This window comes from Balaenoptera physalus (assembly GCF_965194825.1).
Source record: "Balaenoptera physalus genome assembly, chromosome: 17".
Taxonomy (NCBI): domain Eukaryota; kingdom Metazoa; phylum Chordata; class Mammalia; order Artiodactyla; family Balaenopteridae; genus Balaenoptera; species Balaenoptera physalus.
Genome location: NC_138895.1, coordinates 30,688,547 through 30,760,635, shown reverse-complemented (window position 1 = coordinate 30,760,635; position 72,089 = coordinate 30,688,547). Strand labels below are relative to the sequence as shown.

The following is a 72,089-nucleotide window of genomic DNA, read 5'->3' as shown; positions in this document are numbered from 1 at the left end:
TTCCTGGAAAAAATCTGTAAAAAATACAAACACATGGAGGCTAAACAATACACTACTAAATAACCAAGAGATCACTGAATAAATCAAAGAGGAAATCAAAAAATACCTAGAAACAAATGACAGTGGAAACACGATGACCCAAACTTATGGGATGCAGCAAAAGCACTTCTAAGAGGGAAGTTTGTAGCAATACAATCCTACCTCAAGAAACAAGAAACATCTCAAATAAACAACCTTATTTTACACCAAAAGCAATTAGGGAAAGAAGAACAAAAATACCCCAAAGTAAGCAGAAGGAAAGAAGTCATAAAAATCAGATTAGAAATGAATGGAAAAGCAATGAAGGAAACAATAGCAAAGATCAATAAAACTAAAAGCTGGTTCTTTGAGAAGATAAACAAAATTGATAAACCATTAGCCAGACTCCTCAAGAAAAAAAGGGAGAACTCTCAAATCAATAGAATTAGAAATGAAAAAGGAGAAGAAACAGCTGACTCTGCAGAAATACAAAGGATCATGAGAGATTACTATAAGCAACCTTATGGCACTAAAATGGACAACCTGGAAGAAATGGACAAATTCTTAGAAAAGAACAACCTTCCGAGACTGAACCAGGAAGAAATAGAAAATATAAACAGATGAAACACAAGCACCGAAATTGAGACTGTAATTAAAAATCTTCCAACAAACAAAAGCCCAGGACCAGATGGCTTCACAGGCGAATTCTATCAAACATTTAGAGAAGGGCTAACACCTTTCCTTCTCAAACTCTTCCAAAATGTAACAGAGGGAGGAACACTCCCAAACGCATTCTATGAGGCCACAATCACCCTGATACCAACACCAGACAAAGATGCCACAAAGAAAGAAAACTACAGGTCAATATCACTGATGAACATAGATGCAAAATCCTCAACAAAATACTAGCAAACAGAATCCAATAGCACATTAAAAGTATCATAGACCATGATCAAGTGAGGTTTATCCCAGGAATGCAAGGTATCTTCAATATACGCAAATCAATCAATGTGATAAACCATATTAAAAAATTGAAGGAGAAAAAACATATGATCATGTCAGTAGATGCAGAAAAAACTTTCAAAAAAATTCAACACCCATTTAAGATAAAAACCCTCCAGAAAGTAGTCATAGAGGGAAATTACCTCAACATAATAAAGGCCTTATAAGAGAACCCACAGCCAACGTCGTTCTCTCACCACTATTATTCAACATAGTTTTGGAAGTTTTAGACACAACAATCAGAGAAGAAAAAGAAATAAAAGGAATCTTAATCAGAAAACAAGAAGTAAAGCTGTTACTGTTTGCAGAGGGCATGATACTATACATAGAGAATCCTAAAGATGTTACCAGAAAACTGCTAGAGCTAATCAATGAATTTGGTAAAGTTGCAGGATACAAAATTAATGCACAGAAATCTCTTGCATTCCTATACACTAATGATGAAAGATCTGAAAGAGAAATTAAGGAAACACTCCCATTTACCATTGCAACAAAAAGAATAAAATACCTAGAAGTAAACCTACCTAAGGAGACAAAAGACCTGTATGCAGAAAAATATGACAGTGATGAGAGAAATTAAACATGATACAAACAGATGGAAAGATATACCATGTTTTTGAATTGGAAGAATCAACATTATGAAAATGACTATACAACCCAAAGCAATCTACAAATTCAGTGCAGTACCTATCAAATTACCAATGGCATTTTTACAGAACTAGAACAAAACATTTCACAATTTGTATGGAAACACAAAAGACCCCTAATTGCCAAAGAAATCTTGAGAAAGAAAAACGAAGCTGGAGGAATCAGGCTCCATGACTTCAGACTATACTACAAAGCTACAGTAATCAAGACAGTATGGTACTGGCACAAAAACAGAAATATAGATCAATGGAACAGGATAGAAAGCACAGAGGTAAACCCATGCACATATGGTCGCCTTATTTTTGATCAAGGAGGCAAGAATATACAATGGAGAAAAGACAGTCTTTTCAATAAGTGGTGCTGGGAAAATTGGACAGCTACATGTAAAAGAATCAAATTAGAAAACTCCCTAACAACATATAAAAAATGAACTCAAAATGGATTAAAGACCTAAATGTAAGGCCAGACTCTATCAAACTCTTAGAGGAAAACATAGGCAGAACACTCTATGACATAAATCACAGCAAGATGCTTTTTGACCCACCTCCTAGAGAAATGGGAATAAAAACAAAAATAAACAAATGGGATCTAATGAAACTTAAAAGCTTTTGCACAGCAAAGGAAACCATAAACAAGATGAAAAGACAACCCTCAGAATGGGAGAAAATATTTGCAATGAAGCAACTGACCAAAGATTAATCTCCAAACTTTACAAACAACACATGCAGCTCAATACCAAGAAAACAAACAACCCAATCCAAAAAAGGACAGAAGATCTAAAGAAACATTTCTCCAAAGAAGACATACAGATTGCCAACAAACACGTGAAAGGATGCTCAACATCACTAATCATTAGATAAATGCAAATCCAAACTACAATGAGGTATCATCTCACACCAGTCGGAATGGCCATCATCAAAAAATCTACAAACAATAAATGCTGGAGAGGTTGTGGAGAACTGGGTACCCTCTTGCACTGTTGGTGGGAATGTAAACTGATACAGCCACAATGGAGAACAGTATGGAGGTTCCTTAAAAAACTAAAAATAGAACTACCATAAGATCCAGCAATCCCACTACTGGGTATGTACCCTGAGAAAGCCATAAATCAAAGGAGTTGTGTACCACAATGTTCATTGCAGCTCTATTTACAATAGCCAGGACATGAAAGCAACATAAATGTCCATTGACAGATGAACGGATAAAGATGATGTGGCTCATATATACAATGGAATACTACTCAGCCTTAAAAAGAAATGAAATTGAGTTATTTGTAGTGAGGTGGATTGGCCTAGAGTCTGTCATACAGAGTGAAGTAAGTCAGAAAGAGAAAAATAAATACCATGTGCTAACACATATATACAGAATCTAAAAAATAAAATAAAAAAGAATATTCTGAAGAACCTAGGTGTTGGACAGGAATAAAGACGCAGGCATAGAGAATGGAATTGAGGACTCAGGGAGCAGGAAGGATAAGCTGGGATGAAGTCAGATAGTGGCATGGACTTATCTATACTACGAAATGTAAAAGAGATAGGTAGTCGGAGGCAGCCCTATAGCACAGGGAGATTAACTCAGTGCTTTGTGACCACCTAGAGGGGTGGGACAGGGAGGTTAGAAGGGAGATGAAAGAGGGAGGAGATATAGGGACATATGTGTATGTATAATTGATTTACTTTGTTATAAAGCAGAAACTACCACACCTTTGTAAAGCAATTATACTCCAATAAAGATGTTAAAATATCGACCAATCAATCAATATATAAAGAAAGAAAGAAGCAGCATTTAACTGAGAAACAAAGTTTTATTTCTTCAAGGACACATAGCTAATGGTGATTAGAAAGAAAATGAAATACTGAAAATTACTAAGTGAAGAAGAAATCATGCTAACACACAAACACACACACACACACACAAAGAGGAGGAATTCTGAATACAAGAAAGATTTCATTCAGGAGGAGTTGCCAAAATGCCCATGAAGGTCTCTAAAATTGAAAGTAAACTTCAGAGATGCTGATTAATTTTTACTTCTCAGTGACCTATAGACATCAAAGAAAATATCTTTAGGTGCTGTCATAAAGCAATCAATTTTTAATTGGAATTAAATATATTTGGAGATAGAGTTGATTCATGTATTTGAAGAGCTGTCAAATTAAAGAAGGATTAATATTATTGTGTCTGGCATTTTGAGTAGAAGGTATAAAGAGGTCACTTTTTTCGAATTAAAAAGCACAAATAAAATATTAAAGAAAATAAAACATACCCTTGGGGATGTATATACAAATTCAAATATTAGCTCCCTATCAAAGTCCTCCTGCTGTTTGAGTTCAAATTTTCTTTTAATAATAGTTAAAAATAACCAACCAAACAGAAAGCAACAGAGGGCTCAGTCTCATGTACTGTGGGAAACTTGATAATCCTCTAATATCCCTGAGAATTTGGGGGAAGTTTATGTTTCTTCCAGTTGCTTCTTGTTGTTCTCCTATTTTCACTGAATACTTATGCTCTGTTCTGGACAGCAGAATTTGCTGTGGTCGGTTTTATTTTATTTACTTTTAAAAAACGTCTTATCTTTCCCACATATGATATTCATATCAGATAGAGAACAGATTACCACTTGTTTTTAATTTTGAATATTTTCACTGTTATCAAGTGATTCTCTTACAAGGATTGGACAAGAGCAGTGGCGTTCAAACACACACACACACAGTCACAGAGCACTTTGTTCAAACTAAATCTTACATAGAATGTATATAAATAAGAACTACAGTAGTTTAAGGACTGGGAGGATAGGTCAGTTTCCATAGCAGACCCATGTCTCCCTCTACACATCTGAAGGAGCAGTGAGAAATCCACAGAGCTGATATAGAATTATGGGAAAATCAAGGTTCCTTTCAACATGGATGTTCTATTATTTTATTTAGTTGATTGCCCACTATTTTTAAAAATTCTTTATATTATCATACACTTACAAGGAATTTTATTTTCTAAATCCAACCTCCTCCTTTTAAAGTAAGAAATCTGAGGCTTAGATATGTTAAGTAAATTGTTCAAGGTCACACAGATAATAAATTGTAGGGCCAGGTAGTCTCACTCTGGACCCTCAGGGTTCCCAACCACTTAGCCACCACAGTTAGCCAAATCTTCATTATAGTCGCTTTCATTTTTTTGAGTTTTGGGCTAATTGAGTTAGGGCAGATTTGATTCCAGGTTTTGCTGAGTCTGACAAATAAAATAAAGAACATAAATTTATAAATTAAAAATTTGGAACAAACGTGAATATTTATTTAGAAAGGGAAGCAAGGACAATAAATTATCATTACAAATTTTTAAAAGCTACACAATTTCAGAACACCACAAAATCCAGAAAAATAATATAGTATTTTTATTAATTAGTTGTATATCTATTATATTTACTTTTCTAAACTTTTTACTACATTTCTTATATATTTTTACCTCTTTGTATGACATCAATTTTATATCATTTTTATTGAAAAGAATATTCTCTCAAGCTTGGTTGGTAAAATGTTTTTAATTATTCTTAATAATTTAGAAATGTTTCTTTTTTAAACATTAGAATTCCTGTCAAATTTAGGAAAATCTAAGTCCACATTTCTTTCATGTGTGGGCTTTAAGATTTGAAGAGCTTTTCCATGGATTCAATTCTCTCATCATACATTTCAAAGTATGTACCATTCGACTGCCAACATGTTTCTGGTACCAGGTTGCCATAGAATGGTTGTATATGGTGATGACAGCTCTGACCCATGTCAAGATGCTGTTGGGTCCAGTCAGTGAGTGATAGGGTTAATCCTGACAGCCATTCATACACTAGGACAGCGAGCAATAATAACTTGCATGTACAGCAATGACTAAGAACCAAAAATTAAATCCCACCAGACCGAAATGAAAAGTAACTTTAACTCAATTTTCCCTAAACTGAATCCACAAAATGCCAGAAGCCACTCCAGTGCCAGGTGTCATGAATGTGTAAGAAAAGAAAGTTGACAGGCTAAGAGAAAACAAGTGATTAAAGTTAAAATGTCTTCCTTTTCAAACGTTACAAAAATTTATGAGCATGTGAATACATTTCTAAGACCTCTCTCAGGTCCGAGGAAGGAACCTATGCAAATCAAATGACAGGCCTAAAGCTTAAGCTTCATTACCTTTAGGTTATGGTCTGAGTTAAGGTCTAGTCATTAAGCGAAAGAAACAGTACAAAGAAAATAGCATTATAATCAGACTGGATTTAAAACTGAAGTCTTTGAATCTGGAGTGAAAAGAGGTAGAAATTTTATAAAGGCATGAAATTGAGGAACATAGAGCAAAGTAAAGGTATGGGCCTAAATCAAAGACCATGGAGGAATTTGCTCAGATTTACAATTTGGGGGAAAAAATGGTGGAAATTATAGTGTGGATTATCAGCTGGGAGTAGAATACCAGGGAGTGTGTTCCATTTGTTTATATCTGCCCCTAGAGCACACACCCAGTGCACCAAGCCATGGGAATTCCTCAAGGAACCCAAAAACTTGCTGTAATTTGATGGTATTATGTGTGGGAATACAAAAACATTTTCAGAGGCTTCACAGCTAAAATTCCTAGGTTTTAGCAAGAATATAACATTTGATCAAATGTTCTGTGAACCACAGATTATTGGGATAGAAAAATCCAGCTGGAAACGTCACTTTAATTAAAGGATGCCTACACACATATGCTTGGACCTCCTTAATACTTTTAAAAGCAGCATTTATGACAGTAACTATATTATTTAAAACAGTTAAAAATGTGATTTTTCCCCAAATGTCATTTATTTTTATCCATTTTCCCATTATGCTTTCAAGTAGTCCACTATAAAATTATTTTCCTGGAATCTAGTGTGTACCTGAATTTTTCTTGTATCATTAATATGTACATCACCTTCTGTCTGACTTGAAATTGGATTGCCGAATCAGTCAAGGATGAATGAACAGAATAACAATATATTTTATTTGCTTATCCAAATTCAGATGACAAATGTTGATCATTATCAGTTTTTCCAGAAATTAGGTTTGGTCATTCATGAAGAGCAGACATAAGAGTTACAGTATGATTTGGATTCTCTTTGCTATTCTTATACACAGTTGAAAATTAAAAGATTAGTGACAGCAACTGTAACTCTTCTTTTCAAGCTTAAAACATATATATTTTTTGATTAGAAAATAGACTTTTTTAAAAAATGTCTCTCCTTGTTGTTTGAAGTGGATGAGCTGGGCTTTTCCATGGGAGAGAAATTAAAAGACATATACCTCCAAAATAAAATAGCAGATCTCCTTTCATTTCACAGGGACACGATTGAAGAAAATAATAAACCAGTCTGTTGATTGAAATTTTTAGGAGGAGGGATCATAAAACAATTTTCAAAGAACTTAATTTATCTACATATTTATGAACCCAACACCAAATTTGAGAATTTTGAGAATCCTCAGGAAAGGTACCTCATCAAAGAGCACTTTCTTTCACACACTCAGTTCCTGAGACCTGAGAGGTTAACAGTAGCAACACAAAAAGGGCATAAGTAAGGCCTCAAAATATTTCAAAAGTCACCTGCATTCTCACTTCCTAAACACAGTCAGCAGCAGTAAATAAGATAACCATGGATTACCAAAATAAACAGATGTTTAGAAATTCTATTTAAGGTTTTCTACATCTTTTCTCCTTACACATTTGAAAGAGCTGTTTCTAAGACACAAAACTGATGTGATGGATTTCTCTGTAAGAGAGACAGACAAGCAATTTTGTCAGGAATCTTAATTATTCTTAACTTAATCACCTTATTTCTCTTCTTGGTGCTCAGAAGAATGTAATTACTACATGTCAGAATCAGAAGGCAAGAAATAGTTTCTACCCACATTTGGATTTTTGAGGACAGCTTAAAAAAGAGCCCCTATTCTCTGATCATTCATTCATTTCTTTATTTAGCAAATAATTTTGTGCAATGATTAATTTTCAGGTATTATACTAAATGTTGGCATACAACAAAGAAAAAGACAAATATGTTCCTTGCCTTACACAACATAAAATCCAGTGGGGAAATCATATATTATAGGAAACTTATATCTGTGAAACTGCTATAAAACTGCTATAAAAGGTAGAGTAATAGAAAATGGAAAGTAATAGAGAGACATATCTAGTCTAGTTGGGTCAAAAATATTCCCCAGAAATGATAGCAATATAAACTGACACCTGAAGAATAAGTTGGGCAACGGGGAAAGGGAGGATATCAGTGTTGAAGGTATAAGGAATTGCATGTCCAAAGGTCCAGAGTCAAGTATTCAAGAAACACTGAAGGCCCAGAGGAATCAGATCAGAGAGGGCAATGAGGAAATTGGACACTAAATGAGGCCCAAGTGACAGGAAAGGCAAAATCCTAGGGGGCATTGTAAACTCTGTTAAGAATTTTAGACTGTGTCATAAGAAAAGGTAAAGTCATCCAAGGGCTTTCACCAAGAGTAATAACTACAAGGATTTACATTTTTGAAAGTTCACTCTGGCTATGCAGAGGAGGGTGGGTTAGAGTATTGTAAAACTAATGCACTGAGATCAGTTAGAAGGCTATTACAGCAGATTGTACAATGAACAATTCCATCTAGCAGGTCAAGTTTTAAAAATTAGTTTGGAATATATTTAGTGAGCTTAATAGGTCAAGGAAAAAGCAGTACAATTCCATGTCAAGAACACTCTTCCACGGGAGTAACATTGGTATCACCAGTAGTATCAATATCATAACTGGAGAGACTCCTTTTGTCAGGATGACTGATTGATAATGCCAGTTTAAAATTTTTCCAGTCCAAAATAATCTGTTATGTTTAGTGTCTTGAATTTGTGACTACGTTTCAGTAACTATCAAAATGCTAGCCAGAAAAAAATAATATATAAGAAATACTCTATCATTCCCCACTTTAGAAAATATTTTAGCATATTCTCTATCCTCATCTAATATTAGGAACAAGGAAATCTACAAACTTAAATTTTATTAGGTTAGTTCTAACTTTTCCATAATCAGAGGGAAAGTATATGCTTAGCAAAGCCACAAATAGTTATATGTATCAAATGGATGGATGGGCAGGTAGATACACAGACAATAGACATATAGATATACATATATAATATTTATATAGCTGTATTTCACTATCTATCTATAGATATATATTTATATATCTATATATCTGAAGTAGATGTATATAGATAGATATTGAAATTGATATTGAAATTTATATCTACATTTGTAATTGAAATCTATATATTCATTTACAAAATATATACATATATCTGTAGATAGCTGTTATATAAATGTTTTAATTTTAAAAAATAAAAAAAATGTTTGAAGACTGGTAATAAAAATGACAATATGGAGAAAATCTCTTAGGTTAGGCATTGAGTAAAAGAAACTCAAATGCATGATGTTGTCAATTATGTACTTCAATATTTGCTTTTTGGCAGAAAAAATTTGACACTGGGATTGATTTTTTAAACTGATGATAATTAATGTATTTCTATTTCTTTCTAGGATGCATAAAAAGGCTTGAGCTAAATTTAATACTTAGACATGGCAAGTAAGTTAGTCAAGGTGGTTATTAGGTCTTCTTTCTTAAACTTTGCTTGCTTGTTTCCATCGTAACAACCTTGTCATATGCATGCCTTTAGTAGAAGCCACACAAAACATTTCTGTAATATGACTTACAATATAAATTTCAATAATAAATTTGAAATAAGAATTTATTTAAATAAATTAAAAATAGGATAGGAATTCAAGATTAAATTTTAAATAGTAATCAAATTTATAGTAAATTTCAAATGAGAATATTGTATTGTGGTCCTTTGACTAAAATGAGATTTAATGGACAGATCTTATTTTTTTTGTTTTTTTTTTTTTCCAGCAGTGTTATACAATGGTTTTAGAAAAATTCCTCCTTGTTTTTTGTGGGAGTTTTTTGTTTTTTAATTTTGGAGAGGTTTGAAGTGGAAATGAATATAAGGTGATGGCTTGGACTATAGCATGAAATGAAGTGGATCAGGAAGTATTTTTGCTTCTTGATTAGATTGGGTAAAGAGAGAGAAAAAATTATTGTAAGACCACCAGTTTCCTGACATAAAATTATAAGTTGGCAGAATGTATTGAGATGGAGAATGCTTTAGAAGATGAAAGTTTGGTAGAATGAACAAGGGTTAAGTTTTAGATTTAGAAAGTAAGATATACCAAGTGAACACATCAAGTAGGTAATAAATTATAAATAAATCCAAATCATTACAGGAAAACAATTAAGTAAACAAATGTTTGTAGGCATCTGATGTACTAACAAGGACTAGATTTACCCTCCTACCTGAAACAACTAAAAAATAAAATATATAAAATAATGGTTTTATAGACATTGAGCATCAGACAAAGAAAAACAGTGATCCCTGGAAACAAGATACAAATGAAGATAAGAAGAGGGGGATATCACAGGCTTGGGGATCCTCCCTGGGGAGTGAGGGTTTCAAGCTACATATTAGGTAACCCAGCCCTATGGTCTGACACTGGGAAGATGAGCCCCCCTTAGCTGGTTTAAAAACCAGTGGGGTTACTGGAGGGCTCTAAGAAACTGAGACTCCACTCTTGAAGAGTTCAGGCACAAACTTGCTTACTCCCAGTAACAGCAAAGAAGCAGCAGTTTGAAAACTAGCTGGGGCTTTAACCAGATTTCCCAGACCACACCAGCCAGTCCCCCAGCCTGCACCAGGCTCCTGCTCCAGCCTCTCTTGCTCTGGTGCTGCTACCCACCAAGGCATATGCTGCCTTTGCCAATAAGAGTGTGCATACTTGGAGGGAAATGAGCTAGCTTAGACCTGCCTCTGACCAGGGTGGGGGAAACTACCACCCCAGGAGCACACATCCCTGCACAGACTTAGAAGGGAGCAAAACCAGCTAAGTAGCATGGCACCAACCCCTTTGGCCCCAGTCCAACCTGTAACAAATGCATGCACACCAGGGAGTGGGGGGGTAGTGAAAACAATACAGAATTGCAACCCCAAGTCCTCAAGCTCTGACCATGACCCCAACCAAGGCAGAGACTGCCATCACACTCTAGAGGGACAGAACTCCCTCAGGGATCTTGCTCCAGTCCCTTGTACACTGACCCTACTACCAGTAGGGTGGTGATGGCCATTGAGCATACAACAAGCCCCTGCTTGAACTTGGCTCTGGCTCTAACACCTTCAGCTCCATCCCTACCTCCCACCAAGTCAGTGGCTGCCAGCACACCCCAGGAGAAGATGCTGCCCATGCTCACTTCAGATCCACCTCTCCCACTAAAGCCACTGGGCACAAACAGACTATATAGGGATTCTCCTACACAGAACACACCTTCAAGACTGGGAAAGCTAACTGATTCACCTAAATTCATAGATAGAAAGTTAAAGAAAATGAGAAGACAGAGGAATATGTTTCAACTGAAAGAACAAGAAAAAAATGCTTGAAAAACAAAAACCCTGAAGAAGCAATTTACAGAGATAAGTAATTTACCTGACAAAGAGTTCAAAGCAATAGTAATAAGAAAGCTAATTGAATTTTGGAAAAGAATAGATAAACACAGTGAAAATTTTAACAGAGAACTGGAAAATATAAAAATGAACTAGTCAGAGCTGAAGAATAAAATAACTGAAATGAAAAGTATGCCAGATGGAGTTAATAGCAGATTAGGGGACACAGAACATGTAAGTGATCTGGAAGATAGAATAAGGGAAATTACCCAATCAGAACAGCAAAAAGAAAAGCAAATTGTTAAAAATGAGAATAGTTTGAGGGACTTCTGTGATAAAGTTAAGTGTACTAATATTCATATTATAGGGGATTCCAGAAGGAGAAGAGAGAGAAAAGGGTCAAAAATGTATTTGATTAAATTATGGCTGAAAACTTCCCAAACCTGAAGAAGGAAATAGATATCCAGGTATAGGAAATATAGAAAGTTCCAACAAGATAAACCCAAAGAGACCCACCCACACTAACACATATCATAATTAAAATGACAAAAGTTAAAGATAAAGAGAGAATTTAATGGCAGTAAGAAAAACAAAGTCACATACAAGGGAACCCACATAAGGTTATCAGCTGACTTTTCTGGAGAAATTTTGCAAGCCAGAAGAGAGTGGCATAATTTATTTAAAGTGCTGAAAGGAAAAAAACCTACAACCTAGGATCCAGTGAGGTTATCATTCAGAATTTAAGGAGAGATACAGAACTTATTAAGACAAGCAAAAACAAAAAGAGGTCAGAGGTCATCAATACTGAATAATCGTACAAGAAGTGTTTAGTGTCTTCTTTAAAAAAGAAAAGGCTGGGACTTCCCTGGTGGTCCCCTACATTGGAAGGTTAAGAACCCACCTTCCAATGTAGGGGACATGGGTTGGAACCCTGGTCGGGGAACTAAGATCCCACATGCCATGGGGCAACTAATCCAGTGTGCCACAACTACTGAGCCTGTGCACCACTACCAGAGAGGAGCCCATGCACTGCAACTAGAGAAGCCTGCATGCCGCATCAAAGAGCCCACATGTTGCAATGAAAGATCCCGCATGCAGCAAAGAGATCCTGAGTGCTGTAACTAAGACCCAATGCAGCCAAATAAATTAAAAGAAAGAAAGAAAGAAAAGGCTACAATGAGAAAGAAATTATAGGAAGGGAAAAATCCACTGATAAAGGCAAATATATAGTTAAAGCTGTGGGTCAACCACTTAAATAAACTAGTATAAAGGTTAAAAGACAAAAATTATAAAATCTACTATAACTACAATAAATAGTTGATAGACATGGAAATGTAAAATATGACATTGATAACACAAAATGGGAGAGATGCATAAGAAATGTAGAGCTTTTAGAATGCATTTGAACTAAACTGACTATCAGCTTGAAACAAGTAGATATAATTCTAGAGCAACATATATGATCTCCATGGTAACCACAAATCAAAACCTGCAATAGATACACATAAACTGAAGAGAAAGAAACACAAATATAACACTAAAAAAAAAATCATCAAACGACCGGGAAGTGACTAAATGAAGAAAAGAATGTGGAAGAACTACAAAATCAACTGAAAAACAAATAAAATGGCAATAATTCAAACCTATCACTTATCAATAATCACTTTAAACATCAATGGATTAACTGCTCCAATCAAAAGACATAAGGTGTCTGATTGAATTTTTAAAAATCTCCCTATGTGCTGCCTCTAAGAGACTCACTTCAGAGCTAAAGACACAGACTAAAAGTGAGAGGATGAAAAAAGATATTTCATGCAAATGGAAATGAAAAGAAAGCTGGGGTAGCAATATTCATATCGGACAAAGTAGACTTTAAAACAAAGTCAATAATAAAAAAATAAAGAAGGTAACTATATAATGATAAAGGGACCAATACAATAAGAGGATATAAGATTCATAAACATATATGCACCTAATATAGGAACACCTAATTATGTAAAGCAAATATTAACAGACATAAAGGAGAAATTGACAATAATACAATAATAGTAGGGGACTTTAACTTCCTAGTTACATTAATGGACAGGTCATCCAGACAGAAAATCAATAAGGAAACAGAGGCCTTAAATGGCACATTACATCAGTTGGACTTAATTAACACCTACAGGACATTACATCCAAAAACAGCATAAAACACATTCTTTTCAAGTACACATGGAACATTCTCCAGGATAGATCACATGCTAGGCCACAAAACAAATCTCAAAAAATTTAAGAGGATAGAAATTATATCAAGAATCTTTTCTGACCACAACAATATGAAAGTAGAAATCAATTACAGGATGAAAAATGGGAAAAACACAAATACATGGAGACTAAACAGCATGCTGCAAAATCTGGACATAGCTGTGTTAATCATTCTGCCCCCAGAATGACTCTTTAAAATAGGAATATAAAAACAATAACAAAACATCAAGGAGATAAGGGAGGATGTCATCAGTTAACAGATAAGAGGATCCATCACTTTTCTATGGGTGAGGGAAAAGTATATAGAAGTGTAGAGACAAATGAAGCAAAGTGGAGAAATACAAAGCCTAGATCAGTCATAGGAGAGGCAGCTGCATCAGAGGAGATGATCTGCATGCTTTGTAGAACTCAAAGAGACCCTAGAGATGTCTCTAGCAAATAAAATGAAGGAAAAAAATAGAAGTGGAGTAGCAAACAGAAGGGTTAGTTGAAGGTCATTATTTGGCAAATTACTTGCTAAACTAGAACGAAAACAGAAGGATGCATGTAACTGGTAAGAAGTCATAATTGAGACATCATATAACATAACATAACATATTTGGTGTAATTTTTAAGAAATATTTTCAGAACTGATGCCAAGTGGTAATTCAGTGATTGTTGTTAACCAAAATGCACAATATGTTTTCCAAAATACATGTTAAAAATGTATCTGTAGAATAAATTCATCATTATTTCTGAAAACAACCAACTTGTATTTAAAACACAGTAAATAAGTTGTTTTCCTTCACCCTATCTTTTCTAATATTTTTAGAAAATATTATAATCTGTGGGTTTTTAAAATTTCTACATGCATTTCCTGGCAGTCTCATGTTTGCCTTGATTTCTATTTGCAGGCAGTGACTCTGAGATGTAGGTTTTCACCTCTTCTCTCTCTCAACTATTTTATAGATTTCTCTGCTTAGCTGTCTTACTAATTAATCACAAAAAATAAATCATTCATGTCAACTCTAAATTGCTTACTTTGGAGCTATTTAAGCATGTTTTCTTTTTCTTCATATTCAGAGTAGAACTACATTTAATCTCTTCTTTAAAAGAGCAAAAATTAAATTTAGTCGATTTTTAAATCTCTTCAAAATAATTCTTTCTCTTGAAAACTATAATCCTAACATTTTAATAGTCTTCATACCAATATCTGATGCTTTAAAATGCAGTTTCCAAAGCAAATTCTATACATTCTTATTAACATCTTATGGTTTCAACTAACCCCAAATGTGATAAAATTATTTCTTCAATGTTTCCTACTTATTTAAACTCAATTATTCTATTGAAGCTTTTAATCCTTCTGCTTTATGGAAACTAATTATTCAGGGATTTAATTACTTTTCTAGAAATGTTCAAGACCTTGGTTCTAGTTATTTATTGCCATTGAACTGAATCTCCATCTTAGGTTCGGTGAAACACTAGTGCCTTCTGGGTATATTTTGAGGGTAGTGTCTAGAGAATATGACCACTTTTTATACTTCACTGTTATGAATATGATCCAATCCTTATCTTTCTTCTGGATTAATATAATATTTTTATAAATGTTCCCCCTATTTCACCCCTACTCCATACTGCAGACAGAAGAGTCCTTTGCAAATATGTCAGGTTTTGTCCTTGGATTCCACTAGGCTCCAAGTAAAAGTCCAAGTCTTTTACAATGAGCCAAGCTATCTCTTTAACCTCACCTTCTAAAGCCCCCACTTCTTCATAACCAGTGGTCTCTTTGGTACCCTTCAAACATGCCAAGTAAACTCCCACCTTAGGGTTTTTGCATTTCTTATTTCCTCTGCTTCAAAAGTTCTCTTTCAAGGTATCTATATTGTATACTACCTCACTTCATGTTTCTCCTCAAATGTCAGCTTCTTAGTAAAACTTTCTCTGAATACTTCTAGATACAATTGAATTATCCACCCCAGCTCCTACTAAGACCCATAACTCCCTAATTTTTGTTCATAACACTAATTACATTCCAATACCTCATGTATTTTCTTTTTTTGCTGTTGTTGATTATCTCCTATTAGAATATAAGCAAAGAAAGGCAAGGTTTGTATTAGGTTTTGTACTATGAACAGTGCTAAGATGCTCAATACATATTTGTGGAATAAATGAATTATTTCACCATTTTCTTAGGCTACTTCTGCCTGCTGATACATTCCCCAAATTGCTTTCAAGCTTCATGACTATCAATTTGCTTAAAGCAAGTGAATTTTACTTTAATATCTATCATTACCACATTATGTTACATATCTCTCTGTATACCTTCTACAACTACCCAAACATGCCATCTAAATCCAAACCTTTTATTTATTCAAATTATCCTCAGATCTGTCTTCTTTCTAGTATATTAGAAAACTCTGATCATTTTTTATAATACATGTAATTCTACTACAATATAAGGTTTTATAACTTCATTTACTATAACATGATCAATTAATTAAGGAATATGAATTGCATTTATCTCATAATTACTGGTTACAATGTGAATAAAATAGAAAGCCAGAACTTATGGGTAGTAATAAAACTTTGTGTTTTGTGTTTTTATAAAAATGTGTGATAAAAATGAGAACAATGCAGATTTGTTCAGTGATGTGGTAGGATTTAGAATTATGCAATTGTACTATAAAAAGCAAAAAAACAAAAAAACTCCAGTATTGGCATTCTTATGGAAAATAACACCATTATTTTGAGGATAAAATACTCTAAATCCCAATCTTTCTCTCCATTGGAACAATGATTTTATAAAATGATTTTCAACATTCTGAGGTTTCTTAGGAATAAAACTATCGTCATAGCAAGAGTCTATTCTTAGCAGAACTAGCCATACTATTACAATTGGGATCATGACAATTACTTCTTAAATATTCCCTTTTACATTATACTTTCACTTTATATCCTTTTACTGTTTCCTACTCTCTCCACAGGAAAAAAAAAATGATTACATATAATAATAAAAATAATTAACATCTGAATAGCATTTTGACATTTTCAAAACAGTTTTACTTATATTGCCTCATTTAATGTTAACAACAATGCTGTAAACTGATTTTTTTTCATTATTTAAAGAACGTGATGAGCCCCCGATTTCAAGATAATACTGATAGTGTCAGACACAACTTAAGCCTAGTTCTAGATATCATTTTTCCCTGTCGTGTCACTCTGCATAAGAATAGAGAAATAACATGTTTTTAAAATAATTTTATCCAAATGACTGTTGTTTATGGTTATTTTTATTTTTCATAATCTATGAAGACATCAATGATAAGGTGAATAAACAAATGATATCTGTTGTATCTTGTATTACAAATATTAAATTAAAACTGAAAATTCAGGACATATTCCTAGTAAGAATTATGAAAAAGTAAGTTTTAATCTGAATTAACAAACTGACATAATCCTTGACAGACTGCATTCAGTGCAAGCAGGATTTAATTACGGTTACTACTGGACTAGATATTCAAATAACTGAAGACTAAAGGAACATAATAAAGATATACAATCATATTTTCTGGATGAGTAAATCACAATATATTTATTTAGCACTGTCATGTGCAGCTATATTGGAAATGAAGCAAAAAGAAAAATATGCCCCCTGTATATATACTTACCAAAATAGCCCCCTATATTTTAAGCCTAGTGGAAAATATTAATAAAAAGCTCTATAACAAAAAATTGAGTACGTGTAAAGCCCTGCATTCCACAAACTGTTCACACACCATTGTCAACCTTCATAAATCCACCTAGCAGGGACCCGACCACCCAGTGGTTCAGAAACTGTGAGAAGATAGAAAACAACAGTACTTGTCATTGAACAAAAATGCAGTATCATAAAACAAACCAAGAAAACAAGTCTGTCTATTTAAAATTTTGATATTTTATCATAGATTTTTACATTAACTTTTATTTTTCAAAATACTTCATTAAAAATATTTTATCTTGTTTACTGAGATTTTTGGTACACGCCCTTCAATCTGGCACCTCATCTTAATCCCAGCCCTATCTCCAGGTACATTTATAAGTATCACTGAAAAAAGATGACTGAAAAGCTGTAACTATAGGTTGAAATAATCTACCTCAACAACAAAAAGTGCATGTTCTGTTACACCATAGCATATTAAGCTAATGAGTTCTTATGTCACACTTCTAAATCTAAATCTTAACTTCACAACTTAAGCAACGTCACAAGGATGATTACTGCAGCATAGTTTAGAGAAGATGTCTCTCAACTTGGAGATTATTGTTAGAAATACTATAGATACATTACAAAGAATTAACTCTATAACCATAAACCTGGCAACATTTCCATGATATAGTACGTAACTGAGAAAAACAATCCAAAGTATATCAGTATTATGCTAATATTGTAAAATTAATGATAATAAATCATTGTGATCATACACATATCTATACAACAATGTGTAACATTTTTAAAAGTTATATTTGAAGAGAAAAGGAGGAAGGAAAGGTGGAAATAAGTCAAATTTCTAAATGACATTTTAAAATAAATGTCCATACAGAGCATGCATGTTATGATTTCATTTATATAAGTGTAAATGTGTTTGAATATGGTATTGAAGAGATACTTGAAATGATGGTCACAAAAATGTTAACTGTGATGACATCAAAGTTGTGGGAATTAAGGTAAATGTTTTCCAAGTAAATGTTGAATATTTTCACAATTAATATATATTATTTCTATGACCAAAAATTTTAAATATTTTATAAGATCACATAGCAGCAACTGCATTTGAGTTTCAAAAATGAATTTGAGGTCTTTGTTCAGAATGACAGACTGAGCATGAGCTGTAATTCCCTTAGTATTAAAAAATAAACATTAAATGCATAATTATATACTCTGTTGAAAAAGGAAAATGTTTTGTGTGTGTGGTGAGGATGTAGAGCTCTTGACACTGGTTGTTCATGGGAAGCTTCTCTCAGGGAAGAATATTTAAGGGTAAACAGAAGTATGAGGAGGAGCCAGCCATATATTTTTGTGACAAGAATAGTTGGAAAAGAACTGTCCAAATAGAAATAAGCACATGTGCAAAGATCAGAAATCCTGAGGGAGAAAAGAGAAGCTGACCAGAGATTTGGATAGCCAGAGAACAATGAGAAGTCTGGACTTTGGGAAGAATGGGCAGGGCCAGATCCCCCAAGGTACCTGTGGACTTGCTAAGGAGTTTAGTTTTTTTGTTTGTTTGTTTGAGTTTAGATGCTATTAGAAGAGCAATGGTAAATCAGTAAGCCGATTTAACTGGAGAACAAATGAACTTCAGTTTGTGTTTTGAAAAGAGTATTCCAGCAGCTACGTAAATACCAGACTGGAAGGCAGAAGTAGTGGACGCTGAGAACCTACAAAGGAGGCTATCACAGTACCCAAGTGGGAAGTTATGGTGACTTGCTCAGAGATTGACGTCAGTGTGAAGGGAATGAAGCAGACAAAACCAAGGTATATTTTGGAGTTAACCCTGAAAAGACTTACTGATATTCAGGTGTAAAAGGGATAGAAAGTATTAAGTATAATGCCTAAGCTTGTCACTTCAATGAATCCTTGTCTGATTTATGGAGAGAGAAGGAAATGGAAAAGAAACAGCTTTAGAGTCATTGGGAATGAGGCAGGTGGGCAAAGGAAACTGAGAGTTCTATTTTGGGTATGGTAAGTAGAAGATGCCAAAAAGATGGCTCAGTACATGAATGTAGAGTTCAGAGAAAGGTCATGGTTTACTTGTTTTTGTAATCTCCCAATGGCTAAAAACTAATTTTGTTTTACAAGTTCATAACATTTTACTTGGAAATTTTACCTGTAGAAAGTTATATTTAGGAAATAAAAAAGTGGACATAAATTCATTTATAATAGTTTCGTCATACATGATAGCAAAGAAATTAGGTGAATGTGCATAAATAATAAACGATACTACAAAGAAAAGTCAGACAGGATTTGGTGACTTGTTAGATGGTGCTAAGGGCATTGTTTTATGATAAAGTTAGTATTACAAGCTAGAGCTGAAGAAAAATGTATTATAGAAGGCTCTTTGTACTTTTTCCTTCCTTCTGTTGTTTATACCTATGATAAACAATATATTTACATATTTTAATACCATGTTTCAGAAAAATATAAAAACTTTGTATAAAATTAAAACACATAAGGGTTTGTTCTTTTAAGTAGCATTTGGAAATGAATTTTTATAATACTATTTGCATAAAAATAACTTGAAATATAGAAATACTTCAAAATGACAAAAGTTAATTATCTTATTTTTTTATCCATTCATCCACCCTGTCTTTTTGATTGGAACATTTAGTCCATTTACATTTAAAGTAAATGTATAAAGTATATGTATATGTATAGCTGATTTGCTTTGTTATAAAGCAGAAACTAACAGACCATTGTAAAGCAATTATATCCCAATAAAGATGTTAAAAAAAATAAAAATAAAAATAAATAAAAGGTGACAACTGCAAAAATAATAAAAAATTTAAAAAATAAATGTTGATAGGTATGTAATTATTTACATTTTGTTACTTGTGTTCTGATTGTTTTTGTAGCTCTTCTCTGTTCCTTTCTGCTTCTCTTTTTATCTTCCCTTGTGATTTGATGACTTTCTTTAGTGTTATGTCTACATTTCTTTTTCTTTATTTTTTGTATATCTGTTATAGTTTTTTGTTTTGTGGTTACCATGAAGGTCATACATAACAACCTATGTATATAGCAATCTATTTTAAGTTGACAGTGACTTAAATTTGTGTGCATTCTCAAAGCAGCACATTTCTACTGCCCCTCCATCATTTAATGCTTTTGATGTCATATTTTACATCTTTTTATTTTGTGTGACTCAACTATTTTAGGGATAAATGATTTCACTGTACTTGTCTTTTAACCTTCATGCTAATTTTATAGATGTTTGATCCACTACCTTTACTGTATGTTTGCTTTTATCGTGAGATTTTTTTCTTTCATAAGTTTCTTGTTTCCAGCTATGGCCTTTTCTTTTCCATTTAAAGAAGTCCCTTTAAGGTCAATCCCCTCAGCTTCCACCACCATGAACCCTCTGCCAGCACTCCAGCACAACCTTGGGCCGGCAATCCTCTGTGGGAGAGGCAAAGCGGCCAGTGGCTGGATGGGTAGCTGACGGGGACAATGGGGACAGCAGTGGGGCAGCCTGTGGTCCTGCATACTAGAAAGTGACATCTCCATGGGGCCGGCCTGTAGTACCCACGCATTCTAAGGTGAACAGCAAATTCTGTGTTTATCAGAACACTTCCACTGCTGTACTGAGGGCACACGCATTTTCAGTGGGACTTGCAATTCCTGGAGAACTGCTTTTGGTAAAAAGCTGGCAACAATTTCTTTAATATCCATGTCTTAATTTTCTGTTTTGTTGTGTTTCAGAAGGACATCAAGAAACTATGAACAACTTTGGTAATGAACAGTTTGACTGCCATTTCCTGAATAAAGGCTTTACTGCAAGGACATTCTGGACCAAAAAAAAATTAATGAAATTTCTCGTTCTGATAATAAGACTGCCTTCTATGTTGTAGACCTGGGAGACATTCTAAAGAAATAACTGAGATTGTTAAAAGCTCTTCCTCTGGTCATCCCCTTTTATGCAGTCAAATGCAATGATAGCAGAACCACAGTGAAGACCTTAGCTTCCATCAGAACAGGATTTGACTGTGCCTGCATGACCGAAATACAATTGGTGCAGAGTCTCAGGGTGCCTCCAGAGACATGCGAATTCTTGTAAACAAGTGTCTCAGATTAAGTATGTTGCTGATAATGGAATCCAGATGATGACTTTTGATAGTGAAGTTGAGTTGATGAAAGTTGCCAGGACACATCCAAAGGCAAAGTTGGTTTTGTGTGTTGCCACTGATGATTCCAAAGCAGTCTGTCACCTCAGTGTGAAATTTGGCACCAGAGTCAAAATTAACAGGCTCCTTTTGGAATGGACAAAAGAGCTAAATATTGAGTTCATTGGTGTCAGCTTCCACATGGAAAATGTCTGTACTGATCCTGAGACTTTCATGCAAGCCGTCTCTGATGCCTGCTGTGTCTTTGACATGGTAGCTGAGGTTTATTTCCACATGTATTTGCTTGATGTTGGTGGTAGCTTTTCCGGATCTGAGGATGTTGTGTTTGAGCTGATTCCTTCAGGCATGCTGGTGGGTGGGGTTGGCTACAAAGCCCAGCCTCAACTACTGCTATTATGCTGGTGGGAGGGACTAGCCCCCAGCCAGCTGTCTATGAGACCTGGCTGTAACTGCTGCAGGTGTGCTGATAATGCAGGGCTGGGCACTGAATGACTGGCTGCAAGGCCTGATGACATCTGTCACAGGAACGCTGGTGTGGGGGGTTGGCCAGAGTGGGAGCTACTTTGGAGGGAGACCAGTGCTGGCAGAGGTTGCCCACCATGTAGAGCAAGGCTGGCTCCCTGGAGCAGGAGCCACTTTGAAGAGGCACTAGTCCTGACCAGGGTGGCCTGCCAGGTGGGGGGGGAGTCACTTAGGAGGAGCTGGCCAGGGTGGGTGGTTTGGGTGGGGGAGTCCTCAGGGGAATGCCGGGAAAGAGCACATGGTGTTAGGTTGATGAAGAGTGAGAGAAATGGTACCCACCAGCACCAGGCAAGCTAGGCAGAAGGACTGTTCCAAAAAAATGGAGCCTGCCAGCATTTTTGTCCATGGAGAAAGTCCCACCAGATCCCTGCCCTTCTGGCACACTCCCTAAAATTAGCAAATGAATCTCCTTCTTATATGACCTGGATGTTTTTTCAAGCTGTTGCCCCTGTGCTGGGACTTGGAGCAAGTAAGTTTGTGTATGAGCCCTTCAAGAGTAGAGTCTTGGCTTCCCACAACCCTCAGGCTCTCCCAAATATAAGCCCTATATTTTTCAAAGGCAGAAGTATGGGGGCTCATCTTCCAGTGCAAGTCTCCCCTGTTAGGGAGCCCAACATGGGGCTAGACGCCTTGCCCTTCGGGGGACTTCTGCAGGTCCTTAATTGTAGGAAATCTGTCCTGCTAGTCTTCAGGTTGTTCTCAGAGATAGTTGTTCTATATGTAGTTGTAGTTTCCGTAAGTTCTTGGGATAACGTGAGCTCAGGATCTTCCTACTCCACCATCTTGATCCAGACACTCTAGTATCCCATTTTTTTAATTTCTCTTTTTTATTACCAGTTAGGTTAACCTTTTTTATAACGTATTTATTAGCCCATGCATTTTTAATTGTGACCGTACTTGTGAATCAATGTTGATTTTTCTCTTTTTTTTAAACTTTTGATCCCCTTCACTCATTTCTCCTACCCCCACCTCTTGCCTCCAGCAAACACCAATCTGTTGTCTTTATCTATGAGCTTGGTTTTTTATTTTGTTTTGTTATTTTTTATTCCACATATAAGATAGATCAGATGGTATTTGTCTTTCTCTGTCTGACTTATTTCACTTAGCACACTACTCTCTTGAGCCCAAAGCATGGAGAAGAGTTCCCTTGTTGTTTGTGTTCGATGTATATATGGGTTTTTTTTTTTGACATATTAAAAATATAGGCACTCACTTTTATTTATAAGTGCTATTACGCCATTTGTTGGAATAAGGGTATCCTAGTGCAGTGCCTTGATCATAGGAGGCTCCATTAGCCAGAAGTAAGTGCATAAGTAATTTGGGAAGCAAAAATACAGAACTAAGAACCAGTGGCCTTGGCACAGCCATGATGCTTTGAAGAAATGGAGAAACTGCCTTGGGTTATTTGCAGAGGTACTCCTCAGATGTCATCAGAAACTGTTTCCATGAGAGCAACTTCCACACTATGACAGATGAAAAAGATAGTCACCCAGCAACACAACCTCAAAAGGCATGACAGAAATTTGTCACATACCCAAGAAGAAGGCAGACATAGAAGTGAGAAGTCCTTCAATTACCATCCTACTCCTGCCTCACAAAGCCACAAGGACAGAAGAGCCACAGCCAAGAGCCCTGCCACCCTCTGCACCATGCTGCATTTCATCAATTGAGACTGCTTTAATTTCACTTCCTGTAGAGATGAGAAGAATAATTTCTGAATCAGTACATATTTTTATTTCCTATGAAAATTTATAGAACTTATATGAGGGTTTTTTTTAAATGTACAGCTTTGGGACTAAACTAAAAAATATTCTTATGCTTCATTTAAATCAACAAAGGCCACTTGTGCTTATAAGATATAGTTTGAAAGATCATGAACTGGAAAGGATTTTGGCAAGTACGGATAAAACCTGATTCTATACTTATTTGGAATTCAGCACTAACCTTTCATAATCTAATGCAAATAAACATCTATTGAAATACAAGTAAAATGATACACTCAGTTTCTACTGTAAAACTTAGAGTTTGGCAGCTCGTTAACTACAAAGGAAAAAAGATTACTAGAAGCTTTTTAAATAATTGAAAGAAGTAATGGATGCCATAAGCCTCCTCAAATTGTGTAAAAGATTTATAGTTTGATCTGCCAAATGATAACTGGCAGACTATTAAACTGCGTGAAAAATGAGATATGTTATTTTCTGCATAATGTAACTTGCATAACAATGAAAAGTGTTTGTTAAGGAATGCTTCTGCTTTAGTTCTTGTTCACTCCCTTTAACTCCAGAAAGTGTGTTTAATGTAAACCCTTAGATTGATATTATGCTGACCATCTTCATGTAGTACTATGAGCTGTTTAGAATAAGCACTAGACTCAGAGTAAAAGGTATTTAAATACAGTACCAGAGTATTCATTACTTTGCTGTATGACTGCAGACAGCTCTGTCTTTGGACAGACCCCCAACTCTCCAATTTATCTTGATAACTAACATAACTTGCTATTGAGCATAAACTTCATTGGATAAAAAATCAAGCTCTCATTACAGTTTCCCATGATATCTTTGACAGCACCACACAGTGATGGTAATTTTGATATATAATATAATCCATTTTACCAAAAACATTTATTGAGGGTTCCACATGTGTTTACAGCCATTCTAAGAGCTTTACTCATTTAATCTTCTCATGAACCTAAAGACTAGATCCTATTATGAACCGCTCTTAGGAAAAGGGGAAATTGAGCCAGAGAGATGTTATGTAATTTATCTAAGGTCAAAGCTGCTAAAGTGTGGAGTCTATATTTTATGCCAGGCAGTTTGACTCAAGAGAGATCAAACCTAAGGCCAAATGGATAATGCTCTAGGCACACTCTGTTTACCTCTTGAGGATCAGACTCTGTCCTAAGCACTTTGCACACAATAGCTCATTACATTTAGTAATGAAAATAAAAACAAAAATAAAGAAATGGGACCTAATTAAACTTAAAAGCTTTTGCACAGCCAAGGAAACCATAAACAAGATGAAAAGACAACACTCAGAATGGGAGAAAATATTTGCCAGTGAAGCAACAGACAAAGGATTAATCTACAAAATATATAAACAGCTCATGGAGTTCAATATCAATAAAACAACCCAATCAAAAAATGGGCAGAAGACCTAAATAGACATCTCTCCAAGGAGGACATACATATGGCCAAGGGGCACAAGAAAGGATGTTCAACATCACTGATTATTAGAGAAATGCAAATCAAAACTACAATGAGGTATCACCTCACACCAGTCAGAATGGCCATCATCAAAAAATCTACAAACAGTAAATGCTGGAGAGGGTGTGGAGAAAAGGGAACCGTCTTGCACTGTTGGTGAGAATGTAAATTGATACAGCCTCTATGGAGAACAGTATGGAGGTTCCTTAAAAAACTAAAAATAGTACCATATGACCCAGCAATCCAATTACTAGGCATATACTCTGAGAAAACCATAATTCAAAAGGACACATGTACCCCAATATTCGTTGCAGCACTATGTACAATAGCCAGGACATGGAAACAACCTAAATGTCCATTGACAGATGAACAGATAAAGAAGATGTGGTACCTATATACAATGGAATATTACTCAGCCATAAAAAGGAATGAAATTGGGTCATTTGTAGAGATGTGGTTAGACCAAGAGTCTGTCATACAGAGTGAAGTAAGCCAGAAAGAGGAAAAACAAATATTGTATATTAACACATATATGTGGAATCTAGAAAAATGGTACAGATGAACATATTTGCAAGGCAGGAATAGAGACACAGACATAGAGAAAGGACATGTGGACACAGTGGGAGAGGAGAGGGTTGGACAAACTGGAAGACTAAGAATGATATATATACAGTACCATACGTAAAATAGGTAGCTAGTGGGAACATGCTATAAAGCACAGGAAGTTTAGCTCAGTGTTCTGTGACAACCTAGATGGGTGAGGTAGGGGGGTGGGAGGGAGGTCCAAGAGGAAGGGAATATATGTATACATATAGCTGACTCACTTCATTGTACAGCAGAAACTAACACAACATTGTAAAGCAATTATACTCCATTAAAGAAAAGTTAAAAAAAAAAACCTATTACACAGAATTAACTCAATTTTAGAATTTAAAAAACAAAAACATATCAGAAGTTTAGTAACTTGCTTATAGTCATATTATGCAATAATTAGTGAATCCTGAATCCATCTGCCTGATTCAAAAGCCCGTGCTACTGACAAGGAGAATGTATGGCCAGCTTCAGTTTACTCCAACTTTATGAGTTGTATTAAATAGAGAAATCACAGCTATTTACCCAAGTCAAACTTTTTTTTTCTTTTTCTTTTTTGTGGATTTCAAAAATCAAATAGACTGCACAGTAAAAGGAAAAATAGACAAATGTGCTAGGAATGAAAATATATCAGTTATACAGACTCCAAAATTACAACCAAACCCTCAGGGTGTTGAAATCCCTCTGACCTGCCTGAGCTTGGTTAAGAGGAAGACTGGCACTGGGAGTCCATTCAAGCCTCCAGGCAAAGCTCCCTGTGTATAGGCACTTCAAAAAGGAGATGGGGAAGGACAAGAGAAGAACATCAATATATTTTTTTTTTTTTTATGTCAGCCAAAGCACTCTCTACTGCATGCTGCAGAATGCAAAAGAAATCAACTGTATCTCTATATGTAGTCAGTTATCAATGATTCCAGGTAACAGTGCAGCCATAATGTGGGGTACCAATGTATCTCTTAACTTTGACCAAGATGGTCACCTTATCACTGTTACTTTTGGCCTGCATTCTGCAATTACAGCTGACATCAAGTCACCAACTGGTGTTAAGGGTTTTCTTCCATGTTGTTTCCCACTAGGTAAGCTCCATATTTATTTTTCTATTTTCAGATTTTTCGGAATGTATATATATGTACACAGAAAAGAATTATTTTTGCATAAATTATTCAAAGCCAGCCAGACAGAGCAATAATAAAAAAGCTGATTAGAAAAGAAATACTATTGTTAATCAACTTTAAAGCTCAGAAATCAAATGATACATAAACAATTGCTGATAACTCTGCAACATTAACTTGCCTTTTGGAGTGGATTGATTTTTAAGATAATGTTCATCTGCTGGTACATCTGCCATTAAAACTCATGGATACAGAGGCTTTCTCTAAGCTTTACTATCCAAATAACTCCCCCTATGCAAGGGGCCACAAACTCATTTAGCTCTGTACCTTAGACTTCAAAGTAAGTGATTTTCATCAAATTCTAGATCTTGGACCACTTCCTTCCCCCAAATGCATGTAGAAAATAAGTATATTCTTCCTTTTTTTACTTACTTCCTGACTAGAATTCTAGCAGGGAACTGCGTTTCTGACTCATAATTGCTATAGCAGTATGCTTCTGAATTTGACCTTTGATAGAGAAACAAAAAGAGAATGACAGCACCATGATTTTCTATTCTTTATTCCCATAACAGACTGAAAAACCCCAACCCTGATTAAAATTAAATTTGTCAAAAGGCATTACACAGCAACATTCTTTGAATATATATACCCCTGCAAAAAATAATTTCAAAAGCAAACCACAAAGACATATCTATGTGTCTGATTTCAAGTGTATTTTATCAGATACATTTAAACTATCATGAGAATAATTATGAAGCAAACAAATTATTAGTTGCAAAACAAGTGGAAACTCTTCAGTTTCATTTGTAAAATAATGGTAATATTATTCACCTTAAAGAGCTATCATGAGGATTAAATGAGACCATGTGGGCAAAGTATTTAACATAGTGCTGGTACACACTGGGCACATAACAAGTGTTAAGTATTGATACTGAGTAGGACTGTTACCCACACGGTCTCCTTAAGAGTGATTGACACTATGACTCCAAGTACCACTAAATATGAACAGCTTCCACGTGTGCATTTCTAGACTATAAATGTCTCTGAACTTCAGAAAAATATATATGTAACAACTGTACATCTCTACTTGGATGTTTCTAAAGCATGCGCAGCTCAGTGTGCTGGAAATAGAGTTTTACATTTTCATCAAACCAAATATAATTCACCTCCATTCAAAAATCTGTGAGTTGTCCTAGATTTTCTCTCTTTTACATCACACACATAATGTCTCCTGTTGATTGAACTTTCTAAGTATATTCCATGTCTATATCTCCTTATCCATATTACCACTGCCATTGGTGTAGTTCAAGATCTGATCATTTCTTGCCTGGATTCCTGCCATCCTTTTTAATTGGTTTTTCAGCTTCCATGTGTGCCCCCTTCAGCATATCTTCTACACTGCCACTAAAGCTGCCAAATGCAAATCTGACCATGTTACTCACTGGTAAAATACTTCAGTGACTCCCAATTACCTACAGAATAGAGATCAAATTCTTTAATGTCTGGATCTCTTGGAAGACAATAAATATCACCTTCTTACCTGCCAAATTGGAAAGATAATAAGAAATAAAATACAAGAATGAGAAATAGGTAACTAAAACACCTCCTTTATTACTGATGAAGCTATGATGAATATATAGTTTATACTAGCAGTCAAGTGTGTCTCTTAACCTTGAATCCTATAATCAGAAAATTTACCCTCCCAGCCCCAGGCAGAGCTAAACTAGAGCAAGTCTTCCCACCCTGGAGAAGGTGCTCCCTGCTGGCAGTACACTTCAAGAGGAACAATGGTTTCCCCTAGGAGTTTTACAGTTTCAGGTCTTATGTTTAAGTCTTTAATCCATTTTGAGTTGATTTTTGTGTATGGTTTAATATAAGTATACAATTTCATTCTTTTGGATGTGGATATCCAGTTGTCCCAACAATATATGTTGAAGAGACTATCCTTTGAGTATTCTTGGTTCCCTTGTTGACTGGTGATGTACACCTGAGTTTATTTTTGGGCTCTCTATTCTGTTGCATTGGTCTATATGTCTGTCTTTATGCCAGATATTAGTCTGGCAATGACTTCTTGGATATGACACCAAAAGCATAGGCAACAAAAACAAAAAATAGATTAGTGGGACTGCATCAAATCAAAAAGCTTCTACAAAGCAAAGAATGATGAACACAATAAAAAGGCAACCTATGGAATGGGAGAAAATATTTGCAAACTATATACCTGAGAAAAGGTTAATAACCAAAACACACGAGGAACCCCTCCAACTTAATAGTAAAAAAATAAATGACACAATTTTTAAAAATGGGCAGAGGACTTGAATAGACATTTCTCAAAGAAGATATACAAATGGTCAACAGTCACATGAAAAGATACTCAACATGACTAATCATCAGAGAAATGTAAATCAAAACCACAATGAGATATCACCTCACACTTGTTAGGATGGCTGTTACCAACAAAACAAAACAAAACAAAACAACAAAAAAAGAAATGACAGGTGTTGATGAGGATGTAGAGAAATTGTGCACTGTTGGTGGAAATTTAAATGGTGCAGTCACTATGGAAAACAGTATGGAGTTTCCCCAAAAGATTAAAAATAGTAATACCATATGATCCAGCAATCCTAATTATGGATATTTATCCAAAACAAATGAAATAACTGTCTCAAAGAGATATCTGCATTCCCATGGTCCCAGAATTATTCACAGTAGCCAAGATGTGGAAGCAACTTATTATCCATCAATGGGTGAATGGATAAAGAAAATGTAGTATACATATCAAATGAAAATATGTAGTATACATATTAGCCCTGAAAAAAGGAAGAAAATACTGCCATATTTGGCAATATGGATTAATCTTGAGGACATTATGCTAAGTGAAATAAACCACTCATTGAAGGATATACTGCATGATACCACTTATATGAGTTATCTAAAATAGTCAAACACATAAAAACAGAGAGTAGAATGGTGGTTTCTCGGGGCTGAGGGGAGGGGGAAATGGGGAGTTGCTTTTCAATAGGTATAAAATTTCAGTTATGCAAGATAATTAGCTTTTAGATATCTGCTGTATAGCATTGATTCTATAGTTGACAATACTGTGTTTTGCACTTAAAATTTGTAAAGAAAATAGATCTTTACCACAGTGAAAAAATCTTATGACAGTGAAAAAAAATTAAGTTTAAAAAGAGGAGGAATGGTGAAGATATGCCAATACTTCCATTTAAATATATCTAAATTTACCTCTCAAAGAGGTGGTTCCACACAACCTCCTTAGAGTAGAGTGAGTTAGTAAGGCTGGGTATGTCACCCGGTGGAGCTCCTGTCACTTGGAAGAAAAATCAGGTATGCTCTTCCCTAACAAGGAGTCTGGCAGACCAAGGCCTTTGTGATCTGACCTCTAGCAGCTACTCCTATAGCCTCATCCTCTGACACTCCCTGTCACTCAGTGTAAGTTCTGCTATCAATTTCAAAGTGTGTTTCATAGATTGATAAAAGGTTATAAACCAAAAAAAAAAAAAAAAAGGATGGTAATAGAGGAAATTCTGTGATCAAGCAATTTTGCAAAGTGCTGGATCAGATAAAGAGCTTTCTTCACTGTAGGTATTTTCAGATCTTTTAATATGCTAATGGGTATTGTGACTTTCCAGGAAGGGGATAGACAATACACGTGTTACCAGATCATCTTACAGGATGTTTTCTGAGGCGTACTTTGGAAAATGCTACTGTAGTAAAAACATTCCACTCACAGTTCTGAATATATCTTGTTCTCTCATGTCTCTAAACCACTGGACATGATGTCCCCACTGCTTCCCGTCCTTAACCAACTCCCCACAGCTCTTTAAGACTAGATCCAAGAATCACCTCTTTAACCTTTTTCAGTCCTGAGACTTTCCTCCTTATTTTCCTACTTCTGTATTTCTTTAGAGATTCAGACTCTTACAATCATATGAATTTTCACTTTGTATTACTGTTGGTTTCATTTGATTTTCCATCTTACCAAATTGAAGATACTAGAGTTTAGAAAATATTTTATCTTTGTATCTTAAAATGTTAGGCATTTGCTAAATCATTGTAGAAAGAAGAATGCATTCGGACTTGGGTGTCAGTTCTAATTTAACATGATGCTCTGTGCCTGCTACCTGCTTGGCTCACAACCCTTGTCTCAACCCCCTGCCCAGTACCAAATTCCAGTCATCCTGAACTTAATTCCGCTCAGCCCTGTTTCTTTTCTCTCTGGCTTTCCCATATACTGTTCTCTCTTTCTGGAACCCCCTAAAGCTTCTGTCCACTGAACCCCTTATTTATTTTTCATGCATTTTAGTCCTTCTAAGAGCTCCCGTAATGAGATAAGATGACCTTGTACGGGTCTCAAAGTCCAGTTTATCTATCTCCAACATATGTCATTGCAATTGGTTATTTAATTGTATATTCTATGTAAATGCAGGGACCATGTCTATCTTGCTCACTAATATGTCTCCATTGCTTAGCACAGTATCTGATACATTGTAGGTGAGTAACAACTAGTCATTAAATGAATGAACAATTAGTTATGCTTCTCACCCAGGCTCCAGACAATAGTCTGAAATTTTATGACATTTATTTAATCAATGTCCCACTACACTGTCTGTTTTTAGGTAAGGTGATAGGTGCATATTTTACTTTTACTTTTCTTGTTTCTTATTCCCAATGCTTCTGTCTATAATTTGTCACCTGTATGCTGGGACATGACTTACAAATCAGTCCCTACTTCTTCCATGTCATGCCGCAGTCTTTCTCTACAAATTATAGCTTAAAGTTTCCTCAGGTTAACTAGAGCATACAAAAGGCTGAGAAACTCTGCAATGGCTTGTTTCCATTGACATTAAAATAGTAGGTCACACTATATCCAGAAAATCCATGTGGAAATGGCAGTCTGATATATTTCTTCAGAGAGCAAAACAATTACAGACAAGCAATTTTCTTTCCCAAGGGACTAGTAAAATGCTTTGTCCATGTCATCTTCCAATATTTTATGTTGTGGTGAGTGACTACACCTTTTCTATCCAATTAGACAGACCTTCAACAAGCTGAATAGTAAATAGCTAACCAGTCAAGTTAGAAACATATGTGAGCATATAACCCTGAACCACTGTTTTTCAAAATTGACCACATACAGGAAAGCTATGGAATACCCTCCTCAACAAATGTGAAGGAAATCCTATTAATATATTTATTATCCGTTCATCTAGTGTTTATTGGAAATTGTTTTGATATTATTTTAAATAAGGAACATGGTTAGGTTAAAAACCTTAAAGGGGGCAAAACTAATAGGACACAGTTTCCTGAAACCACAACGGTTCCCACAAAGTAAAAATATACTGCTTTATTTAAACTTGAGACCTTATTTTTTATTATTTTCTCCTGTAACATACGTTTATTAATGAAAATTTGTGAAATAAAATTCATCTGAAAACCCACTATAGAAATGTTAGAACCATGTGGGGCTGGAATTATGTGTACGTATTTGGAATACATAGCGAATAGGCGATTTAGTATGGAGGGTGGTTGAGGGTTATCAACCTGGAGCCTTCTTGACAAGGAATATAGGATTAGTTCTATACAAAATAGTGAATTAAGTGAACTTTTGGTTATCCTAATTTCCAAAATGTCTCCTTAGCCTTCTTCTTTAGCTAAGCCTTAATAATTCCTTCCTTCTGTAATTACACTTATATCTCCACCCACCCATGCCATGGTCAACTCCAGATTCTCCCCACATCGATTCACCCTGCATATAACTCACAGATTTTCTTTTTCAAAATAAATGTGATGGTGTCAGTCTTCACATTAAACACATTTAAATCTGCTATTGTCAACTCTTTGATATACGTACTAGGTCTTTGATATTCTAACCTTGACTTCTCTAACCTAATTTTTCAGGGTTTAAATAAGACAAAGAAAATGAACTCACTGAAGCTTTAGAAATAGTTATTGTAATAATAACTATTATTATAATGATGAAGATGTTAGATAAATCTTTAAATTTTTTTAAAAATTCCAATTATTAAAGTGAAAATAATATGACCTTGGATGAAAATTTACAACGTACAAAAAGATATACAGAATATGACCCACACTCTCCCAACCAAAGTAAACCACTATTAATATGTTGTAATACAGCTTTCCACAATCTATTTTTCATACGTACTTATGTAGTCTAAATTAACAAAGGTATTTAATTTAAAAGGGGCAGAAAAACATTTATGATAATTGAAACAATGAGAGTGTATGGGGCACAGAAATATATATGAAAAGTACATGATAAACAGTAATTTGTGTATTTCCCCACCTCATAGTGGTTCCCTCATACTTGGTAATTACCTAGGGAATGTATTCAATATAAGCATCCTCCAATGTGGCTAGGGGACCATGCATTGGGCATATGTGACTGTGGTATGTAGAGACTGTATATTTCCTTTCCTTGATTTTAATTTTCTTTATGGCACTTAACACCATTACGATGGTCTCAATGTTTGTGTCCCCCCAAATTTCACATGTTGGAGTTCTAAATCCCAATGTGATGGTGTCAGAGATGAGGCCTTTGGGAGGTGCTTAAGTCATGAGGATGGAGCCATACTACACTTTTTTCGCAGCTTTATTGAAGTATGATTAATAATAAAAATTGCATATATTTAAGGTGTACAGTAGGATGTTTGGATATATGTATATAAGGTGAAATCATTTCCTCAGTCAAGCTAATTAAAATCTCCATTACCTCACATAGTTACCATATTTTTGTGTACATTGTGAGAAAACTTGAGATCTACCTCTTAGTAAATTTGAAATATGTGATAAACTATTAACTATAGTCACCATGCTATACTTTGGGCCCCCAAGAACATGCTTATCTTATAACTAAAATTTTGTACCCTCTGACCAACATCTCATTTCCACCACCAGCCCAGCCCCCGACCCCTGATAAACACCATTCTCTGTTATGAGTTCAACTATTTTAGATTCCACACATAAGGGAGATAATGCAGTATTTATCTTTCTGTGTTTGGCCATCTCACTTAGCCTAATGTTCACCAAGTTCATCCATGTTGTCACATATGGCAGGATTTTTCTATTTTTTAAGACTGAATAATATTCTATTCGGTATATATACTACATTTTCTTTATACTCACCTGTTGATGGATGCTTTGGTTGTTTCCATATCTTGGCTATTATGAATAATGCTGGAAAGAATGTGGGAGTTTCAGATATCTCTTTAAGATACTTGTTTTATTTCCTATGGATATATACCCAGCATGGGATTGCTGGATCATACTGTAGTTCTATTTTAATTTTTGAGGAACTTCCATACTGTTTTCCATAAAGGTTGTACAAGTTTACATTCCTACCAACAGTGTCCAATGGTTCCTTTTTCTCTATGTCTTCATCAAACATTTTGTTTTGTTTCGTTTTGTTTTTAAATGAAAGTCATCCTAACAGGAACGAGGTAACATCTCATTGTAGTTTTGATTTGAATTTCCCTGGCGATTAGTGATGTTAAACATATTTCATATACCTGCTGGCCATTTGTATCTCTTCTGTGGAAAAAATGTCAGTTCAGGTTCTTTGCACATTTCTTTTCTGGGTATTTTTTTATATTGAGTTTTATGATATATCAGATATTACATATATATATATATATATATATATATATATATATATATACACACATATATACACACATATATATATGGTATTAACCCCTTATTAGATATATGGTTTGAAAATATTTTCTTCCATTCCATAAGTTGCCTTTTCCTTTTGTTGATTGTTTCCTTTGCTGTGCAGAAACTTTTTAGTTTGATGTAGTCCCATTTCTCTATTTTTCTTTTGTTCCTTGTGCTTTTTGGTGTCATATCCAAAAAATCGTTCCCAAGACCATACAAAGCAGCATTTCTACTATGCCTTTTTATAGGAGTTTTATAGTTCAGGTCTTATGTTTAAGACTTTAATCCATTTCTAGTTCACTTTATGTATGGTGTAAGATATAGGTCCAGGTTCTGTCTTTTGCTTGTCATTATCAAGTTTTCCCTACATTGTGTATTGAAGAGACTATCCTTTCCCAGTTGTATATTCTTGGCTCCCTTGTCAAGTATTAGCTTACTGTATATACACATAGATTTATTACTGGGCTGTCAATTGTGTTCCATTCATCTAATTATTTTTATGCAAGTACCACACCATTTTGATCATTATAGATGTTAAATATAGATTGAAATCAGAAAGTGTGAGTCCTCCAGTTTTCTTGTTTGGGGTTACTTTGGTTATTTGGGGTCTGGTGTGGTTCCACCCAAATTTAAAGAAAAAATTCTATTTCTGTGAAAAATGCCATGGAAATTTAAATAGGAATTGTATTGAATCTACAGATCGCTTTTGATAGTATGGATATTTTAACAATATTAGTTCTTCCAATCCATGAACATGGGATATCATTCCATTTATTTGAATCTTCTTCAGTTTCTTTCATCAAAGTCTATTTTTCATTGTATGTATCTTTCCCCTCCTTGATTCAATTCATTCCCAAGTATTTTATTATTTTTGATGTAATTGTAAATGGGATTGTTTTCATTATTTCCTTTTCAGATAGTTCTTTGTTATTGTATAGAAACACAACCAATTTAGGGGGGTTGATTTTGTATCTTACAACTTTACTGAATTTGCTCATTAGTTCTATCATTTGTGTGTTTGTGTGTGTGTGTGAAATCTTTAGAATTTTCTTTGTATAAGATTATATTCAGCAGAGACTGCTTTACTTTTTCCTTTCCAACTTGAATCCCTTTTATATCTTTTTCTTGCCCAATTGCTCTGGTTAAAACATCTAGTATTGTTAATAGGAGTGGTGAGAGTGGACATCCTTGTCTTGTTCCTGATCTTAGATAAAAACTTTCCCGTTTTTCACTGTTGAGTATGGTAGTAGCTGTGGGCTTTTCTTATATAATACCTATTATAGAAGGTATGTTCCTTCTATACGCACCTTGTAGAGAGTTTTTATGTTCAATTTGTCAAATATTTTTTTCATAATCTATTGAGATAATCATATTTTTATCCTTTATTTTGTTAATGTAGGGTATCACGTTGATTGATTCCCCATCCCTGCATCACATTTGATTATGTTGCATGATCCTTTTAGTGTGCTGTCAAATTCAGTTTAGTAGTAGTTTGTTAAGGATTTTTGTGTCTGTATATATCAGAAATACTGGTCTGTAGTTTTCTTGGCTTGTGGCATCCTATCCAGCTTTGTTATCAGGTAATTCTGGTTGTACAAAATGAGTTTGAGAGCGTATCCTCCTCTTCCATTTTTTGAAAGAGTCTGAGAAGTATTCGTGTTAATTCTGCATTAAAGTTTTGTTGAAATTCACCAGAGAAATCATCTGGCTCTGGACTTTTCTTTTTGGGAGGTTTCTCATTACTGACTCAATCTCCTTACTCACTAATGGTCTGTACAAATTTTCTATTTCATTCTGATCCAGGCTTGTTAGATTGTATGTTCCTAGAAATGTATACATTTCTATTAGGTTATCCAATTTTTTGGTGTATAATTGTTCACAGTAGTCACTTATGATTCACTGTATTGTGATATCAGTTGTAACGTTCCTTGTCACATTGCTGAATTTGAGACATCTATCTTTTTGTCTTAGTCTACCTAAAGGTTTGCCATTTGTTCATCTTTTCAAAAAAACAACTCAGTTTCATAGATTTATTGTATTTTGTTTCTAGCCTCTATTTCATTTATTTCTGCCCTGATTTTTATTTCCTTCCTTCTACTTATTTTGGGCTTAGTTATTTTTGTAGTTCCTTTAGAAGAAAAATTAGGCTACTTGAGATCTTTCCTTTTTCTTACTGAAATTATTTATTATAAACTTGTGTCTTAGAACTGCTTTTGTGCATCCCACATGTTTTGGTATATTGTGTTTCCATTTCTGTTTGTCACAAGATATCTTTTAATTTCCCTTTTGATTTCTTCTTTGATCCATTGGCCTTAAGTAGTATGCTTTGTTTTGTTTTCTTTTCTATTTGTTATAATTAACATACAATATTACATTAGTTTCAGGTGGACAACATAGTGATTGAATATTTTTATGTATTATGAAATGATCAAAAGAATAAGACCAGTTACCATCTTGCAATATATAAAGTTATTGCAATATTATTGACTCCATTCCCTATGTGTACAGTACGTCCTCTGACTTATTTTATAGCAGAAAGTTTATACCTCTTAAGCAATTCACCTACTTTGTCTGTCCCTCTACAACCCTCCTCTCTGGCAACCACCAGTTTATTCTCTATAACTATGAGTCTGTTTCTGTTTGGTTTGGTTTGGCTGGTTGGTTTGGGTTTTTAGATTCCACATATTAGTGAAAAAATATGGGATTTGTTTTTCTCTGTCTGATTTATTTCATTTAGCCTAATACCCTCTAGGTCCATCCATGTTGCCACAAATGCCTGAGTAATATACCATTGTATATATATATCACATCTGCTTTATTCACTGTTTTGCTTTCCATTTGCCTGGAGAATTTGGAGTATTTTTTTCCATCCCCTCACTTTAAGCCAATGTGTTCTTGAAATTTAAATGAATCTCTTGTAGGTAGCATACAGTTTTTGTTTGTTTGTTTTAAATTCATTCATTCAATGTCTTGTGATTGGAGAACTTAGTCCATTTACATTTAAAGAATTATTGCTAGGTAAGGATTTTCTATTGTCTTTTTGTTAATTTTTTTTTTTTTTTTTTAGTTCATTTGTTTCTTTCTCCCTTGCTGTTTTCCCTTGTGATTTGATGATTTTCCATACTGACATACATTGATTCCTTTATTTTTATCTTTTGTGTGTCTGCTATAGGTTTTTGGTTTTTGGTTAACATGACGCTTTCATAAATGCCTTGTGGTTATAACAGTCTATTTTAAGCTGATAATAACAACTTCAATTTCATACGAAACTATTTTACTTCTGCTCTATTTTGTTTATGATGGCACAATTTAACATCTTTTAAATTACATATTCATCAACAAGTTATTATAACTGTACTTTTTCTTTTCAAGTTTATACTAGTATTAAAAGTGATTTACACACCACCATTACGTTAAAACAGTATGTTGAATTTGACTATATACTTGTCTTTACCAGTGAGTTTTGTACTTTTGTTTTTGTGTTACTAAATTAGCTTCATTTCTCCCTTTTGAATTTCTTTTAAAGCAGGTCTAGTGATGATGAACTCCCTCAGCTCTTTTTTGTCTGGGAAAGTCTTTATCTCTCCATTTCTGAAGGACAACTTTGCCAGCTAAAATATTCTTGCTTGACTTTTTTTTTTCTTTCAGCACTTTAAATATATCATTCCACAGTCTCCTGGCCTGCAAGGTTTCTGCTGAGAAATCCACTGGTAGTCTTTATGGGTGTTTCCTTTTGTGTGATGTGTCTCTTTTCTCTTGCTGCTTTCAAAATTATCTGTCTTTTGACAGTTTGATTTGTCAGTGAAATCCTCTTTGAGTTGAATATTATTTTGCACCTTTGATCTTCATGCACTTGCATGTTCATATCTGTCTCCAGATTTGGAAAGATTTCAGCCATTATTTCTTTAAATAAATTTTCTGCCCCTTTCTCCCTCTCTTCTACATCTGGAACTCCCATATGCAAGCTTTAGTTCACTCTATGGTATACTATAAATCTTGCAGGCTTTCTTAGATTTTCTTATTCTGCTCGATCAAATCTGATGCTGACACTCTATTCTATTTTTCATTTCATTCAATGTATTCTTCAGTTCTTAAATTTCTATATTTTTAATGATTTCTATTTGTCTGTTGAACTTCTCATTTTACTTATGTATTCGTTGCTGATTTCATTGAGTGGTCTATTTGTCATTTTTTGTAACTCATTGAACTTCCCTAAAACAATTGTTTTGAATTCTTTGTCAGGTACTTTGTAGATTTCCTTTTTAGAGGGTGAGTTACTAAAAAATTACTGTGTCCCCTGTGTGCCTTTGGTGGTGTCATATTTCCTTGATTGTTCATGTTCCTTAAAGTCTTGCATTACTGTCATTACATTTGAAAAGGCAGTCACTCCTCCAGTCTTTACTGATTGGTTTTGGTTTTCATAGAGAAATACCTTCACTAGTCAGCCTAGCTGGAGATTCTGAGGCTTTCTCAGACCTTATCTATGAATGCACCTGCTCCACACATTTTGTTACCTCTTGAGAGGGAATTTTTAAATTGTATGCCTTCTCTCAATCCTGCAAAACCAGACTGGATATTGAGAGCCTCCCATTTGTTTTCCTTAGGGCAGTGCCTGAAATGCTTAAGTGTGTGTGTCTTCTCCCAATCCCACAGAGTTGACCAGCTTTCTGTGAATGCTTGTTAACCATCTGCAAAGGCTTGCTATCATTGTCCATGGGCCACATGGAGAATCTAAAATTGGGGTAAGGGTGAGGAACACAAGTATTAAGGGTGCTCATGTGCCAGTTGGAAGAGTCACAGGTGAGGCATCCTAAGTGGCTCATGGGTGGGCTTTTTGATGGAGTCCACAAACCTTCTGCTTGTCCTTTGATGAATTCTGAGACCAGCGTCTTTCTCCCTCCCTCTCATTTTTATAACCTCAGTATTCTGGGTGCAGCAAGAAAGAAGTGAGCCTCTTTAGCAGCATCCTGCACAGCTGACGGAAAGGCACTCATTCACTAAGTTCTTACATTCCCCCATAGGAGAAATTACATGGCACTGTGCTAGGCTGCCTTGGGAAAGGGATGATGCAAATGAAGTGACCCTCTTCAATGCATCCATTCTTACCTTTTTTTTGCTCTAATGGTATGCTGGAACTTCTCTGCTAGACTCCTGAACTCTCAAAAAGGTACTCTCATCTTTAGGTGGTTGACAAAATTGATGTTCTGTGGGGAAATGATAGTAGAAAATTCCTATTCCACAATCTTGCTGATGTCACTCCTAAACATTTTGTTTACTTATTTTGGTCATTATCTGTTGCTCTTCTATGAATTTAAGTATAGAGAATTTTGAATGTTTTCTTCATTGATGAATAAATACCTAGTGTTTAGAAAGTGTCTGGTGCATTGTAGACACTCAATAAATATTTGTTGAATAAATGAATGATTAAATGAATATATGTGCACCCTATCTAAACAGGGTCAAAATGATGCTCTTGGTAGTTTTCAACTAACTGCAAAGATACAGCCAAGAGGTAGCTGGAATTGTATTACCTTCATCATGGTGTTTTTGGAGAACACAGATCTCTTGCTGCCAATGTTACTACAACTTTTCTGCTCCTTGCCTTCCTAAAGCTTGGTTGTCAAGATTTTAGCTCTTTGAATACTCAGGTAATTGACCAAGAATGCCTTAACAGTCCCCTCAGCCTGACTAAATTTTAGACAGGTTTATTCTCGATGACCCTAACCTCCTTTTTTAGAGCATTCACTTTAGAAGACAGGAACTGTAAATTCTTTCACTGCTCTTTGAGATGTAAATCTCCCAACCTCTTGCCTGTTTTACAACCCAGGAATGTCTTTCTCAAGGACCTTTAAACCATCCCTTTGAAGTGTAATCGAGAAAGACAGAGCCCCTATCTCCCAGTCTCTGTGGGAAATTAGAAGTCTAACTTCAGTAAGTGCCATTTAGCAAAGACAAATGGTCTAATCAAATTGAAACCTCTCACCAATGCCCTCCAACACGTTTTCACTAGCTCACCCCAGCACTTAAAAACTCTCCTACATCTGTTTCAGAGAAGTTAAATTTAATCTCTCTCCTCTATCGCAATGGTCTTGACCTCTATTGCAACTGAATGAAGTATTCCTTCCCTGTTTGATTCTGTCCAGTGCAATTTTGCTTTGGCATAATCTTGAAATGAATTGTGTATTTTGCTTAAGCTAGTCAGACTTAGTTCTCTTACTTGAGAGAAAGGGAACATAATTCACACAAAAAGAGACAAAGAATCTTAATCAAATATGGTTGCGCCCCAGAGGAACTAGAACTGAAACCCCATTTAGAATTCAAGGGACTCTAGGAATGACAGCAGATGTGGAAACCCATATAGATCTTCATTCTATAGCACAGTCATTTTTTGACTCAGTGTTTCTCTATTCCTATTGCTATGGGCTTTTTGTAAACAAAATACTTTCATTTTTCTATTCTGTATAGCTGATCTCTACTTCATGATTTTTCCTTATTAAGTTACTTCTGTTCCCTCATGATTCTGGCTTATCAATGGCCCTTGATGTTCTTACTCTGTTAATTTGCTGCATCATTTCAGCGTCTATTCCCATTACTGCCTGATTCACACTACCATTTTTCTAACTTGAATTGTCAAGAGAAAGACCCATTTTATCCCTTCACAAAGATCTACCTTGTGCCCTGTTGGCCAATCTATGGATTGGCTGCTTTTGGATTGAGTTCTACCCCCCAATCCAATTACATATGCTCAGAGGAATCAAGGCACATGAAAATAAAACATGTTTAGCTATGGCTACTCAGTCAGGAAAGTGTGTGGCGTATGACAATGGGAGACACTCTGATGGACATATGTAGTACAGCTCATCCTTCAATTTCCAGTTGTACATACCTTTCCTTTATACACGTACTGTGTCGAAGATGCTCCCTACCTAGCATGATCTCTTATCATAATTCAACTATAAATACATCCCTACTACTCTCAATCAAGTAATAATGCAAAATCATACAAGTCTTCTTCAGATAGAGAAAATGCCATAAAGCTACTTGAAAAGGTTCTTACCAGTAGTCTTATGATCCTAATCCAGGGGAGTCCCATTTCTCCTCTAGTACAGTCGTAATACCACTGATATGTTATTTTTTTCTTTTTGCTGAAATCAGTGAATTCAGTGTTACATGTAATTACAATCAACACATAGTATATATTTAGTAACAATAACAAATAAATAATATGTTCTACATAAGCATAGAAAGAAAAACAACCTACCCCTAGATTTCTAAGTACAGGTGTTCAGGCTGTGGACAGGGTGGAGAAGAAGAAGAGTGTTGGTTCAAAACATATAAAATATTCATGAAACAGCACCACATACTTGTAATAGGGATTCTCATGACTGTGGTAACTGGGAATGGTAAGGAGACAGATTGGGGCCTCACTCCGTTTGCAGTGAAATGAATCGTTTAGTCAATTAGATTGTCTTAGTTTCCCATGGAAACTGATCTCTTATGGTTAGCAGCTGACTGTCACAGCACTGCACTTCAGGGTGGTATTATCTAGCTTGCAGAGACTTCTGAAAATATGGGCTCAAATTTGTTGTTTTTATACTCAGATCTGGAAATTGTCTGAGTGACTGAGGACATATACCAATTATTATGAGTCAGATTCAGATCCCTCTTCATCAGGACTGGAGAATTTTGGCAGTACATGACTCATAAAAGCATGCTGGGTTATATGTCAGTATTCTCCACAGAGATTCTGCAGTCTATAAATTAAAGATTGCAGCATGTTATTCTATTCCTGCTTCTAGATTAGTATTCCTCCTTGGTTGACACATAACATTCTGATTTCAAATCTAATTCTGCTTCTTCCTAGTTTATGTCTTAGAAAGTTCATTAACCTATCTGAATCTCTGTTCTGTAAAATAAACAATATTGATAAATCTATTTTACAGGACTGCAATAGGGAATGACCAAAATTAAATGTATAATTATATATTCATATTTATTCATCAAATCCAACATGTAGTAATCCAAATTAATTTAATGACAAAACAAACCACCTCTAAGGCAAGGAAATTTTTGAAAAATGTAAATGTTTTTATAAAAAACTACTACCTAACATGAAACCAGAGTGGAAGGAAGATAAAGATTAAATCCTGACATGTTTGTAAGTAAGAAATATAACTCATTTACATAAATTTAATTTTTAAAGGTACTATTCAGAATAATAAAATATTTTCCTACAATACTTACACAAAAGTTAATCTGTTGGCTATTCAAATATATATGGAAGTTACCTATTTCATGGTGTATTTCCTTCAATATAGTGTTAAAATTTCAAGGAAAAACTAATTAGACATGTTAAAAGAAAAAAAAAAAGCTGGAGTCTGGGGAATTGGGATTGACATATATACACTAGTATGTATAAAATAGATAATTAATAAGAACCTGCTGTATAGCACAGGGAACTCCACTTCGCTGTACAGTAGAAACTCACACAACATTGTGAAACAACTATACCCCAATTAAAAAAAAAAAAATGTCTAGAAATTTCAGATACCCTTTTCAGAAAAATATTCTGCATGAAATAGATAAAGAAAATTTATACTGAAAATATAAAAACAAGAAGAGGAATTGTTCCACAAATAGAGAGTAAAAAAGTGAAAACCTCAGAGGGTAATATAGCTTTAAAAAACACACTTCTATCAATCCTTCAATGCAAAGGAATTCACTTATAAATGCATCTGCCCTGACATTTTCATTTTTTTGTCCAGGGTGCTCAAAATGAAAAATTTATCATTCTAGAGGTTGTTCATAGTTCCATGTACTAAAAAATAAGCCAGATTGTATCAGGTTTAAATTTTGTTTGACTTGATAGAAATAAATTATTATTCATGTACAGTTTTTAGAATTTCTCAAGGTTCAACCAATCTAATAGAAATTACTCTGAGAATTATTTCAGACAGTTTTAAGTTAATTCAAAAATTTAATGACATATACAAATTTAATTAGAAATATACATTGAAATTCTTGGATGATAAGACCACCAGCTGTTATCAATGAACAATCATATTAACAAATTTGTCACAGAAATAAAAAATGGAATAATTAAAAATGGCAGAAAAGCAATTTTTGTACACACAATGGATATTTAATGAGCAATATACACGGGGCAGATACACCAATGAAAAATAAATATGAGATTGCTGCTCCCATGGATTATATTATATACTGAAAATATTGTATTCTGGGAATGGCGGTTAGAAAATATTAGATAGATAGATCAATAGATAGATGATAGATAGATAGACAGACAGGTATACAGAGAAGAAAATATCTGGTAACTCAACATGTTATGTAGACAAAACTGATTGACTTTGATAGTCAAAAGTCCTCTAAAAAATGGCATTAGCCTGATATACAGAGAGCACTAAAGTTAGTCTTATAAAGATAGGGGAAGAGAATTTCAGGAAGAAGGAACAGAAAACACCAAAGGTATAGTGGTGTTGGAAGAAACGGCATGGGAGGGAGCATTTTGTAGACATGCAAAATTTTTGGATTTTATTTTAACTGTCATAGTAAGCCACTAGAAGATTTAAAGGAGAGGATAAACATAATTTGATTTGCATTTTTAAAATGGACTTTTAAAAAATCACTGTAACTACTTTGGTAAAAATGGATTAAGGGAAAGCAAGGGTAGAAGCAGAGAAAAAACTAGGAGCCTATTACAGTGACATGGGTGAGAGGTGATACTGACCTTCACAATGGTAGTCATAATGGAGATGAAAAGAAATGAAAACATTGAGGACATTGTTTGAACATATATTTCATAGGACTTGCTAATGGAGGCAAAAGAAAAGCAAAAAGAGGAATACATGAATAACTCCTATGCTTTGGCTGGAGCAAGTAAGATGATGGCACAATGCTGACTACCAAAGTGGAGAAGAAAGGAATACAGGACTGGTAGGAGAGGAAAATTTGCTTTGGTCCGTATATGTTTATCAGCATAAAGATAACATTTAAAGACATGGGATGCAATGAAGGCACTAAACAACATATGAGAAGTTGAAACTACAATTTGAAAACCTGAGACTAAAGACGTTGGAGAAATGACTTACAAATAGCCATTTCATTATCTTATGATACCTTTTAAGAAAAGTTTCAAAATCACATATTAGAAAATTGAAAAAGTAAAAACATAGAAATAAATATAAACCGAGACCCTAACTCTAGTGCAGAGAATTTGCTTAATATTTTTAAAATGATTTAATGACAGTATATAGAAATAGTATTTACATGAAAATATATTAGGAATTTTAGAAGGGTGAGCAGTAGCAACAGAAATTTAATCTCGCTTGGAAAAAGAAAAAGTCCATTATAATAATTATAAGATGGAGAGTGGACACTGGACACTGTTACACTTTGGCAATACATAATCTAAATTTTATTTATATTTAAACAAAATTCTAAAATATTGGGGGACAGGACTCCACTTTCCAATGTAGAGGCAAAGGGGGATTAGAAAATAACATTTCTAAATTTTCAGTTCAAGACAGTAACTACAACCAGATAATTTTCTATTTTAATGATAAGGCAGCTGGGGTAGCCAATAGTAGACAGCGAAGTAATATCCTATAGTCTCTTAATTTACATTGAATACAGAGCCTCACCATTTTGATTAAATATTAATTGGGTCTTTTTGAGAAAATCTGGTACCCCATGAACTGGAATGGGAATTAAAGGAAAGATACACAAACTTTGAGAACCGAGAAATCCCAAAACCTTCTCTATAATTTGTTCTTTCTTAATGAAGATGTAATAATCTCTATTCATTGAGTTTAATCAGTATCTTAAACACTCACAAATAATTAAAAGGATTTTCAAACACTTTAAACCTACTCAGCGTTCATCTTACATACTCTTGTTTACTTTGTTTTTATCCCTGTATATTTAATTGAAGATTATGATTCCAATTATGATTATTATAAATTTATACAGATAATATTTTATTTACATGAATTTAATACAGATTATTTGCCTATGAGTTCTTTTGTCTTAAACCTGGAGTCTGGGATTATTTCACTTCCTCCTAAAATACATCCTTTAAGAGTTCCTTCGGTGACCACGTATTGAATTTGATGTGTCTGAAAATGTCTTTATTTGGCCCTGATCCATAAAAGATATTTTTGATAGGTATAAGTTCTAAAGTTGAAATTAATTTTTCTTGGATATTTAGAGGTTTTTAGCCTACTATTCTTTGGTATCCATTATGCTTTTGAGATATCTACCCTCAGCCCATTCTTTTTTTTTTTAATTGAAGTATAGTTGATGTACAACGTTATATGTTACAAGCATACAGTATAGTGATTCTTAATTGTTAAATGTTATACTCCATTTATATTTATTATAATATATTGGCTATATTCCCTGTGTTGTATGATATATCTTTATAGCTTATTTTATAAATAATAGCTTGTACTTCTTAATTCCCTACCCCTATATTGCGCCTCCTCCCTTCCCTCTCCCCACTGGTAACCACTAGTTTGTTCTCTGCATTTGTGAGTTTGCTTCTTTTTTGTTATATTCACTAGTATGGAGTATTTTTAGATTCCAGATATAAGTGATATCATACAGTATCTGTCATTCTCTGTCTAACATTTCACTAAGCATAATGCCCTCCAAATCCATCCATGTTGCTACAAATGGCATTTTTTTCATTCTTTTATATGGCTGAGTAATATTGTAGTATTGCATTTGTATATACATACCACATCTTCTTTGTCCACGTACCTGTTGATGGGCACTAGGTTGCTTCCATATCTTGACAATTGGTAAATAATGCTACTATGAACAACGGGGTACATGTATCTTTTTGAATTAGTGTTGTGTTTTTTTTCAAATATATACCCAGGAGTGGAACTGCTGGGTCATATGGTAGTTCTATTTTTAGTTTTTTGAGAAACTTCCATACTGTTTTCCACAGTGGCTGCACCAGTTTACATTTCCACCAAAAGTGTACATTTCCTTTTCTCCACATCCTTGTCGGCATTTGTTATTTGTATTCTTTTTTATGATAACCATTCTGACAGGTGTGAAGTGATATCTCAGTGTGTGTTTTTTTTAACATCTTTATTGGCTTTACAATAGTGTGTTAATTTCTGCTTTATAACAAAGTGAATCAGGTATACATATACATATATCCCCATATCTCCTCCCTCTTGCATCTCTCTCCCACCCTCCCTATCCCACCCCTCTAGCTGGTCACAAAGCACCGAGCTGATCTCCCTGTTCTATGTGGCTGCTTCCCACTAGCTATCTATTTTACATTTGATTTGCCTTTCCCTGATGATTAGCAATGTTGAGCATCTTTTCAAGTGCTTGTTGGCTACCTGCATGTCTTCTTTGGAAAAATGTCCATTCAAGTTTTCTGCCCATTTTTTAATCAGGTTGCTTTTTTCCTGTCACTGAGTTCTATGAGCTGTTTATATATTTTGGATATTAACCCCTTATTGGTCATATTATTTGCAAATATTTCCTCCAATTAACTAGGTTGTCTTTTTGCTTTTGTAGATGGTTTCCTTTTGCTGTGCAAAAGCTTTTAAGTTTAATTAGATTCCATTTGTTTATTTTGCTTTTATTTCCTTTGCTTTAGAAAAAGATCCAAAAAACATATTGCTCTGATTTATGTTACAAAGTGTTCTGCCTATGTTTTCCTCTAGGAATTTTACAGTTTCCAGCCTTACATTTAGGTCTTTAATACATTTTAAGTTTATTTCATATATGGTGTTCTAATGTTCTAATTTTATTCTTTTACATACAGCTGTCCAGTTTTCCCAGCACCACTTATTGAAGAGAATTTTCTCTTTTGAATATTCTTGCCTCCTTTATTGTAGGTTAATTGACCATAAGTGTGTGAGTTTATTTCTGGATTCCCTATTCTATTCCATTGATCTAAGTGTCTGTCTGTTTGTGTCTTTTGTGTTTCCATAAAAATTTTAAAATTATTACCTCCTGAAACTGAACCATATAATTTATTAATTCTCTATTAAAATTTATTTGTCTTACTTTTTATCCACCTTGTGAGCTTTTACTTCTATAATTATTATTATTTTTTAAATTTCTAAAATATCTATTGGGATTTTTTTCCAAATCTATCAAGACATTTTTCTACTGTTCCCTGTATTTAACTAATTTATATAACTTTTTATCCTTTTAAATCTTTCAGTCAAAGTAATTTACATCTTGAATCTGACATTACAATCTCTGAAGTCATTTGAGGAATAAATCTATGGTTATTGTTTCCTTATATCTCAAAAATGGTGACTTGTTTCCTTAAATGCATGGTGATTTTGTTTTTTAATGAAAGTCAAATTTTTTAATTTAATGTAGGTTGCTTTAGGCCTGAATTGAGAATGCTGTCTTTTTTTTTTTTTTTTGATGATAAGGGAATGCCAACATTTATTTTATTCTATTTTATTTTATTTTTTAACATCTTTATTGGAGTATAATTGCTTTACAATGGTGTGTTAGTTTCTACTGTATAACAGAGTGAATCAACTATACATAAACACATATTCCCATATGTCCTCCTTCTTCCATCTCACTCCCACCCGCCCTATCCCACTCTTCTATGTGGACACAAAGCACCGAGCTGATCTCCCTGTGCTATGTGGCTGCTTCCCACTAGCTATCTATTTTACATTTGGTAGTGTATATATGTCCATGACACTCTCTCACTTCATCCCAGCTTACCCTTCCCCCTCACTGTGTCCTCAAGTCCATTCTCTACATCTGCATCTTTATTCCTGTTCTGCCCCTAGGTTCTTCAGAATTTTTATTTATTTATTTATTTATTTATTTATTTATTTATTTATTTATTTATTTATTTATTTATTTATTTTGAGATTCCATATATATGTGTGTTAGCATATGGTAGTTTTTCTCTTTCTGACTTACTTCACTCTGTATGACAATCTCTAGGTCCATCCACCTCACTACAAATAACTCAGTTTCTTTTCTTTTTATGGCTGAGCAACCTAAGTGTCCATCAACAGATGAACGGATAAAGAAGATGTGGCACATATATACCATGGAATATTACTAGGATGCTGTCTTTTAAAGGTGAATTTGCATTTTCTTTTTCGAGTTCCAGGGAATATCGCCAACCTAGGAATACTTTTGTCTCTTCAAGTTTCCCAAGCTTAATGGAAAAATGTCAGTTCAACTCCCTACGTTTCTGAACTCTTTTGGACTTTTCTTTCCACCACACCATTGAATAGCCACTTTCTCTTCTTATTTCTCACAATTTTATTACTAGCTTAATCCTTAGATTTCTCTCCTCTGATATTGCCTCACTTTATTTTATTTTATTATTTTATTCTATGAGAATTAACTTATTTTAGCAACAGTTAAAGTGCTTTAAAATTTATATTTTTTTATAATTTACCCATGATATGTTTTAATTTTTCAGAAGAACACTTTAGCAGTTATTTTATTGGGAGTATCTATTCTGTGGCACTGCAAGAAGTAGAACTAGATTGTTGTATTAAAATGATGTTTTAAAAACCACAAATAGAAGTAAACTACTTTTATTTGACTGATATAAATAGAAATGTGTGCATGTTTAATAGTAAGCACTAGAGCGTATTTATGAATACTGATTTTTAGAGTCCTTGATTGAGCTAAATGTGTTGATGTGGGTGATTTTAATAGACAGCCTGCAGGCTTAATGGTATGCTTGGTTAATTAGCACAAACCTAGAACCAATACTTAGAAGAACTGAGATTCTGACGCTCCTGGGCATATTATGGACAAAGGAGTATGAAAACTTGAAGTTAGGCATTAAGTATTGGGTATATCATGGCTACAAAAGCAGGTGGAAAACATTGCAACTGAAATGGGTTGCCTATTTCTAATGGGACTTGAGTAACCCTAGGTGAAAAAGCCAAGTAACAGCTACTCCTCAAAACAACCATACCACTCATTTCTAAAGGTGACCCACTGGCCTTACTTTATTAATTTGTAACCCTGTTTCTTGTCTTTGCTCTCTCTTGCCAAATAATTGGATTTAAATAAATGTTGACAAATATATTTATAAATAGACACATTGAAGTGAAAATAAAGACAACTAATGAAACAGCAAAAAGTGAATGTTCCAATTCATTTTATGCAATTAAATCTGTTTCATGGGTAGAGTTTTTGTTTTTTTGACTTTTGCCACCAGATGAATCTATCCAATTTTAAAGAAATAATTGCATTATAAATATAATTTATGCACATGACTGGTATTAAAAATATGAAATATTTAGTGTGAGCCCTGAGTACTGTAAAATTTAAAAAGAGATTGTTTCTATTTTTCCAGAATATAAAATATAATTAGACATAAGGTCAAATTAAAAATTTTATGAGTGTTCCTATAGGACCTCTACTAATTGATCTTGTTCTTCATTTTATACATTTGGTTAATAGTACATATGCTGCTATTAATTTATCTAATATTATGAATATTTTATATTTTCACCTTTTAGAACCATTATTATTTGAAAATATTATACACAAAGACCAATATAGAATCAGTTACTGAAATAAGCTATACTTATGAGGATTTATGAAATGTCTAAACACAAAGAGTACTAATAATGCTGCTTCCATGTCCTGGCTACTGTAAATAGTCCTGCAATGAACATTAGGGTGCATGTATCTTTTCAAATTACCATTTTCTATGGGTATATGCCGAGGAGTGGGATTGCTGGGTCATATAGTCATTCTATTTTTAGTTTTTATTTTTTTTTTTTAGTTTTAGTTTTTTAAGGAACCTCCATACTGTTCTCCATAGTAGCTGTACCAATTTGCATTCCCAAGTGTAGAAGGGTTCCTTTTTCTCCACACCCTCTCCAGCATTTACTGTTTGTAGAATTTCTGATGATGGTCATTCTGACCAGTGTGAGGTGATATCTCATTGAAGTTTTGATTTGCATTTCTCTAATAATTAGTGATGTTAAGCATCTTTTCATGTGCTTTTTGGCAATCTGTATGTCTTCTTTTGAGAAATGTCTTTTTAGATCTTCTGCCCATTTTTGGATTGGGTTGTTTGTTTTTTTGATATTGAGTTGCATGAGCTGTTTGTATATTTTGGAGATTAATTCCTTGTCAGTCGCTTCATTTGCAAATATTTTCTCCCATTTTGAGGGTTGCCTTTTTGTTTTGTTTATGGTTCCTTTGATAAAGATGTGGTACATATATACAATGGAATATTACTCAGCCATAAAAAAGAACAAGATAATACCATTTGCAGCAACATGGATGGACCTAGAGATTGTCATACTGAGTGAAGTAAGTCAGACAGAGAAAGACAAATATTATATATTACTTATATGTGGCATCTAAAAATATGGTACAAATGAACTTATTTACAGACAGAAGTAGAGTCACAGATGTAGAAAACAAACTTATGGTTACCAGGGGATAAAGTGGGGAGGGATGAATTGGAAGATTGGGTTTGACATATACACACTACTATATATAAAACAGGTAGCTAATAAGAACCTACTGTATAGCACAGGGAACTCTACTCAATACTCTGTAATGGCTTATATGGGAAAATATTCCAAAAAAAAAAAAAAAGAATGGATATATGTATATGTTTAACTGATTCACTTTGCTGTACACCTGAAACTAACACAACATTGTAAATAAACTACCCTCCAGTAAAGAGTTAAAAAAAAAAAGAAGTCTAAAAATGGTTGGAAAGTCATCTGTCCTAAATGAAATAGACATTAATTTAACTACAGAAGAATTGGCTATGTGCTCTGATTTTCTGACAATTTAGAAGATAGGTACAAAGAGTTACTGAATTAGTCTTTTACAATATGATTAGCAGAAAGAAAGGTATAGAAACATATATATTTATATAGATCCTTCTTCAAGAAACAAAGAAATCAACACCAAATACAACTTCATACACTTCCATTAAGTTAGTGACTACAGCATAGATTTCTGTCTCATTTATATCACTGGAAATATAGAAGGATGCTGAAATAAGCCACAGTAAGATTTTTTAATCAGAGAATCAATTTTTATGTGGCAGTTATGTTGCTAAATAGAAATTAGAAAGCTTATTTAAAAGCTAAGGTCACTTCCACTCAGTATATTGATTCTGAAAAGCCCAATAGTGAACACCATGTATGAACTGTACAATGTGTAGATGTTTATAAATAAAAATAATTAGCAATGTTAACAGAATATTTTTAATGTTCAGAAAGTGAACACTTTAGGATACATACTCTTTTCATAGTTTTCTTAAAAAACTAAATATTTCCTAAAAATAGCAAAAGATTTAGCAGACCCAAAAAGTAATTTAATATTATTTATGATAGGAAGACAAGGTCCAGGAGTGATTAGGATCCTGCAGATGGAATATGATAATAGCCACCATACATACTTCCACAAGTTAGTTACATCTTCTCTGGGCTTCTTCCCATTTTATCCCATGATTTATTTTCTTATTAAAGTTTCTGATTCTACATAGTATGGTACCTTGACAACTGAAATGTCTGAACCTTTGAATGTTTAATCCATCTAGCATGAATCTTAAGATATTGCTGTAATTTTAAAAATTGAATATAAAAAAATTTACAAGGAAATGCCTTATTCCTCTAGATAAAAATTCTGTTGTAATCTCTTTTTCCATGTCATGACTTCAATAAATGTCAATCTTTTAGTAAACCATTATGTTTAATATTAACAGATTACCTAAACCATCAAGGCTTTTTTACATTAAATATTTTATAGGATAGTCATCTTCAAGCTCAAAGTTTTATAATCATTTACCATCAGTTAGTGAGGAAAAATAAATGAGGAAGTATCAATTCTTTCAGGCCACAATAATAAATGAGAAGGACAAAATCCTTCGAAAGGAGATAGACCTGAATTCACAATATACATACTATTTCTACCATTTATGATGTGGATTTGATAAATTTGCATAACATTTTTAGTTTCTTCATCAGTTAAATAGGAATGCAAGGAGCGTGAGCATATGTGAGAGAGAGAGAGAAATTTAATACAAAGTGTATGAAGTGCTGACATAAGGAGTAATTACCATGTACCAAACAATAAATGGGAAAAATATGTCAGCATTAATGTATTACTTTGTGTGCGAGTAATAGGTCCCTGTCTTGGAGTAATTACAAATTTATCTTCCTCTTTTTTTTAGAGAGCTTGATCTTGGTAAAACTAATGTAGCAAGTAAAATACTTTCACACCAAGAACTCAGGAGTGCAAATGTAACTTTTGGTTTCTCTGAAAATTATTCTCTAATAATTCAAGTCCTCATTCCAACCAAAAGCAGGTAACATAAAGTCTTTCTGACTAACCACAGTCAGTTGAGGTAAAAACTAAAGCTGGACAGTTCCTTTAGCCTTTTTTCTCAGGGAGGGCTTTGATGCTGCTTACTAGAGAGGAGAGGCTGAGATTTTTACACAACATTGAAAAGTGGAGTCAACCATGAACTTGTAGCCTTTGTTGGCATCAGCTTTTCAGTTGGTCTCTTGGTCCTCAGGCTTGGTTGTGCTGCCATCTGTGTCTGCTTCATCCATCCCAACCATGAGAGATCTTGAAGTTCGCTAACTGATCTAACTTCTTCACAGATCACTGGAAACTGCAGCTACTCTCTCACACCATTCTTGACTGCAGGAATCTGTCCCTATACCGACATATGCCAAATGGTCAGTGTGTTTACAGGGAAACTGGAAACCCAAGGAATGTGCTGGCTTCCTGAGTACCTGAGTTACAGTCAGAATAATTCACATTTACATTTAAAAAAAATTAACCGTAGAGGTCACACTGACTTACACTGTTAGTAGGCCTTTTTCAATGTATTTTATGTATTTTCAACACTTTCAATGTTTGGCAAATATTCTAATGTTTGGTAATTTCTATTCTATTTTAACATCAAATAAAGGAGGTATAAAGCAAAGCGTGAAGTGCCTCACTAGGTAGCAGTTTTCAGATAGGAGTTAAAGAAAATACTTCTGAATGCTGTACCATTAGAACAGTTTGGGTAAATCTGGGTCAAGGTTAAATCATACACAACAGATAGCTTCCCCTTTCTCTTCCTGTTCTTAGTATCAGAGTTGGAGTTCAGTAAATGTTGATTGTCTGATTCTTTCTGCATATAAACCCTACTCCCATGTTTAGCTGAACTCTAAACTACCCAGGCCAAAGGCAGATACAAGCAGCCCAGATAAGACTAAACATATTTAAACAGAGCTCTCAGCTTCTGCTCACTGCAGAAAAGACTGAGTTTGGAGTTTCAGTCCAGCCTGCTAGAGCAAAAAATCAATAATTTTGAGAGGAACACAACTTAATCCAGAGTCTTCACAATATTGAAGGTACAATTCAAAATTATTGACATATGAAGAACAGAAAAAAATTACTAGTACACAGATTAAAAAACAATATAGTTGACACTAAAATATCACAGATGTTGAAATTAGCAGAAAGAATTTTAAAGCAGCAAGTCAAACCATTGTCAAGAAGTATTTGAAAACATAATTGTAGTGAATAAATAAAAAAGAAATCTCAGTAGAGAAATAAAAATATAAAAATAAATTAAATGAAAATTACAGAACTAAAAAACATCTAAAATTTAAAAAAATATATCCTCATTAAGGAGTAGTAGCCAACTGAATGTGAAAAAAATAAATTCAGCAGACTTGAAGATAGATTAATAAAAGTTATCCAGTTTGAAGAAAGCAGAGAAAAAAGATTGAGAACAACTGAACAGAATCTCAGTGATTTGTAGAATATTATGAAGTCATAACATTCATGCACTGGAGTCCTATAAAGAGAGAAGAGAGAAAATAAAGCAGAAAAAAAAATTTGAATAAATAGTGGCAAGAGGCCTCTAAAATATTTTGGAAGATATAAATTTATAGTTTCAGTAACATTAGGAAGCCCTGAACTGTATAAATTCAAAAAAAAAATTTATTGTGAAGCTTACTAAAGTGAAACAGTTGAAACTCCAAAGTGACAAGAAAATCTTAAAAGCAATTCCCCCAAAAGACATTACCTACAGATAAAAAAAAAAAATACAAATGTCCATTTCTCTTCATAAAAAAATCAAGGCCAGAAGAAACTGAAACAAATGTTTAAGCTGCAAAAAGAAAAACTGACAACCCAGATTTATAAATCCAGTGAAAATATCCTGCAAGCATAGAGGGAAACAAAATGAATAAATGAATAAATCTAAGAGCATTCATCCTTAGCAGAACAAAACTATAAGAAATAATAAAGGAAGCTCTAAATGAAGGAAAATGAAAACTCAAAACTTAGAGAGGAAATCAAGACATCAGAAATGGAGTTGAAGTTATTAAACACAAATGTTTTTCTCTTTACTTAATAATACCACTTATGACTAGCTAAAGTAAAACATAGTATTATACTATGGGGTTTAAAAATACACACGCATGTGTGTGTGTGTATGTATGTATGTGTGTATGTTTTCTAATATTTAAAACAAGAACAAAATAATTACTCTATAGATCAAAGAAAAACTCAAGAGAGAAATTTTAAAATATCTTAAATTGAATTATAGAAAATAACAAATTATGAGAAATTGCTAAAGCAACACTTACAGGTAAACAGCTTCAAATGCTTAATAAGAAAAGTTAAGGAGTGTAAGTCCAATATATATAGTAATATCACTTATAGATATAGTATATACAACTGCAGCCAAAGTGGAGTGAGAGAAAATGGGTCTAATATTGATTGCAAAGTTTTTACATTTTGTGTGGAATAATATAATACTTAACTCTAAATAGTACGTGAAAAGTCAAAAACATATATTGTACCCCTTGGAGAAACCATTGAAAATATTGCAGAGAAATAGTATTGTAAAGCCATTATATAAGTTAAATTTATTTTCAAAAATCAGTTAAACCTAAAGAAGTCAGGAAACAAAGACAATAGAAACAAAAAAAAATGGGGAAAATAGAAAACAAGTAATGAAATGGTAGGCAAAAATCTAAACACGAATAATTACATTAAATGCAAATGAACTGAGGATCCCAATTTAAAAATATAGACATGTATACAGAATGTATAAAAAAGCAAGATATAACTACACACTTTCTTCAAGAGGCACACTTTAAATGTAAAAATAAAGGTTGAAATGAAAAGAATGGATAGGTAAACCATGTAAATCATGTAAGAAAGCTAGAGTTGCATATTAATATTAGTATTAATTAATTAATTAAAGTATACTTTGAGGCAAGAAGTATTGTCAGAGGAAAAGAAATATTTAAAAATGAGAAAGTAGTAAATTTAGAAGAAAGGCAAAAAAATCATAAATATCCATGGCATCTAACAACAGAGCTTAAAAACACATGAAGAAAAAATTGACAAAATTAAAAGAAGAAATAGACAAATTCACAATTATAGTAGCATAGTTTTACAATCTTCTTTCAAGAATTTAAAAAAGAAAAAGAGAAAAAATGAAACAAGACATGGAAAAGCTGAACAACACTATCATCCACTTTGACCTAGTTTACAATTATAAAACACATATGTCCAAAGGCCACAGAATACACATTCTTTTCAAGGGTACATGGAAAATTCACCAAGACAGACCATACACTGAGCCATAAAACAAGTCTAAATAAATTTCAAAATATTTAAATTCTGAAAGAATGTTCTTTGACTATAATGAAATGATTTACAATTCAATAAAAATAATGTATTCAGAATAAAGGTCAAATATGTATCAATTAAAAAAATCACACTTTTAAAAAGTCCACAGGTCAAAGGAAAACTCAAGAAAGAAATTTTTAAATATTTTAAATTGAATGATAATATGAAAACATAAATTTTGGAACTTTGTTAAAGCAGTGTAGGAAGAGCATTAACTCTGTCTAAATATAGTTACATAATAAATAGCTGTTATCATCATTAATGTATTGATAAAAATTTAAATCTACATTTTTATGTTAAATGTCAATGTTTTCTTTCCTCTCCTTCCTTCTTTGCCTGTTTTTAATTTTCATTGTTATGAAGACACAAATCTTATGTGCTCAGCATAGTTACACCAGAGGTAAGAGTAAAATTGTGTTAAGGTAAATAAGCTCCCTTTACACATTCACATATTATGGCTATGCCCATTTTAAAATATTTCTTGCAAACAAGACACATACATACTCAGTCTTCTTTCAATGAAAAGCAGAACCAAAATAGAAAAATCAGATTAGTGCTATTGATTTGAATAATAGTTTAAACCTCCAACATAATCTATATTATTAGAAACCATTATACAGCTGTCAAAAGTCATTGGAGTTTCTCCATTATTATGTCTGTGTGATGTGAGAAATATTTTGACAGCATTAGTAAAATCTCATAACTTGTGAGCAGCAGAACAAATCAGAGCCATGTGTGGGAAAAATACAGACTTCCAAAGCAAAGAGAGTTTTGTTTCTTCTAAGAAACTTTGACATATTTTTATGTGTATATATAGATTTTATATATACACAGATTTGTATATGTATGTATGTATGTGTGTATATATATATAGATAGATAGATTACAAATATATAAGCTTTTTTTAAAAAAGCTTTACAACTATTTTTCACTCTTTAAAATAGCTTCTGACTCTCTTAAACTATCTTTAAGATAGTTTAAGATTATCTTAAAGATAGGGGTTATATAAATTCTATAAATAATGTCATTTATTTCTATGAGAATCACTTAACTCCAGGATCTATATTTTAAGATTTCTCCTATTGTGTAAACATCATTGCCAGCCACTGGACTCATGCAACAAAGAAGGGTGAAGATTTATGCTTTGAAGGTGTTCTGTGCCCCCATGTAGACAAGACACTTAACAGTACTTGGTACACAGCAGGTGCTGAATACATTTATTGAATGAAAAGTTCATAAACAATAGAGCTATGAACAACTGTGTGAGTATAAGTGTAAATGATAAAAATGAAAATGGAAACCTGTATATGAGGCTTTACTTATTTCTGTGAGTAAAGTTTCAAATATATTTCTGTGAAAAGGCAAGTATGAAGTAAAAAATTCAGGGCCTTTGCCAAACAGAAGTTGTACTCAGGAAATTACTTAAGCATACAACTATGCCCTTATCAGGTGTGTTAAATTACAAACTTGTAAAAGTGAAGGCAAAAGTGACAATAGCTATTTATCAAGTTAAGAAGCCCAATACTGGGCAGCAGAACCACAGAAATTAGAACATATACAATGGATGTTCATTAAATACAAAATCACGCAATAGCTCCCAATCACATGAAAGCCAAAGTAATTACACCTTACACCTATGATCTCACTCCATTCCAGCAACAACTGGCTTCCTAGCTCCTCCTAGAAATGCTAAGCCTGCTCCTGCCTTAGGGCTTCTGTGTCTTCTGCACCCAGGCTGTGCTGTCTGCCTGGTGGACTAACCTCTCAGATATATTGGCAGAACTCCCTTCACCTCCTTCAAAGCTATTCCCAAATAATATTTTCTCAGTGAGGCTCACCCTGACCATCCTATTAAACATGTACTACACTTCCTCAAAACCAATGACATTCTCAAATCCCCTTGCGCTACTCTAAGTTTTCTTTTTCTATGGCACTTAATACATTCTAGCATATTTCATTTGTACATTATGTTTATTGTTTATTGTTTGCTTTCACCCTCAGAATATAAATAACACTAGGGCAGGAAGTCTTGTTTTGTTCATTCGTATACTAAGTTCCTACTCCATGGCAAATGCTCAATAAATATGTTTAAATAAATAAAATATACTGAAAATTTTAATTATTAATAGTCTAAATGTATTTGAAAAAAAATAGCCAAACATCTGGAACATCTTTTGCCTACAGTTACCAGGGTGTATCCTCCAACTATCAATCCACGGACTATGTTAATAGTTGGGGTATTTGCCATTTATCTTAGCTCTCACTTATTTGATTCCTAACTCTGCTAGTAAGAAATTGTTCCTCTCTGTAATTCAGTGAAGTATGTGATGAAAGACCAATAATATCTACACACTCCAGTATATAACTTTTTTTTTTAAATTAAAAAGGAGGTGGAAGATTGGTTACATTTGGTCTTGGAAATAAGGTGGCCCTAGGCTGATGATGCTCCCAGTTTCCATTGGCCCCACTTTTGAGGTCAATAACTCTAAAAAGTGTCTCACAGCAGGTCCAACTCTCCTAGGTTCGTTATCTACATTTGAAGTGATCTCAGTTCTTCAAATCGTTCTTATAAATTATGTCCAGATAGTTCATTCTACCATTTACTCAAAGCTGTTTATTTAGTGCCTTCTATGTGCCACACAAGTTGCTATGTGATGAAGATATATATAGCCAAAAAGACAAATTCCCTGCTCTCAAGAATTCCGGTAAGAAAAACAGAAAAAGCAAGAAAATAAGAAATACATAATAATAAACTGAAATAAGAACTGTTAAGGAACTAGGATTCTTAAAGAGGTGAAAAATGTATGTGTGTGCATGTGTGTGTGTGTGTGTGTGTGTGTGTGTATGTTGTTTTGAGCGGGAGAAGTTAAAGGGCATTATTTTCAGTAATGTTAATGGAAGACTCTACTAGCATGTACAGTTGAGCTCAAAGCTGAAGGGAAATGAGCTGAAAGAACAAATTCTATTCAGACAGGACTATGTGAGCAAAGTGTGTGCAATAAGTTTGACTGCTTGAGAAACTGAAAAATAGACAATTTGTTGGAGTATAGTGAGTGAAAGAGAAACGATATCAGTAAAGGTTGGAGAGGTGAGCAAAGACCAAACTTGTAAAGGCTTATAAGGCCATGGTGGAAAGTTTCCTTTTTTTTTCCATCTGTCCTGGAGGCATTGGGAAATTAGAGAAGAGATAATAGCAGGTGTGAACATTCTTGGTACTATGTGCAGAGTGAATTGGAAGGCTGTAAAGAGTAAAGATAAGGGTTATTGCATTGGCTTAAATAAGATTCCTGGACTGGAGAGGAGGTGGTCGAGTTAGACTGACCAGATTTGAAATACTTTCAGATATTAAAAAAATATGACTCTCTGATAGGTTGATATGGGCATGAAGAAAAGTAAATATCAAATATGACTGTTTTCTATTTTAAGCCCCCAGATTAATGTCATTTACTGAAATTGGAGGATTATATGGGAAGAACAGTGTGCATGAGAGGAAGAAAGGCACACAGATTTGGGTGGCAGGAGATAAAACTGAGCCTGTGAATTTTGAGACCTGTAAGACATTTAAGTCAACATGTCAAAAATGCAATGAAAAATATCATTTTGGTACTCAAACTTTAAAAAGATTGTATAAGATATGGGAATGGAATAGCAAAGGAATATAGACAGAGAAGAGAAAGAGACCCAGGACAAAATTATAGTTAGTAGAGAAAGAAAAACAAGCAAAAGAGGCTAATAAAAATGGCCAGTGAGTTAGGAAAATGTCACAGAAACAAATGGGGATAGTGTTCCAAGGAGAGGGGTTTTAGATTCATCCAGAGCTGGAGTTTTGACAAGCAAAAATATCTAAGGATTGTGGTACTGGGCAATAAAAAGTGTTTGTAATGATGAGCTGGATATGGAGGGAAACAACAATAGGAGGGGTTGATGGACAGTGAGAAAGTAAAGGCATCAATTCATCGAAGGTAATGTCAAACATGGGCAATTGCAGAGACACCCCTCTAGGACTTAAGCAATGTCTTTGGCCTTTGAGAGGTATGAGAAAAGATAATAAATAGCAAGTAAAACCTACTCTTATCATTTCAAATTTATTGGATTCCAAATTCTGGGTACCTATGCCATAAGCTCTCTAGTGGGAACTCCTATCTTAAGAACCATTTCACATGTCCAAGCACCGTGTATTTGTTCCTTTCCACTTAATACCACTCTGTAAATATGCGTGGCTATTTTTTCACATCTATGGTGTGGACTCTGCATTCCACTATTTTTTTTTTTTTTGAAGGAAAACTTCAGGAACCAGGAGCAATTTAAAATCTGCCCATTTCCTTTCATATTTTCATATTTATTAATTACCATCAAATATAATAATCTCAAAGGGGTTGAAATTAACGTTAAATGCCGTGTATATCCTAATCTACACAGTAAACCGAGACAAGGTTATATGTGTGCATATACACACACACACACACACACACACACACACACACACATACATATGTGTATGCAGTAAGTCCCCTACATATGAATGAGTTCCATTCCAAGAGCACATTCATAGTCCAATTTGTTTGTAAGTCCAACAAAGTTGGCCTAGGTACCCAACTAACACAATCAGCTATATAGTACCATATTGTAATAAGTTTATAATAATTTTTACACGAATAATACACAAAAAGCAAACAAAAAGTAAAGAAAATATTTTAAATCCTACAGTACAGTACCTTGAAAAGCACAGTAGTATAGTACAACAGCTGGCATACAGGGGCTGACATCAAGTGAACAGGCAAGAAGAGTTACTGACTGGAGGAGGAAGAGAATGTGGGAAATGGTAGAGCTGAAGGATCATCAGCAATAAGAGATGGAGGGCAAGCTGCAATTTCCCTCATGCCTGATGTTGATGGCACAGGTTCTGGTTGCTTGCTGGATTCAATTCTATCTATCCTCTTGAAAACATGATCCAGTGATATCTGGGTGGTAGCACTTTTTTCCTCATCATAGATAACACGGTAGCACTGGATTGCATTCTGAACAGCTGTTGCAACCTTCATGTACTGTTCTACATTCCAGTCCTGTGCCTCAAAAACTAACAGTGCCTCCTCAAATAAAGAAAATCCCTTTGCAGTTTCCAGCATCGTGAATCTCTTTGGTTCTTCAGTTGCTTCTTCCTCTAGTCTCTCTTCGTCCTTTCTCTGGGCCTCCAATTCCATCAGGTCTTCATTAGTAAGCTCGTTGTGTTACACAACAAGGAGTTCAATGAAGTTGTCCTCTTGCAGATCTAGCTCCAGCTTCTCGCTGAGGGTCACTAAGTTGCTGAAGACCTCATCCACCTTCTCAAATCCATGGAAATTATGAACAAACTGTGGGCAAAGGTTCCTCCAAACCCCATTCATGGTGATGGCCATAGCCTCATGCCAAGCAAAGTCTATATTTTCTATGGCCTTGTAGATGTTACAGCCCTTCCAAAACTGTCACAGGTTGTGCCTGATTCATCACTCGCCTTTACTGCCTGACAAAAAGTGTGACGCAAATAATATTTCTTGAAAGTTGCTATAACTCCCTCGTCCATAGTTTGGATGAGTAATGTAGTATTCGATGGCAGATGCACTACTTTGACATTGGGATGAAAGTCGTCCATGAATGGGGGGTGGCCCGGAGCACTGTTGAGCAGAAAAACAATGTTGAATGGGACATCTTTCTCCAAGCAATATTTCTCTACCTCCAGGATAAAGTGGTGGAAAAACCAGTCCTGGAAAATGGCCTGTGTGCCCCAGGCTTTGGAGTTACTCTTCCACACAAGAGGAAGAGAGCCCTTGGCTATGTTTGTAAGGGCTCTTGGGTTCTCTGAATGATAGATTACAAGAAGCTTCAGCTTCATATCACCAGAAGCATTGCCATCAAACAACAGAGTTAACCTATCCTCTGCTGCTTTATAGCCTGGCATCAACTTTCCTCCTTTGGTCTGGCATCCTCTTCCAGTACAGTCCTGTCTCATCCACATTAAAAACCTGCTTGGGTAAATATGCTCTTTCCAGAACACTCTTTGACATAAATCACAGCAAGGTATTTTTTGACCCACCTCCTATAGTAATGAAAATTAAAATAAAAAGAAACAAATGGGACCTAATTAAAAGTTTTGCACAGTAAAGGAAACCATAAACAACATGAAAAAACAGCACTCAGAATGGGGAAAATATTTGCAAACAAAGCAACTGACAAAGGATTAATCTCCAAAATATACAAACAGCTCATGCAGCTCAATATCAAAAAATAAAAAATAAAAAAAAACCAATCAAAAAATGGGTGGAAGACCTAAATAAACATTTCTCCAAAGAAGACATACAGATGGCCAACAAACTCATGAAAAGATGCTCAACATCACTACTTATTAGAGAAATGCAAATCAAAACTATAAGATTCCATATATACAATGGAATATTGCTCAGCCATAAAAAGGAACGAAATTGGGTCATTTGTAGAGACATGGATGGACCTAGAGACTGTCATACAGAATGAAGTAAGTCAGAAAGAGAAAAATAAATATCGTATATTAATGCATGCATGTGGAATCTAGAAAAATGGTATAGATGTTATTATTTGCAAAGCAGAAATAGAGACACAGACATAGAGAACAAACATGGATACCAAGGGGGAAGGGGGTGGAAGGAAAAGGGAGATTGGGATTGACATATATACACTATTGATACTATGTATAAAATAGATAACTAATAAGAACCTACTGCATAGCACAGGGAACTCTACTCAATGTGCTGTGGTGACCTAAATGGGAAGGAAATCCAAAAAGAGGGGATATATGTATACGTATAGCTGATTCACTTTGCTTTACAGTAGAAACTAACACAACAATGTAAAGCAACTATACTCCAATAAAAATTAATTTAAAAAACTACACACCATCATTAATATTTTCCCGAAGCATTTCAGGAAATTCCCGGGCAGCTACTGTTGTGGCACTTGCCCCCTCGCCACTTACTTTTATGTTATGAAGGTTGGCCCTAGCCTTGAACCAATGAAACCAGCCATGGCTGGCATTAAAAGATGTGCCCTCTGACTCTTCACTGTGTTTCTTCTTCAAGTCTTCATAAAGGCTTTTAGCTTTCTCTTGAATCAGCATGAAGCTGAGCGGGACTCCACATACAGAGAAGTTTCTCCATTACCTTTCCACGCTTCTTTGATATTATTGTCAACATCATCGGCACAGCAGACTTCACATATTCCATGATCTTGTCCTTTTTCTTTAGAATCGTGCCGATGGTTGAATGATTCATGTTATAAGAGTGAGCAACATCTACCATCGTTTTGCCTCGCTCCACTCTCTGAATGATTTTCACTTTTGTTTCCATCGTTATAGCTTGGTGATTCTTAGCAGTACCAGCTACCTTATCATGGCTTTTACTCTTGCTTCCAGACATCCTGGGCTCGAAATAAACATACTATACCACTGTGCTCTATACAGTACTGTAAAGTACACAAAATCACAACCACTTGTAGAGGATGTACACACATGAAAATGTATGCCAGCCACGTGAACTAACTTACATGATTGAACATGTGAATGCACATTCGCATCTTTGAAAGTTTACAATTTGAAGGTTCGTATGTAGGGGACCTATTGTGCAGCACATTACAATTCTAAATGCTCTTAGAAACTGATATAAATAATGGTGCATTAATTATGCTGTGTACTGCATATATCTTATATTTTTTATTGTTGCTATTGTATAAAGAATTTTTACGTGAAAAAAAAAAGGTGTATGCCTGAGAGAAATGTGTATTTGGAAAGCCACTGTCTATATATACAGTTCCTAACCCCATTTGTTGATGGGTTCAATAGATTAGTCATTACATGTCACCTCTGGTAGAACAGGTTACATAGATTAAATTATAATTAAGGACCAATGCCTTTTGAAAATAATTTCATGTTGCAGCTTAACTTTATGATTGCTCTGTTGCATCATATTATGCTATAACTTTAAGAGTTGGTTGCATATTTATTTCGTATTTATTTTAAATACGAAATAAATATGCTTACCTAGAGGACAGCCTCAAAGTGAAGTGGTTAACAATAAGAATTACATTCACAGTGAATGTGAACATGTGTGTTATTGTGTTGGAGGGGCACAAGTGGCAGTTACAAAGGATATCCAAAAGCTCTTGGGTAAGTAGGTGTCGTTCACTATATGCAAATAATCTTATAATCAGATGAAGAAATTCAAGTACAGAGAGTATTTGCAAAGGTCCTTCTACCAAAGGGAACTAGAAAATAAGAATTAGCAGATAAAAAGCAGTCTTTGAGAGATGAAATGATATTGAATTAAGGAAAAGATATGAGGGAAAAAGAACTAAGAAACAGTCCTTGTATACATCCACTGTCTTGCAATTTAATGAATTGCTTATGTATAGCTAATGCTGGGCTAATAGCAGTAGTTGACAATGCTCAGCTGTTCTATAAAAAAGATCACATCATTTGACTGAAAACCTGAACTTAAATTAAGGCACTCACACTAAGGTGCCCAAAGAACAACTAGTGAAACAAAGTGACATCCTGAACTCTGTAGAGAAATGTATATGCACATGAGGAATTTTACATCATGCACACTTTTTCACCAATAACCTTTTCAAAAGCTACTCAGTAGTGTGCTGAAAAGAAATACTAATAGTAGCTCACTTTCTTTGAACATTAATCACATTGATTAATGTATATGTAATATCTGCTTCTTTATCTTGGCTAAATATTACACTCTTTTATTCCTACAGTGATGTCAATGTTACATTTTTCTGATTTATTTTGGACTGAACTAAGAGGTACAGTGCCACATTTTCTTTTTGAGGTAATTAAGAGTTACAGATTAACTTTCTATGTTAAATAGAATTAGATAAACATACTTTTTTTCCTTGTAAAATAGCCAAGTTCTACTTGCTTAGTCAACATAACATTAATTTAGCACTTATTATAAGCCAAGTATTCTACTGGCTACTTTACAAATTCATCTTCAGTTAATACTTTCAAGTTTAAGGTGAGTTATCATCCTCATTTTACAGTAGAGGAAACAAAATCAGAAAGGTTAATTATCTTGCCCAAATGAACGCAGGTCTATAAAACTCAAAAGGTCAAGCTATTAACATTACATTATCACCCAATATTCTATCATGGGGTGTTACAGATGCTGTGGATGTTCCCACTAGATTCCCCTTATCTGGCTGCTGCACCCATCCCTAGCTACTGCCAATAGCTCACAATGAAACTCTTCTCGAAGAACTGTTCTTGACAGGTATGAGTCAACTTGCCCAAAGATACACAGGTGGTCCTGTGTCTACCCTCTGCCTGGGGTAACCCATGGCTAATGCACATTTCCTTTGTTCCTGGACAGAACAATCTCATTAGTGCAAATTATGCATCAGAACCCCCTTTGAAATCAGGCTGAACTATATTTGAAACCATATCATTACCTAGCTTCTTCCTTTATCCTGACCTCTTTCCCTCACTCCCTTACAGGCTTTTCCTGACATCCCTGACTCACATAGGAATCCCTTTTCCAAGCTTCACGAGTAAAAAACCTGACCAAAGACAGTTGGTGGCAGGAGTGTCTAGAGAGTAGACTCTGAGGATAGGATTTTAAAATTGAATTTCTCATTGGCCAAATAGCAATAGCCCCATCACTGATCACAGTTGGCATTTGAAGCATGATGAAGCAGAATAATTGCTGAGACTTTCATTGTAGTGATCTAGGACAGGATACAGGTTACAGATGAACTAGCTTATTTAGTGTCTTTGGTGTTTGATAGATACAGGGGGAAAAGTAACTCTAAAATTAGTGTGCAGTTGAGTGGATATGGCTGAGAGCTACTAATGCATTAGAGAGGAATGACAGGCTCCAATCAGTTAATCAACAATTTAAAGCAAATTCTGGGAGTCAGAGTGCCTCCTTGGCATGGTTTAAAGAGACTGTAATCTACTGCAGTTGGAAAGCTATTAATTAATCATAGGAATTAATTGTAAAAGTAACAAACATCAGAAAAAGCTGAATTTTCACCTAAGCAATGCTCATATGCCAAAGTTAGGACTTACTAGAAAAGACTGGAACCTTGAAATTTGAGATGTGGATACTTGTATAGCTGCAGTGAAGAAACGGGCAACTTTAGGTTACCTTAAGTCTTATGAGCTAGCAGAAATACCCCCACTTCCCCTTGACAGAATTAAGAGCATCTCCTCTTGTTTAAAAACTATGAAAAGGCCTCAAAGCAGATGTCTTATAAGACAATGCTTTCCATCTATAATGTTGCACCTCTTCTTCTGTCTGCCAGACCAATCGTGAGGGTCAAACCTTCTGAGGGTCAAATAGCCTGACAGTAGATGAACTGCTGAGCCCACTAAGGGAGAAAGAAATTTTATGATGAAGGAGTTGTACGATCTAATGAATTTTACAGTAGTTTTGCAGGAGCTTACCTGGAAATGTATCCTGAGAGTGCTGAGTAGAATGTTAAATGGGATAGAAGAAATACTGTCAGAAATAGGTCATTCTCCCATGATTCTCAATTTAATTCCCTGGCAATGGCCCTTAGAGACATTTTAATAACTAGAAGCTCCACTAGAAGGTCAGAAAAGGCAATGGCTTACATTAAATACAGAAGAGATTTCAGAACTGTGGAAGCAAGAATGAAAAGCCTCAGAGAATTGGGTGTGCTAGAGTGGATCCATTATAAAAGAGTGAAAGACTCTGCACCTGTTGCTGTTCTCAGGAGCATCCAGAAGACATTCTATTTATCAAGGCAGTAATGAATGTCTTCGTGAGGGAGGCACCAATATTTTTGAAAATTCTGTAGTGTAGAGATAAAATTGCAGAACTGGTCTCCCTGCTATTAATGGGGACAATAGCTTCCCAGAATATCAGAGGACATATGACATCACTTAATTGTCAGAGAAAATGTGAGAGTAATTACTGTTGCAGACAAAATGATCTTAATGATAGCCAGGGCTGGACCTGACACACAGATCTATGGAGATGACTCAGAGAGCATGATGTTCCTAGAGGAAGTATAGATGAGCAGTCACCAAGAGTATTGCTTAATATATAATCAACAGAGATCAAGAATGAATGAACAGAAGGCTGATCATCTTCCCCAATAGAAAATCAGTTTACTGCCCAGTTCTCAAACCTGTATCAGTTCTCAGATGAAGACTGCATTGACTGAAAGAGAGCCAGATGTCTTTGAAGAATATTCAGGAATACTTTGGTAAATGTATACAGAAATGATCCCCCCAAGTCCATCACCAAAGATGCCCCATAACCAAGGAAGTGTTAAGGAGAATACTTATATTTTTCAAGAGCATGTGGATATAGGATTTTAGCTGATAATGATATTATGAGATCAGAAAATAAATGGAGTCCTGGCCAAGGTTTACCTCACAGTTTTTCACTGGGCCCATGGGCCCACTTAGTGGTCATTTTCCAAGCTCTTGAATGTATTTTTGAAATGAATATTCATAGCAGCTGTCAGAACCTTCACATTGATTCTTTGGCTAGTGGTTTAAGGATTATTGTTGTAGGAAAAGATAAGTGGAAGTTCCTGAAACAGACCAAGTTAGTAAATAAAAAAAATACATAGCAAATCCTGGAGTTAGTTACAGAGCTTAGTTTTACCCTCTGAGAGGCAGGAGTGGTGGTCGTCATCATATCTCATTTATTTCATCAATCTGTCCCATGCAAATGTAAAAATTAAAAAATTAAAGAGATAGATCATGGTGAATGAAAATGGACTGCTAAAAACTCAGCTTCATGATAGCCCTAAAGCAGCTGACATAACAGATGTGATATCTTTACTAGAATGGATTCATATTGCCCAGGTATAATGTGTGGAGCTATTCATCCAGCAAATGCATCCTTTTCCATATCCATTAGGAAGATCAGAAAACATTACTTTCACATGTGATGTATAACATATATATTTTATTGCTGTTTTGCCCAACGGCTAATTTTAACCTTCTGTCACAAGGTAGTGCAAAAGGACCTAAATTATCTGGATACTGCACAGAACATCAGATAGGCCCATGATATTAATTGTATCATGTGAATTGTACTTGATGAGCAGGAAGTGACATGCACTCTGGATACCTGGTCAGATAAATGCTCCAGAGGACAGGAGATAGCTGCTAAATCAGTAAAGATTTCAGGAGTTCCCTGGTCTGGGGCATGCTTCCCATGTAAAAAACCAGTCATTACACCTTGTTTCACCCACCAAAAAGAAAGAAGTATTTAGTAGACCTCTTCTGATCTATTTTTTAGATGTTGCAGAAGGTCACTTTTGAGTGGGGCAACAAAGAGTATGGAAGCACGTCCAAGCTACCCATATGCTTAAGTCATATTCCAGCAGAGTCCATATATAGAGGTATAAAAATTCTGTGTGGCCTCAGATACATGGAATCAGAGACAAGATGGCAGAGTAGAAGGACTTGAGCTCACCTCCTCTCACAAAAACACCAAAATCACAACTAACTACTGAACAGTCATTGACAAAAAAGACTGAAACCTACCAAAAAATGATATTCTATATCCAAAGACAAAGAAGAAGCCACAACAAGATGGTAGGAGGGGTGCTTTTGTGATATACTCAAATTCCATACCCACCAGGTGGGCAACTCACAAACTGGAAAATAATTATATCGCAGAGGTTCTTTCAAGGGAGTGAGAGTTATGATCCCCAAGTCAGGGTCCCTAGCCTGGGGGTCTGGCAACAGAAGGAGGAACCCCCAGAGCATTTGACTTTGAAAGCCAGCAGGGTTGAAATGCAGGAACTTCACAGGACTGGGGAAAATAGAGATTCTACTCTTGGAGGGTGCACATAAGTTTCCACATGCACAAGGACCCAGGACAAAGCAGTGACTCCATAGGAGCCTGAGCCAGACATACCTGTGGACTTTGGAAGGTATCCTGTGGAGAAGGGTGTCAGCTATAGCCCACTGCTGAGGCAAGGAAACTAGTGGCAGAGGCCCCTAGGGAATATTCCAGAGTGTGATCTCTCCTAGAGGTCGCCATCTTGCCGCTGAAACCTGACCCCACCTAACAATCTGCAGGCTCCAGTGCTGGGATGCCTCAGGCCAAACAACCAACAGGTTGGGAACACAGCCCACCCATCAACAGACAGATTTCCTAAAGTCATCCTGAGCCCACAGCCAAATCTAGGCACACCCCTTGACACAGTCTTGCCCACCTGAGGGACAAGATCCTCCTCCACACACCAATAGGCAGGCACCAGTCCATCCCACCAGGAAGCCTGAATAAGCCCTTGGACAAACTTCACATACCAGGGACCAGAAACCACAAGCAAGAACTACAATCCTGCAGCCTGAGGAATGGAGAACACAAACACTGAAAGTTAGACAAAATGAGACAGCAGAGAAATATATTCCAGATGAAGGAATGATATAAAACCCAGAAGAACAACTAAATGAAGTGGAGATAGGCAATATGCCTGAAAATGAATTCAGAATAATGATAGTAAAGATGATTCAAGATCTCAGAAAAAGAATAGAGGCACAGACTGAGAAGATACAAAAAAAATGTTCAAAAAGGAGCTAGAAGATTTAAAAAGCGAACAAACAGAGGTGAACAATACAATAACTGAAATGAAAAATATACTAGAAGGAATCAATAACAGAATAAATGAGGCAGAAAAACAAACAAGTGAGCCAGAAGACATATTGTTGAAAATCACTGCTATGGAACAGAATAAAGAAAAAAGAATGAAAAGAAATGAGGACAGCCTCAGAGACCTCTGGGACATTAAGCACACCAACATTCACATTATAGGGGTCCCAGGAGAAGAGAGAGAAAGGGTCTGAGAATATATTTGAAGAGATAATAACCAAAAACTTCCCTAACATGGGAAAGGAAACACTCAAGTCCAGGAAGCATAGAGAGTCTCATACAGGATAATTCCAAAGAGGAACACACTGAGACACATATTAATCAAGTTGACAAAAATAAGAGGCAAAGAGAAAATATTAAAAGCAACAGGAGAAAAGCAACAAATAAGATACAAGGGAATCCTTATAAGGTTATCAGCTGATTTTCAGCAGAAACTCTGCAGGCCAGAAGGTAGTGGCATGATACAGTGATGAAAGGTAAAAGCCTACAACTAAGAATACTCTACCCAGCAAGGCTCTTGTTTAGATTTGATGGAGAAATCAAAAGCTTTACACACAAGCAAAAGCTAAGAGAATTCAGCACAACCAAACCAGGTTTACGACAAATATTAAAGGAACTTCTCTAGGTGGAAAAGAAAAGCCCACAACTAGAAACAAGAAAATTATTAATGGAAAAACTCATCAGTAAAGACAAATATACAGTAAAGGTAGGAAATCATCCACGAACAAATATGATATCAAAGCCAGCAATCATGAGAAGAGGAGAGTACAAATGCATGATATTGGACATGTATTGGAAATTAAGAGACCAGCAACTTACAACAGTCCTGTATATATATAGACTGCTATATCAAAACCTTGTGGGAACCACAAAGCAAAACTCTACAATAGATGGCCACACAAAAACGAAAAAACAATGCAAACACCACACTAAAGATAGTCATCAAATCACAAGAGAAGAGAACAAAAGAAGAAGGGAAGAAAAAGGACCTATGAAAACAAATCCTAAACAATTAAAAAAATGGCAATAAGAACATACATATCAATAATCAGCTTAAATGTAAATGGATTAAACACTCCGACCAAGACATAGTCTAGCTGAATGGATATGGAAACAAGACCCATATATATGTCTACAAGAGACCCACTTCAGATCCAGGGACACATACAGGCATAAAGTGAGGGAATGGAAAAAGGTATTCCATGCAAATGGAAATCAAAAGAAAGCTGGAGTAGAAATACTCATATCAGACAAAACAGACTAAAAAATAAACATGGTTACAAGAGACAAAGAAAGACACTACATAATGATCAATCTGAGAAGAAGACATAACAATTGTAAATATACAAGCACCCAACATAAGGCACCTCAATATATAAGGCAAATGTTAACAGCCATAAAAGAAGAAATTGACAGTAACACAATAAGAGTGGGAAAGATTAAAACCCCACTTATATCAATGGAGAGATCATCCAGACAGAAAATCAATAAGGAAACACATGACTTAAATGACACATTAGACCAGAATGACTTAATTGATACTTACAGAGCATTCCATCCAAAAGCAGCAGAATACACATTCTTTTCAAGTGCACATGGAACATTCTCCAGGATAGATCACATTCTTAGCCACAAAGTGAGCCTTTGAGAATTTAAGAAAATTAAAATTATATAAAGCATCTTTTCTGACCACAGTGCTATGAGATTAGAATTCAACTGCAAGAAAAAACTGAAAGAAACACAAACACATAAATTTTAAACAATATGTTACTAAACAACCAATGGATAACTGAAGAAATAAAAGAGGAAATCAAAAAATATAGATGGACAAATGGAAAAGAATATACAATGATCCAAAATGTACGGGTGAAGCAAAAGCAGTTCTAAGCAGGAAACAATACAATCTTACCTCAGGAAACAAGAAAAATCTCAAATAAACAACCAGACCTTACACCTAAAGCAACTAGAAAAAGAAGAACAACAAAACCCAAAGTTAGTAGAAGGAAAGAAATCATAAAGATCAGAGAATAAATAAATGAAATAGAGATGAACAGGACAAGATAAAAGATCAATGAAACTAAAAGCTAGTTCTTTGAGAAGATAAACAAAACTGATAAACCTTTAGCCAGACTCATCAAGAAAAAAAAGGGAGAGGACTCAAATTAACAGAATTAGAAATGAAAAATGAGAAGTTACAACTGACACCACAGAAATACAAAGGATCATAAGAGACTACTACAAGCAACTATATGCCAATAAAATGGACAACCTAGATGAAATGGACAAATTCTTAGAAAGGTTCAATCTCCCAAGAATGAACAAGGAAGAAATAGAAAATATGAACTGACAAACCACAA

General features: G+C 34.7%; 1 pseudogene across 1 annotated transcript; it reads left to right on the top strand.

Annotated features, from left to right (window-relative positions):
• The first annotated feature begins 18,361 nt into the window (after nt 1–18,361).
• Nucleotides 18,362–32,718, top strand: LOC309647066 (ornithine decarboxylase pseudogene; annotated as a pseudogene). The gene has a single exon. The product of its transcript is annotated as an ornithine decarboxylase pseudogene (transcript).
• Nucleotides 32,719–72,089: the final 39,371 nt, after the last annotated feature.